Genomic DNA, 72089 nt, shown 5'->3' on the forward strand with positions numbered 1-72089 from the left:
TCAAATGTTGATCTCATAGGTCACTCAAATTCATTCCAAATTGAATGATTTCATCGTTGAATCGGATGAAATTTTGACGAAACTGGATGGGAAAACTTATGGTATTTGGGTTAAACATCGGAGGCGTAAAGTTCGTAGTATTGCCATGTTGGTAGCACGGTCTATCGCGGTCTCTCTCACCATGGTTTTCAGCTCTGTTTAGCATCATATCAGATAGCCATCTCCCTCGATGCATGAGACCAGACGATGCATGCCTCCTCAAGATGAAAGATGGACTCTTTGGTTCAAAATTGACTCAATCCTTCAGTCTCGGAGTATTGTCATTGTTATTGCCAACAACAATGCCTTAAGTATCATATTTACAATGACTTGATGGAATACAGTATAAATCTTAACACAATTCAGAACGTTGAAAGTATACACCACCCCGCCCTTGATTTTGGCTATTTTGTTCACAAATTTTGTATACGCGCGTACATCGCTCTATAGAGAAAAACATGAATGGTATCTACCTGGAATGCATGCCAGTCCCCCCCCCCTCCCCGTCCACTTCGACAAAAAAAATCTTTGAGTAACCACCAGTGGGGGTTATGATGGCCTCATGGGCGGAAATCTGTTCCCAGGGCCTGTAAAATTTGATCAGCAAAAAAAAAAAAAAAAAAAAAAAAAAAAAGGTTATCACCCAAAATATAAGGTCATTTAGTTCAAAATACATGTATTATTTCGATTGAGAAGGGATGTATTTTTTTCCATCATAAAAGACCAAAAATAGTAGGGAGACATTTTATATTGTATCCCCCTTCTATTTTTGGTAGGGGGACACGTCCCCCTGTCCCCCCTGAGATTTCCGCCCATGGATGGCCTTATTGTTCATAAGGTGAACTATTTTGAAAAGTGGCGTGCTATTAAGCGGAATATACATGTCATGAATTTATTCATTCAGGGGCGGCGGAGCGAATTTTAAAGTGGGGAAAAAAGGGCACATTTTTATCGAAAGGGGCACCATCTTAAAACAAAGGAAACAAATGTCTTATTTACAGTGGTGTATGAGCCAAAAAAATGAGGCGGCTAGATATGTCGTATCACGTTGAATTTAAAAGAAGTTGCGAGCGAGCAAAAATTTCGACATTTTTACAATGAAAATCTGTGATAGATTTCGACAAAACATTCAAACAATAATCCTATATTTCACCCATCTCTCTTTCTTTTTCTTTCCTTTCTATTTTTTTTCTTTGTCGTGAAAATTGGGGGGGGGGCAAAAGCTCCCCAAGCCCCCCCCCCCATCTGTGCGCCACTGCTAATCTACCCCACTCACATGACTCATGAAACTTATGATTATTACAAGTTTTTTTCTTTCATACGTAGTAACATAAAAATAGAATACTGTTTTTCTAGTTCTACAGGGTAACTCGTTATAAAACGGGTCCTTCTCAGGTGAAAGAGGTACAGAACACTTTCGTGAGGGGCACTTTTCTTGAGTAAAAAAGGGGCACTGATACGAGAAAGGGCGCCTATTAGACGGCAAAAGGGCACTTGCTAACGGCATAGAGTGGGTCATTCTCATGTATGAAACGGGCACAGAACACGTTCGTAAGGGGCACTTTTCTTGGGTAAAAGGGACACTGATTTGAGAAACGGCATTTACAAGAAGGCAAGGGGCACTTGCTCACACATAAAACGGGTCCTTCTCAGGTGAAAGGGGCACAGAACGCGTTCGTGAGGGGCACTGCTACGAGAAAGGGCACCTATTAGAAGGCAAAAGGGCACTTGCTAACGGCATAAAACCTGTCATTCTCAGGTATGAAACGGGCACAGAACACGTTTGTCAGGGGCACTTTTCTTGGGTAAAAAGGAACACTGATTCGACAAAGAAGGCAAGGGGCACTTGCTCACACATAAAACGGGTCCTTCTCAGGTGAAAGGGGGACAGTACACGTTCATGAGGGGACATTTTTCTTGCATAAAAAGGGCACTTTTTCAGTGCTTCAAAAAGTTGGGGCACTGCGCCCCCCGCCACCCCTCCAGGATCGCCGCCCTGGATTTATCAAACAAAGATCTCTACATCTGTTATGCAGTGCATCCCAGAAAACAAGTAACCGTAATTTAGTGTAATTTTTGCCAACATAATCATAAATCTGCTTCATGAGATGTACATCAATGAAAAGATATGCTTCCATATTTATTTATTTATTTATTTCAATATATTTAACCAGGGTAGCCCACTCAGCAATAAACTGGTCTCCCGTGGGGCCCTGGAATACATGATAAAAACAAGTATAAAAACATTTAAATACATATGAAATATACACAAAAATATTCTAAATAACTTAACTCATATCATAACAGAAAACAGAGTAGCAAGCATACGGCATCCTTAAAAACATGATACTAATTAACAAATTACATACAAAGCAATACATATAGATAAAATAAATTAGATAGACATAGAAAAGTTGATTTCAAATTAAAAGGCAATAATAAAATTTAAAATTTAAAAAGATGCACTTTCAGTTTCTGTTTAAAGATTGAAAGAGATTTTGACTGTTTCAAATTAAATGGCAAGTTGTTCCAAAGTAAAATCGCTGAGTAAGATAAAGAGTATTTAAAAATTTCGGTATGAGTTTTTGGGGTGATCAAATTATCTTTTGCTGCATATCTAGTGTTAAAACAATGAGAATCACTTGCAAAAGTAAACACATTACGATAGAATTCCGATGACAGACCATTGATACATCTATACATAAAAATACACTTGAAATAGGTAACGCGAACGTTGAAGGGGAGCCATTGGAGTTCACGAAACATTTCTTTTGAGGGGGTATAAAAATTACATTTTAGGATTAATCTAGCCGCTCTTTTTTTAAGTTTGATTATACGATCTGTGTGCATATTGAAACGCAACCCACAGATTTCACAGCAATAATCAAGGTGTGATTGGACTAAACATAGGTATAGAGTCTTGAGGGTATTTTGGTCAACATAACGCCTAACCCTTCTTAGCATACTTAGGCTGGCATACACCTTTTTACATACATTATCAACTTGGTATGACCAAGATAGGTGTTGATCAATTATGACTCCAAGACATTTTATCGTTGTACACCGTTCTATAACATCTCCATTAAATTTGATAATTACATTTTCCATAGAAATATTAGATAGCTTTTGGGGTGTCCCTATTAACATAAAATTTGTTTTATCCGTGTTAAGTTTTAGTTTATTTACGTTTAACCATTCTTTTAGGGAACTCATATCATCTTGAAGCTTATATTGAATATCAGCGTTCATAATGCATGTATGACTGAGTAAGAACAATGGAAATTGGTCCGGGGGGCACTTACATTGACGAGTGGATACCATGCGCGACCAAAAAAAAAACACGTAAAAAGGATGTCTATTTCAAGATAGGGCACGTTACGTATGTAATAAGGGTGTCAAAAACACTAAAATAATGAAAAAAGGGGTATCTATTTTCGCTAGGAAAGCTACGTGTTTAGGGTCAAATTTGCGAGGATGTAAAAAATTAAGACTAAAATGTTTTGTAAGGGATGTACTTTTTGCCCCAAGAGTCAACACTACGTGTTTAGAGCGGGGTTTAGAGTACGATTTGCGCGAGATGTGGGAGGTGGCATCGATGTGACATAATGCAATTTCCATTGTTCTTACTCAGGTGACATCGATGTACTTGTTTAGGGGGTCAATTCAGGGAATACTTGCCAAGAGTATCGTTTTGTTTTTAATACTTGTTAAGGGTACACGCCAATACTTGTTAAGGGGTGCATTTTCAGAATATGGAAAATACGTGTTTAGGGTGCTTTTCGAGACCCCATGGTCGCGCATGGTATCCACTCGTCAATGGGCTACCAAATTTTCATTTGCATGAGCAAATGACGATCTCGAGAGGGGCTTCCACTGCTTTCTATTCGGAAAACAAATTTCATAACTTTGTTCGGTTCAGGGACGTGTTCAGACTAGGATCACACGTCTGGTCGAGGCCATAATTTCTGCTGGCGAATTCGAATTTGGTTCAAAGGGAATCTGGGCGGAATCTTATTTAACAGACAGGAGAAATCTAATTTGTTACAGTTAATTATTGCTTTAGTGATTGTTTGAAGATGAAATCAGACATCATTAATTACATGTACTAAATTTTAAACTGCTCTTTGTATATACTGATGATTACATCCATTTTCTTTTCTGGGCGAAGGAAGAAGCCCTGCAAAATAAACTTGCAAGATAAGTTTGTTGAAAAATTATTTAATATTATACTTGAATATTATATATTATTGTTCAGTACTGCCATGAAGACGAAATGTATTTCATGCGGAAAAGTGTTTTTTATGACAATGACATCAAGAAACATGCTTTTTAACAATGGGAAGACGATCAAATACCCGTCCGTATCCCCCCCCCCCCCCCGAAAAAATAAAAGATCGTGCCATTGAAATGAAGATTGAACAGTAAGATGAAACCATATTTCCCCTTGTTAGTTTACACAATATACTCTAAATAAACTATAAAGAGGCGAAGGTGTGTTATCCAGAGTGTTTTTCCTTTCCTGGTAGACAGTTTTCTGGAACATTAAAAAAAAAATCTCCGAAACTCAGAAATTGATGTCCCATTCATGTGGAATACAATACTTACTTTACTTCTTTTTTTCTTTTGGAGACAGTACAGCTAGGCCACCGTCTGGTGTATTGTCGTACTCGGTAAACATTGTTCATATAAAAGGGGACCAATCAGAATCAACTGGCATGTGGAAAATGTTGTTTCCCACGACGGTCCGCTGCATGATCTGCATAAAAATAAATTGCATTCTCAATTGAACAATGCTTCCAACGTCGAACAACCTAACAATGAGTTCATACCCGTTTAAAAGGGATATGAATGCAATTCCTGATAAACATTCTGAGACTGATTTTGTTGGAATGCTATCATCAGTGATCAAGGAGCAGAGTCGTCTCATACAAATCTTCATGTGTTATTCTTGTACAACCTAATGGTGATAATTTAACTCGATCTGGTATTCTTCACATACCTGGACACCCGGCGTGCACTTGTTATCCAAGATGTGTGGGAAAGTTACACATTGATGCACTGGTTCTAGGTTCGAGCCCTGTCACGTTTGTTTGAATAGTGACGTACGTTAAATGTCGTTCACAGACGTAAATATTCATATCTGATTGATACACCTCGGAAAAATCCCAATTACATACATACATTTTTTTTTTAAAACAAGTGCACACCAAGTTAACAATAATGCATAGAGCATTTTCATTTATTTGAAAGCAGGATAAAGGAGCATTGTACATTAGATGCTTTGCTCATGGGCATAGGTGCCGCGGCCGGGGATCGAACCCCGGAATTTCCATGTATAGCCAGGCGCCATAGACCACTCGGCCTCGACACACACACACCCACATACACCACATACACGCACACACACCCACACCCGCACCCACCCTTACAACCCCATACACACATACTTTAATTTGCATGCTTATCCCTCAAAAACGCACAACGTTGAACCGACCAAAGACCCGTGTGTGCTTGAGCGCTATGGTGGCATTGCAGGGTGTGTGTGGTGGGTGGTGAAAGTGTGAGCTGGAATTTTTATATGCGTAGGGGAAGGCGGTGTAAATTGTGACACTTTGCATTTTGCATGTTAGAATTGATATGACTAATGATATTGTAGTATTAAGTACCTTGCCTTTAAATTTGATTCTTGGGAAATATTTTTCACCTATATATATAACTTTCTACCCCCACACTCATGACACTGAAAGTCATTGTGACCTTTGAAAAAAACGATGTCAAATGGATCAACTTTGATCAGCTAGCCCGGCGGGACGGGCGCCTGGTGCGCTAGCGCAGATGCGATGGTCGGACAGCGCTCTGCGGCCGTAGCCGATCAATGCAACCGGAACGGCGTAACGGAAAATATGCGAAGCTTTGGAGCGGATTTCTTTGTTCTTTTTCTCAATAAGACAAAAATGCTATACCTTGGAACGGAAATTTGAGTATAAAAATGGGGGTCCCCTCCGCGGCACAAACCCACTATGCATTATATACTGAGTGCCCCCCCCCCCCCATTTCAATCTTTCTGCCTGCATTTTTCCTTCCCTTCTTCATATTACACATGGTGAACCGTAAACCTTCTCCATGTTAAGCTTTGATTTAATATATAATCCGTCATATTTTGTGATTTGCAATCAATTCTCCTTGGTTCTAGTGGACGGAATCTTATTTAACAGACAGGAGAAATTTGATTTTGTTACAGTTAATTTACAGTTAATTATTGCTCTAGTGATTGTTTGAAGATAGAATCAGACATCATTCATTACATTTACTAAATTTTAAACTGCCTCTTTATATATACTGATGATTACAGCAGTTCTCTTTTCTGGGCGGAGTATTAAGGAAGAAGCCCTACAAAATAAACTTGCAAGATAAGTTTGTTGCAAAATTATTTAATATTATACTTGAATACTAGTATTATTGTTCAGTACTGCCATGAAGACGAAGTGTATTTCATGCGGAAAAGTGTTTTTCATGACAATGATATCCAGAAACATGCCCTTTAACTATGGGAAGACGATCAAATACCCGTCCGAATCCCCCCCCCCCCCTGAAAAACAGATCGTGCCATTGAAATGAAGATTTAACAGTAGATGAAACCATATTTCCCATTGTTAGTCACGTATGTTCATCACCCATAGGCTATGTATCAACCCAGAGGAGTTCGCCATTAAAGGCCTTTGCACAGTTTCAACGTTGGTGTCGTGATACTTTTCAATAAAGAAAATGTGTGACGTACCCATGACAACATGTATTGTTGCTGGAATTTCCAGGAATTTAAAGTGGATATGGTGTGATCAAACTATGAAAATTCATAACACATTTGTCAATGGTCATATCATGACTTTACTTAAGAATATCGTACACAAATAAAGGCAGATCAGCCTAATTTCATATCATGGTCTAATACGTAATAGATCGAGTGTAGGAGACGGGGGTAAATTTTTTAAACATGTATTCTCTTTATTCTACCAAGTTCTCAATTTTTTAAATACTTTCTTTCTATAGTATGTCATTTTGTTGTTATTTTATTGTATATATGTGTTGAGTTTGACAACTCTCTCCAGTTTTTTTTAATGTGTAAGCTAGATAAATAGTCAGTGGTTTTTGGGGCTATATGGCAATTGAAATCACTTACGTCAAGTGGCGTTATTCATCTGAGCGGGGGGGGGGGGGAGTGAGAGCAACTAGCATTGAGCTGAAAAAGTATTTAAAAAATGGTGCCCCCCTCCATAAAGAGCTGTTAGTAGCCGGGGATATATAAAACGTGTGTGAAGGGGGTGGGGGTCAAAGCAATATATTGAGCTGAAAATTCAACAATAATATTTAAGGGTAACCCATCCCCCCATCAAGAGCTTTCAGTAGACAGGGGCGGATCCAGCCTTTGCCAATAGGGGGGCCGAATTTTTTCAGCCACATTTTCCTCGATCGGCTGCTCGAAGTTGATTTTTGTTTGTATCTTTGAAGGGGTAGTATTATAATAGTCATTTCCAAGCTTTATTCTTATAAATCAACATACATGTATAATAACCTTATAAGTCTTATTTAAATAGTGCGAGTGCAAAGAGCGAGCTATTTTTTTTTCAAGTATTTTGTACTAAAATTTAAATATTCTGGGCAATGTTTGTGATCCTAAACTAGATGTGTATCCACCAACTGAATAATCACTACGAGCGCGAAGCGCGAACAGAAAATTTTAATATATGTTTTTATCTGATCAAAAAGGGATATGATGTTGTTTGAAGGTTTGCATGGTGGCATGTACAATCGATGAAGTGGTTTACGGTACACCATGTGGAGTGTTGTAGAAACAGCGGATAGAAGAAGAGAAGAAATGGATAGGCGAGAAAGTGGAGATTTGAGAGTAGAGTATTCTTTCTTGAAAGTAGTCATGAAAAGGACTGTAAACCAGGAAAGATTGAAGAGTTGAGAACAGCTTGAGTAGTAGAGCTAATGAGGAGATGCTGGCTTGAGTCGGCGAGTAGAGATGATAAGTAGTAGAGAGACTCCATCGAAAAAGGGATATGTTAATGGCTGCTTGCAGTTAGCCATGAAAACCTTACATTTTTAAACAATCATTTCTTAACGAAGTATGGAAATTCTAAGCACTTTTTGTAATCGTGATAAGGATAAGTATATAACTAAACAATTGATGCAAGCGCGAAGCGCATGCGAAAAAATCGAGATTTACAGCTAAAAATGGGACACTCTGTTCATTTTTGGTAAATCATGAAAATGATAATTGGAAATCTCTCTACATTGATAATGCGAGCACAAAGCGCGAGCAGAAAATGTTTGATATATTGGATGATTTAAAAAGAAAACAAGCTGCGTATCTGAATAAACATGCGCGACCTAGATGGACATTCTAAATATCTTTTTTTATCATGGAAATCAATAAAGCGAGAGCGAAGCGCGAGCTTAAAGTATTTGATATTCCGATCTGAAAAAGGAACAATTTAAGCTCTGTATTTCAAGCACTTTGAAGGAAAATTGTGAGGTGGATATGGATCACAGTTTAAAATAAGCTGATATGTTTCAATATTATTCCTTTGAGCTTTGACATAGGACCGGGATATCCTAAAAACATTATGTCATCAAATGAAAATGATGACTATCTTCCTATTTCTCTGCCTTAGCGCGAAATAGAACTTGTCGATATTCCATTATTATTTTATCTTATTTATTAATCTAATAAGCCTAATGAGAGCACGAAATCTGTTAATATTATGGCTTGAAAACTGGACGTTTAAAGCACTTTCGTAATTATGATGCACGAGTAAATATATTTTCATCAATCAATGCGAGCTCAAATCGCAAGCCGAAATTTTTGATAATCTGTCATGAAATGGGGATTTAAGTAGTTTGTTATAGAATGAATATTGAGATATATATACATAACTCACAATGTTTATATGAAAGAGAGGGGGAAAGGAACACCACATTCTCCCGATCCGCTTGAGACAACATTATACCTTCAACTTTCTTCTTTCTCTTTTTTTAATATATTTCTTGTACATACCATCTCAAGATCTCATTTATTTTTAATAGTAATTCCTATTGATTTTAATAGTGTAAACAGATTTTACCTTTTTTAAATTATAATTCTATATGTGTTGAGGACCCCATTGAAAATAAGCTTTCGAACTATTCTGTTAAAGATTGCTGACTTATTTTTTGTTCAATTTAATTTCATTAATTTAATTCCATTTATTTATTCATCTATTCATTTTTTCATTCATACATTTATTCATTTATTAATAATAATAATAGTAATAATATAGGTATATTTACCCAGGGTAGCCTCTTCAGTTTCGAAAACTGTTCTACCAGCGGGCCATGCTACTATTATTACCCAGGCTTATTCTTATTAATTATTATTATTATTTGGGGTAGGGTTCCTTTCAATCATCATACAATAATCGTTCCGAATCCTCCTTCATTTAGGTTATGTAAATGAAATACTGAAATATTAAATTACGAGGAAATGAAGACAAAGTAATTTTACAGCTGCAACTAGCAAACTATATTCATTTGCGAAAAGGGGTATTTCCTTTTTATCTCAAAACCGTTCCGGGGACATTCTTAATGTAGTTGATAGTCAAAGAAATAAATTGTGTCAGGAACTCGTTGGCTGCAGTAAATAAATATTGTTTTTAAAAACTACCGTGATTAATTAAGTATCATATCCATCTTTAGTCGAAGTGCCAGGTATGAACTCTGGTGTAAAAACCGCTTGCAAACTAATTCTGCACATTGAAGAATAAACGCTGACCAAACAAAAGAAAATAATAAACTGATTGAAATTGCCATTGCATGCGATGACATGTTCAAATAAGATAAAATTCTATAACATATATTTACATCAGGACAATTTATATAATTATATATATATATAATTGTAATAGATACGCGCTATGTATACAGTCAATGTGAGTATATATGTTACATATGCAATCTTGACCTAAATTTGCCTTTGGTAATTCAGGAAAGAAATAATAATTCTCGAAAATGAAATCATTTATGTGTCAGGTATATTCCGAGCATTTTTCAAAATCGTTAAACCATTAATTTTTCAGATAAAGTGTCAAAATTAAGCACTAAAGTGCGAAGTGGTCGTTACAACGGGAAGAGGTACGTGGAAAATACCACCTTCCACCGGTATGGGACTAGATATCCGTCCCCGCAGACACGGGGGTGCATACGCTAAAATTTATCATTCTGCGGCTCGCGTGCTAGGAATAAACTTGATTTTTCTCTCAATTACGAAACTCATCGTGGTAAAGGTTATCCAACATGCATTGATATACTCGTAAAATTTATCATCATGTATCATTTACACACAAAAAATAGAATACAACCCTTCTTTCGGAGAACTATTGGTAAGTTGTTCGAATCTAACGATTTTCTTTTAAAAATATAACAAAATTTACCCGATTTCAAATGCCTGGCATTTCCAAAAAAACTGGAATCAATAATCCGCTACCGTTCTCAGTTATGAAAAAATTCTAGGAAATTTACTGAGATGCTTTAAAAAAACGATTACAATTTAAGGGGATTAAAAAATAAGGATTTTGCAATGCTATATCAAATTTCTGTTATATTTTCATCAATTTAGGGATTGCATCGAAATGACTGATAATTCGAAGTCTTACCCACACTTGCTTTTAAATTTGGTATATGTTGGTACACTGATAGTCAACGTAAATGGTAAACATTCATAGCCTCACTAAAATTTAACGATTCCATTGTTTTTAGGATTTTAATGTCGCAGACATTTTGGAGAGTGAGCAAAGTGATGCTAACGAACGTCGCTAACAATATTGCTAGGCGAGAAGGCCTTTCAATGGCGCGCTCCACTGAGTTGAGGCCGCGAACATACGTGCACGTACGTGAACCGCCTATAGGCTATGTATCAACTCAGTGGAGCCCGCCATTATAAAAGCCCTCTCGCGGTAGGTCGCCTAACAGTCTTGTTAGCCGACGCTTACGAGCATCTTCTTGCTCACTCTCCAAATTGTCTGCGATATTAAAATCCTAAAAACTAATGAAATCGTTTAAATTTAGTAAGACTATGAATGTTTATCATTTATATTGACTATCGGTGTATCAACCTATATCGAAATTATAAGCAAGTGTGTGTAAGAAAGCGAATTACCAGTCATTTTGATGAGTGATACAATATGCCAAAATTTATGAAAATATAGCGTAAATTTTATATAGCATTTCAAAATCCTTATTTTCAATATCCCCATAATTTTTTGTTGTTTTAAAAAATATCTTAATACATAAAATAGAATTTTCCCGACCTGATAACGTTGGTAGCTTATTTTCTCCATCATTCATAAGAAAATTTTAGGCCTTCAAAATCAGGTTGTTTTTTGTTATATTTCTAAAAGAAAATAGTTAGATTCGAACTACTATACCATTGTTCTCCCGAAGAAGGGTTATCATCTCATAATTTTGTGTATATCGTACATAACATTAAATATTACGAGTGTAGCAATCAATGTTGGATAACATTTTTCACGATGAGTTACGTAATGAACAGACAAATCAAGTTCATTCTTAGCACGCGAGCCGCATAATGCTAAATTTTAGCGTGTGCAGACGAGGCTGATCGCCCTGGCTGTCCGTTCAGATTATCCAGTCCGATACTGGAGTCAGGTGGTATATTTTACGTACCTTTTCCCCTCGCGATGACCACTGTGCAGTTTAAGTGTTTTATTTTGATACTCAGTCTATGAAATTCATACTTTACCGATGTCTAAAAATGCTTGGAATATACCTGACACATAAATTATTTCATTTTCGGTGATTATTATTTCTTTCCTTAATTACAATAAGTCAACTTGATGTCAAGAACATTGACTGTATAGTTAAAATATAGGTTTGGGAAATATCGTGTTAAGTTTGTCCAATGTCATCAGCATCTCGGTATATGTTAAACAGAAAATATAAAACAACTATATGTTTTGTAAATTCCACGACCGCCTACACCATTATGGAACATATGAAGCCGACCTGCATGACCGCCGGGGGGGGGGGGGCACTCAAATTATTTGTTAAAATGAAAGTAAGACCTTCAATATGCCTATTTTACCAGGCTCTTGTGATTATAAATTATAATCATGGTGAGTTGGGGGAGTGAAAAGGGTTGGATGAAATAGATTGGGGAGGGGTCGAGGCCGAGAGAAAAAAAGAATTAAGGGGCCAAAAGGAGATTGCAGGCCGGTAGAATGACAGAGGGGCAAATATTATTAGGGCAAGCTTTATTTGAGGAAGCTTGACCATAACAGGAGGGAATGAATAATAGAAGACAGTGGAAATTTAAATAGGGAGAGCTGATCTTTGAGATATATAAAAGCAAAAACAAAGAAAGAGAGAACAGGGAGATATAGAAGGAGGAGGAGAAGCCCTTGCAATTAAAATATATCAAACACACTTGTCTGGGGCGGCAGTGAGCACGGTGAGATGATGATTATTCCCCCCCCCCCCCCTCCCTATATCACCTATAGTCAGTAGCAGAGAAAGGGGGCTAATGGGACCAGCAGAAAATTGACTGATTGATCGATGAATTGAATTTGTTTAGCCAGATTGGCTAATAAAATCAATTTATTGACTGTATTGAATACAGTCACCAAAATAAAATACAGTAGCATTAAAATCAGTAATCTCGGACAGCTGGAAAGCTTATAGTAGGATCCCATTATGATAAAAGGTAAAAACTTAATATTTACACGATAAAAACAGGAATTACTATTAGAAATAAGAAAGATAAAGGGATGGTATATACAAAAGGAGGAGGAAGAGGAGCTGGATTGAGAGCCGAAAGGCTTCTCTAATCTTCCCTCCGTTTTCAACACAGAAACTACATTTTTTTAATTCTTAAAATTAATAAACTACTGTTAGAAAGATTTTTTAAAAAGTGCTTTAGATTGCATGGCCGAAAGTATAAAAACGAGACATTTCTCGCAAAGTGCCAATCAGCCCAGGTCATTACGAAATTATGTTTTGCTTTCTTGCAATGGTTATAGGGACTATCCGCCGAATCACGAGAGCCTGGTTTATCGCAGTTGTATGATTCAAAATTGTTGTAAATATTGCCATCATTTTTATTTTAACAAATCAGGAGCCGCCATGTCGTCTTCATGTCCCAGTTCGTGGAGGCAGCCGTGGAATTTACAAAGTTTACAGTCATTCTGTGATCTGTTTAACATACAGTGAGATAATCATGACATTGGGCAAACTTAACACGATATTTCCCAAGCCTTGACAATTCTTTCATTTTTAACTAGAGTATATACAGTCAATGTACACATTCTAAGATTGACTTTTTGTAATTCATGCACGTCGAAAGAAATAATAAAAGTCGAAAATGAGATCAATCATGTGTCAGGTATATTAGAGCATTTTAAGATATCGGTAAACTATTCATTTCACAGATTAAGTATCAACATTAAGCACTATAACACTGGACAGTGGTCATCGCAAGGGGAAAATGTACGTAGAATATACCACCCGAAACCAGCATGGCCAGTATGGGACTAGATAATCCCGTCCGACACACTAGGGATCAGCCCCGTCTGCGCACGCTAAAATTTATCATTCTGCGGCTCGCGTGCCAAGAATGAACTTGATTTTTTATCTTCATTACAAAACTCATCGTGAAAAAGATTATCTAACATGGATTAATACACTCCTAAAATGAATTGCTATGTATCATTTACACAACAATACGAGATGATAACCCTCCTTCGGGCGTAAAGTTGGTATAGTAGTTCGAATCTAACAATTTTCTGTTAGAAATATAACAAAAATTAACCTGATTTTGAAGGTCTGGCATTTCCTCATAAAGCCGAGAAACAGTAATCTATTAACGTTATCAGGTCGGGAAAATTCTGGTAAATGTAATAAGATATTTTTTAAAACAACAAAAAATTATGGGGATATTGAAAATAAGGATTTTGAAATGCTATATAAAATTTACGCTATATTTTCATAAATTTTGGCACTTTGCATCACTCATCAAAATGACTGATAATTCGTAATATAACCGGCAATTGCCTTTAAATTCGGTATGAGTTTGTACACCGATAGTCAGTGTAAATGATAAACATTCATAGCCTTACTAAATTTGAATAATTCCATCAGTTTGTAGGATTTTAATATCGCAGACATTATGGAGATTGAGCCAAACGATGCTAACAGGCGTTGCTAACAGGGTTGCTAGGCCCGAAAATCCGATTAAGCTCCGCCCACTTTTTACACTGAGTTGGAGGGATGAACGTACGTGCCGGGTTTTCACGGTCCGCTGCATGATCTGCACAAAATATTTTGTACATTGTACACATTGTATTCTCTATCGAACAACGCTTCCAACATCGAACAAACTGACATTGAGTCCAAACCCCTTTAAAAAGGATATGAATGCAATTATCGATAAACATTCCGAGACTGATTTTTGTTAGAATGCTATCATCAGTGATCAAGGAGCAGAGTTGTATCATACAAATCTACATGTGTTATGCTTGTACAACCAAATGGTGATAATTTAACTCGATCTGGTATTCTTAACACACCTGGAAATTATTTTATAAGGTAAGCACATTAATTATAAAGACACCAGGCGTGCGCCTGTTATCCAAGATAAGTGGAAAAGGTACACATTAATTCAGTGGTTCTAGGTTCGAGACCTGTCACGTTTGTTTGAATAGTGACGTTAAATGTCGTTCACAGACGTAAATATTCAAATCTGATTGATACACATCGGAAAAATCCCAATTACATACATACATACATACACATACACACACACACACTCACACACACACACACCCACAGACGCACCCACCCTTACAACCTCATACACACATACTTTGCATGCAAATCCCTCAGAAACGTTGAACTGACCAAAGACCCTTGTGTGCTTGAGCGCTATGGTGGGCATTGTAGGGTGTGTGTGTGGTGGGTGGATGAAAGCGTGTGCTGGAATGTTTTATATGCGTATTTATTATCAAACATTTAGGTGAATCGAGCATAAACTCTTCCTATAAGACAAGCTATTCAAAATCAATATCACCCCCTCTGACTCGAACCACATTCGCACAAAAAAAACATCACTTATTACACAGGTCCCAAATACTGGAACGGTATTCACCAAAGCCTTAAACAAAATAGAAATATAAACACCTTCAAAACACCTAAAACTTTCATTCCTTAATGAGTACAACGTATAACACATATGAACTGCTTTATCTTTTCCACGATACTTGACTCTCGACCCTTTTTCTCTTTCCCCTCCCCTTTCCCTTTTCTCTGCTGGACACATAACCGTTCCCCCCCCCCCCAGTTTTTAATATTCCCTTCTCCCCCCGCTAATTTATGTAGTCACTGCCCCCCCCCCCCTTTCCTTGTTATTCAAACCTATTTCGCCGTTCTTCATATATGGTCAAGATTGTCCTACTTTACTTTTAATTACATACGATTAAGATTACTATAAATTTATCCCAAGGGACTTACCATTACAAGCTTTGCTTTTTAATAAGTCCCTCATTTTAATTTTCACATGCTAACTGTAATCTATAATTTGTCTAATTATCAAAATGTTTTTGGAACCAAAAGAATGATATATACTCTGGCTATACTATGTTATGTACATTCATACATATGTATATATGTTTGTTATGTTTATTTTCAGAAAATGGATGTGAAATAAACTAAACTGAAAGTTATATTTCCCATTGTTAGTTTACACAATATACTCCACAAACTTAAGAGGTGAAGGTGTGTTATCCATTGTTTTTTTTTTGGTAGACGACTGGAACATTGAAAAAAAACGAATATCATAAATTGATAGTCCCTTTCATGTCGAATACAATACCTTTTACTTCTTTTTTCTTCTTCTTTTTGATACAGTACAGGCCACCGTCTGGTGTTCTGTCGTACTCGGTAAACATTGTTCATAAAAGGGGACCAATCAGAAAGCGTAATCATTGTAACTGCCATGTGGAAAATGTGGGTTCTTCGGGGTTTTTTGACGTTCTGCATGATCTGCACGAAATGTATTGTACATTGTACACATTGTATTCTCTATTGAACAATGCTTCCACCGTCGAACAAACTGACATTGGCCCGAATTCTCGAAGGGTGGCTAACTTAGCCCGTGCTAACTTAGCCCACTGGGCTAACTATCCCCCGTGGGCTAATTTAGCCCACCGAGCATTTCACAAAGCGTGGGCTAGTTAGCACCCCCGGCTAACTTAGCCCACCGGGCTAAATATTTAGCACGATGGGCTAAATATTTAGCACGGTGGGCTAAATCGATGACTGAAGTTAGCGCTCTATTTATCACTGTACTGAGCATGCTCAGTGTAATAAAGCAGTACTGAGCATGCTCAGCGCCGTATTGAAAGTTTAGTCTGCTAGGGACATGAAAACGTCGCCATCGCAGGGGTTATGAAGCAGGACTCAACCAAAAAAATCATGCATCAGCAACATGCACTTGAATTTCTTTGCGAGGTGGAATTGACAGCGAACATTGTCATTACTAATTTGTTAATTAACTTGGGCCAGCGTAGTCGTAGGTATATATATTTACCGCCGCCGCCTGCGAGCGCTGCCCCTGCCTGCACCGTTCCGAGCAACGCATCGCGTAACCCATGGTGCTCCGGCCGGAGCTTCCTATGAGCTACGCATCGTGTGAGGACTATGACTGCTCTGTTCTACACAGTGGTACCTTAAATGCGGAAAAAAATCTGTAGGGGCCTACTCTAATTTTAACCTTTTGTTAGGTATGTATAGACTATAGGTTAGATCTAACCTTAGTCCAGATCGATCGCATATCGTAGTACTAAGTACGGAAAATGCAACTAAATAACTTGTAAAAACTTGCCATTTATAGTGCACATTGTGTGAAATACATCATCGATCTGATTCTGTTTATGAAGCCTACCCCCGGAGCCTACCTACCTTGTCAAAGTGGGTGGATCGAGTTTTGATTGAAATTAAAATGCCATGCTGCTATGGCTATCCTTAAAAATTGAATCTTGAAAAAAAATTGGGGTCTTGTATGTTACGTTTAGATGCATGTGAGAGATTTTGAGTTTGGGGCTGGGGCTGGTGCAAGCAACATGATCTCGACCCCATGCACTATCGGGTGCCATTTATTTCTATCCCTTAAACTTTCCTATTTGAAGTAATATTTTTTTTTAATTTTATGTTCTATCAATTGCATTTTTTCCAATAAGTTATATTTTTTATCAATGGGGTTTTGCAGCAGTATTTGTGTGAAATTCCATTTTCTATTATTTTTTTTATTTAATTATCTTTCACCTTCAACAACAGAATTCTTTAGATTTGTTTATTTTGTTATTTTTATTCCTTTATTTATGCTCTACCTCTTATAATTTACTTAACTAGTTTATATTTTTTTCTTTATCATTTTTATTTTCGATTGATTTAATCTATTTTTTTTTTTTTATTTATTCATTTTTTTTTTTGGGGGGGGGGGACATTTAATTTCTGTAACCCATGATTGATGAAGTCCTGGATGAACCCAAAAATTTAAGGGGGCTTGATATGGCGTATCTGGTAAAAAGAAATTTTTAAAAGTTGTGAGCGAGCAAAAACTTCAACATTTATGCCAGAGCTAACAACAATTTTGGAAGGAGCCAAGATATTAATTGGCAAGCTCCTCCAAGAGCACTCACTGGTTACTGAGGGGGGGGGGGGGGGTTGACCAAGTTAGACACCATGCTTGCACATTCGTAAGAGCATGTAATCATTTTTTCAAAGGCAATACAATATTTTAGCCAGAAAAATGTTGACTTATTACTAACCCTGGATGAGTGAAAAGGGTATTCCACCGATCATAAAAATATATGTGAAGTTGGGGGAAATCATGACAAAATGTCCAAGGTACTCTTAGATTGAAAGATAATTGCTAATTATCAGCCTGGTGTCCACCTTGCAGGGGCTGCGGAACTGGGGTGGGGGGGGGGGCTTGACCGATTGTGATTTTTTTTTAAGCTGTTCCACAGCCCCTGCCTTGTAATAACTTTGCCCCCCCCCCTTCCCTCCCGAAGACCAATTGCTTGATTCAGGATATTTGGTCAAAGTGCCCCTGCTTTTAAAGAAAAATATGAAATAATTTCTGAGGGGATTAAATTTCCTACAATAAAAAACATTTAAACAAAGTCTTATGATATGCTAACCCCACATGTCATTCTCTCGGTGATATAGCTACCTTCCCTCCTTTCACTTCTCATTTGCTTTTATCACATGTACATTATCATGTATCTTTACATACCAAAAACTTTTCTCCCAATTAAAAGTTTATAATAAATAATATTGTAGTACCCCCTACAGCAATTTTCTCTAATTGTATCCTCTTGCACAAGCAGTCACTTTACTTTCTTCATACACAACCTTTACCAACATATCATTCACATTACCACCACCCCTGCCTTACACATAACCTTAATCTCTCCTTGGCACAATTTTAATCTTATTTCTTATATTAGTTTATTTTTTGCCTCCTGTAATAACTATGAACACAAGCACATGGAGAGAGAGAGAAAAAAAATCATATTTTCTGCTGATAACACACCTGAATTACAATATATATAAACAAAACGTATGTACATTTATAGTAGATAGATTAGTTTATTCAGTACATTGTCGTTTTTTTAATTAGATCAAAACTCATTTATATGATACAAAGATTAAATTTACTGTCTACATTTATCAAATATATTTCTGCAAAACACTAAAGAAGGATGATTCAATCATAATAGTAATATTAAATTGATAATATTACTGGTAGTTTGCATTCATATAGTGCTCATTTCAGTGTACTGATGTGCCTATGAAAAGCTGGAAAGTAAAAGGATACCAATTCACCAAAATGAAATTATATGATTTAAATTTGACACATTAGGGAGCTGCATATGCCAGGGCAAATGACTATTTTATGAATAAACTGGTCTTAAAATTGAAATCATGAGGATTTAACCCTAAGAAGACGGGGGGGCTGATTCAGCCCCCCCTCAACATTTTTCGTGATAAATCCGCCGCACGATTTTTTTTTACCGCGTCACTCGCTGACTTTTTACTTTCTAGTCTCGCGCAACTTTTGAGACCAAAATTGTGACCCACGGGTAAGCGGTTCCGAAATAACACAACATTTTGTAATTGCATGCAGACCCAAAATTGCTCAAAAATGTGAATTTGTGTACAAATCCAATGCAAATAGTGTTTTTAGCCAAAATTCATAAAATGTATCATATTTTTCCTTTTACTGCTTAGAATCAATTAATCTTATCTTGTTTATGGTCAAAATAAAGTCTCTGACAATTTCCATTGAAAAAACAACAAAAATCAAAAAGTCGAAAAACAAAGAAATAAATAAGAAATTTAGAAAACAATAAAATACATACAAAAATAAATGTGATGTTGAAATTTTTTTGAAATAAATTTTATCAGATGCCTATAAAGAGTATGTGAAACAAAAATTAGCATTTTAGGGGCATTATTTTCTTAATTAGAGCAAACTTATGATTTTACGCATAAATTAACATAATCAATGAGCAATGAGATTTTTCGCAGAATTTGATATTACAGTTTTGTGGATAATGCCATGGGTAAAGCGAGTGCCAATTTTCGTCATTATTTTCTTAATTAGAGCAAACTTATGATTTTACGCATAAATTAACATAATCAATGAGCAATGAGATTTTTCGCAGAATTTGATATTACAGTTTTGTGGATAATGCCATGGGTAAAGCGAGTGCCAATTTTCGTCGCGATTGCGCGATAAACGGCCGAGATCAAAAGGGGGGGGGGCTGAATCAGCCCCCAACCCCCCCCCCCTCCCCCAGGTCTTCTTAGGCATCAAAATAGCCCAGTCTATTTAGGGTTAAGCATCGATTCTTAATTTTTAAACAAGATAAGTGAGACAATAGACTTGAATAATAAGAATGACCTAAAGTCAGTCCATCTCTTGGCAAAACTGAGTTAAGTATGATACAACCGTTGCTTATTAGCCCAACATGTGTGTCATTTATATCCACCCAGAAGTACCTAACCTTTCATCAAACAAGAAAAATATTGCGAATTTGGGTTTTAAAAAGCAAGATGGTCATTAGATCACTATTGAAATACAGGAATGCATGGAAACACCCCAACAACAAAGAAAATATTATTTTCTTTGCAAATAAGTCATAAACCTGTCAATTTATTACATCCTGGTGTTACAAGGTACAGGAGTTTATGTCTTGAGATGGTGCTATTCAAATTGGCTGTGGTACAGTAGCTTTCAAACTTCTAGGAATAACTAGCTGGTGACAGTCAAGAGATGTACGGGATTGAGCAAGCTACTAGTTTTAACTCAGTGTCCATGTTCATGCGTAGATTATGACATGGCCAATGGAATGCGAAATAGCACGCTATCTTGATTGATTGACGAGAGAATGCAGGCAGGAATTCATCAAAAAAGAAGAGCAAAGGATACCTGCAGTAAGGATCAAGAACAGAATACATATTTAAAAAATTGCTCTTCAGTATTCTTTCTAGAAATATATCTTCATTGATGTAACAATTAATAGTAATACCCCTTTTACCTGAAGAAGCAAAATGCATTTTCTTTTCGATTACTCATTTCTCCTGCGATAGAAAATTTTGCAGTTAACTCTTTAAAATTGTCTGATCGTACATATGAAGAGAATCAAATTATAATAAAATTTGACTAACAACAGGACTGAAAAAGGATGAAATACAGTATGTAAGGGCCAAGTTGACTGCATACATTCAAGTAAGATCATGTCAGCTTGGGTGAAGTTGCATAACCGCTCATGATGGCTTTAAGCTCACATCGTTATTTTGTATTCATAATGTATTATGACTATTTTGTCTTTATTCTGGATTATTTTTACATAAGTTTGATTTGTATTGTATTAAGGAAAAAAAAAAACATACTATTGACAAAAGCTCATTATCATGGGACATTAAGTAGATGGGAAATAACTCACCAACAGCAAAAAAATGAAGTGAAGACAATTGTATCAAAGTACTGGAAAAGAACCCTTCCTCAGATATTCACTCCCTGATCCTGTTCTAGCATTCTGGTGATGTGCATGGCCGTTTTCTTGGAGAAGCATACCAGAGTTGAAAAGACTCATCTGTGCACCATTCAAGCATTATTCTCCCCATATCTTGGTCCTCAAGGTGACATTCCAACATGTTCAAGTATCTGTGGGTTAGATAAAGTAAAAAATAAAATTTTTAAATGTGGACGAGTTAAATAATATGGATTGTGGACATGCATTCCGAGATCATCACCTTTTTTGCCATATTCCGAACATCGTCACTCTAAAGGTAAACTGCCTACCCAATCAAAATAATGGAAAGGAAATTACAAATGACTTTAATATGTTCTGCAGTAAGTGTAAAATAATAAGATTACAGTTATCCATCAAACAGGTTTTCATTTATTGTGATAACAAAAAAAGATGGCCCCTAAAATATAATTGGTTACAGTTGGCATAAAATAGGAAACCGATATATCAAGATTTTCTTATGGTTAGAAAATTAATGAAATAAAAAAAAATGAAACAAACCTCTCTTTCCATACTCCATACTCAACAATGATGAGTGACGACACTGTTGGAGAACATTAGCCATTTTCAGTATTGTGGCTTAGGTAGTGCCTAATAATGAAGAAATAAAAAGGAAATAAAAATCTTACTATGATATGAATAACAATCAGTAGTAGACTTGATAAATTCTGATATCGTAATACTGTATGATATTTATCTTTATCAAGAATTAGACAGGAATAACTGTTGTTTTGGGGGATTTATTCAACAATTTCTGACATTTTACTATAATCCCAATTGGTAAGCAGAGCCAAAGAAGTTCAGCGGAACAACCAATGTACATAGATAGAGTCGCAGACTGACGCTTTTGGTCTAATCTAGAATCTACTTGTTAGTACAAATAGTAATATTTTGTGTGCTCCTGTTGGTACTTTAAAGGGATTTATTTGATCTAGGGATCAAATAGAAATAATAAACATGCACAATGACTTCAAAATTGTCTACCTGCATGTTAATTAAATGGTAGACCAAAAATTTCACTCTCTACTCTCTGTATATTGGTTGTTCCGCTGAACTTCTTTGGCTCTACAGTGGGGATGATTGATGGTAGCATTGTCTTTCCGTTAATGTCCACAATCATTATATTATTATGGCATATGAACGTCAAGTTTGACTTGACCTCAATGACCTGAATTTTGCCGGGACCGGCAGGTGCAATAAATACCGTGACTGGGTGAACACCCATCTTTGACGAATAGTGTATTGGTTTTAAAGTGCATAGGTTGTGACTCTCCTATACACGGGACCAACATTTGCGTCCTTTCCGATGGACGGAGTGTTTTCCAACTGCATTCACACCTGCACTAAATACAGTGATGAGAGTCTGAGACATGCTAACAGGAACACACAATGCTATAGCATCAGATTTTTTGTTAGACAAATTTTGGCTTGAACGGGACCATGGGCGGAAATCCCAGGGGGAGATATGTCCCCCCTACCAAAAATAGTAGGGGGGACACAATATCAAATGTCCCCCCTACTATTTTTGGTCTTTTATGATGGAGAAAAATGCATCATTAACATTCGAAATAATACATGTATTTTGGACTAAATGACCTTACATTTTGGGTGAAAACCTTTTTTTTTTTTTTTTTTTGCTTGTCAAATTTTCCAGAGTGAATAAAATAAGATGAGGGGAAAACTTGGAAAATAAAAACAATCTTTCATGTCACTATATAAAATTTTCGCTCATGCTTCGCGCTCGCATTATTTGATTGTTGAAATATGTAACGTCTTCATGGCTAATTGCAAACAGTCTTTAACAGGTACCTTTTCCATCAGTTAACCTCTGCTCGCACTTCGCGGTCGTAATATATATTCAGTTGTATATACATCTTTTTCAAGATAAACATTGCCAAGAATGTTCAAATTTTAGGAAAAAAATACATAAATTTTCCAAAAAAAATTTGCTCGCGCTTCGCGCTAGCATTATATAAGGACAATGATATCATATATTTATGTTGATTTATAAGAATAAAGCTAAAAAGTGACCATGAGGACTACTCCTTCAATGAAACAGACAAAAATTACCTTCAACCAGCCGATCAGGGATTAACATATGGCTGAAAATGTTTTCACCCCCCCCCCCCCCATTGGCGAAGGCTGGATCAGCCCGTTGTCCCCCCTACCTTTCGGGACAGATTTCCGCCCATGAGCGGGACTCGAACCCCTCACATTGAGATCTACAATCTTATCTGAAACATGCGCTCTAACCTACTGAGCTACGCTGCCTTCCAATGTAAATAAAAAAATTGTTAAAGAAAACAATCCCCAGAAACAAAGGTCATTCCAAATAATCTAGATCTATACACAGTACTAGGTGACATAAGTTTTAGAACTTTATAGAAGAGATTAATACAAAAAAATAAGAAATACAGGGGTCTATAAATTATAATGATGAGTCATGGCCTCACGGGTGCATTTATTTTTTTTTCAAAGAAATATCAACATTCCCAAACACAAAGTCACAGTATTTTTTCTTCTTGGAGGGGGGGGGGGGTTGGGGACAAAACTTGATGAGTGGGCAGTTCTTTTTTATAGTTTTATACACAGGCTCCATCATGTGGATCAATCCACCACTATTTTTAACCTGGGTGAATGCCCCCCCAAAAAATGAGTAATCATTCTATCATGACCTTGTTCATTGATTGAGTGATGAGTAATGACTCAAAAATTGAAATAAAGAAAACATCAAACTTTAAAGTAAACTTTCAGGTCACTTTACTTAGCTTGTCTTTGCGATGCCAGTGACCGAGTGAGTTTTGCAGTTGCCATACCGTAATTACTATACTCTAGGCCTAGTCATTTTTAGGGTGTCTGGAGAAAAAAAATATTTTTCTTATTTCAAGAAAATATCACATTTTCTTTGTGAATTTGAAGAGAAATGACGTTCAGACTGACAGAAATGTAACATTTTTGAAAAAAATCCAATTATTGGCTGCAAAAAAGAAGAATGAAATTAGGGCAATTTTCAGCATTTCTCTGCCATAGACTGTGTAGTTAAGAAATGGACACACACAAATCCAAATTTTTAGCTTCCGAGAGCTGTTATAAATTTATTATTAATGCCAAAAACTTGTCCAGAAAGAGTCCAATAGGATTTTTTATGCTCTATCTGATGGTATGATTTTTATAAAGATTTGGAAACCAGATCACAATGAAAAATTGCGACAAAGTGAAAAAAATTGTGCAAAACAGAAATTTCATTTTCCCATAGAAAACGCATGGAGAAATGACAATCTCAACACACACAAAAATAAGGGTTTGCAATTTATCTCTAAATCCTTATTTAAAATGATCCTATAAACTTGTCCTTACTGTCAAAAGAAGCCCCTGAATTTTCTCTTTCCAACCATGCCCAACACAAGTTAATAATTAATTCAGATCACATTTTTCTAGTAGCCTGAACTTCCCAGAAAAAATGTGCCATATTTTCCCCTAAATCAGCCTGTTTTATGCTGACACTTTTCAGTGTGGCTTCAGACACAACCCTGCCCTGGCCAGCATGGCCATAGCTACATTGGCGGCGGAAGCCAAAAAATTAAGGGGGGGGGGCCACCTGAAATTTTTGGATGGACACGGAAAAAATTTGACAAGCCCAAAAAAAGGCAGCGTAGCTCAGTCGGTTAGAGCGCATGTTTCGGATAAGATCGTAGATCTCAACGTGACTCGTGAGGGGTTTGAGTCCCGCTCATGCCGAAACGCGTCTAACAAAAAAATCTGATGCTATTTAGCGTTGTGTGTTAGCGTGCCTCACCACTGTATTCAGTGCAGGTGGGAATGCAGTTGGAAAGCACTCCGTCCATCGGAAAGGACGCAAATGTTGGTCCCATGTATAGGAGAAACCCAACCTATGCACGTTAAATCCAATACACCGTCACTATTCGTCAAAGAGTACGGTAGGGTGTTCACCCGGTGTATTGCACCGCCTGCTGGTCCCGGCAAAATTCAGGTCAAGTCAATAATTGACATTCATATGCCATAATAATCAAAATAATGATTGTGGGCATTAACGGAAAGACAAGACAAAAAAAAAGGTTATAAACCTAAATTTTAGGAGGGGATCGCAAAAAATTTTGACAAGCAAAAAAAAAAAAAAAAAGTCATCAACCTAAATTTTAGGGGGGGGAACAAACATTTCAGGGGGGACAGGTCCCCCCCCCCGCCTATCCAATGGCCCATGCCATGCAGATCTAAGCTTTATAAGGACATTATCATGATATTGGGAACACCGTTCACTTCATTTACAGCAGTTTTTCTGAACGCGGTCGATCGTGATGAGTGGACTCGGAGTGTGTATGGACAGACTGCACAGGACAGTCACACACAAAATTGAACGTATGGGACTGTGTCATTACTTCATGCTGTGTAACTCTTGATGTAAGACTTCCGCATCATCAGGTATTCCGAATCATATTCTGATATTTCGCGTTGGCACAGATAAATGAAAAATCAGCCGAAGGCTCTACAATGATCAAAACTCTTACGTCAAAATGCATACTTACGGTTTTGTTCGAAGATGTGAAGAAAAATACGGCATTACGACCCCCTTCCCGTCCGCGCGTTTCCGTTTTACACCCTGGCGAAGGCATTTTCCGCAAAAATAGCCACGAAGCGACTAGTGAAGAGTCTACACACGTCGCTGGTTGCAGCGGGTATACCGTTGCAGCGTGCGACACAGGCGAGTCCCACACCACCGCATGCAATCTGCACAGTTACTGATCAGAGCATAGAGTTCCTCGGCACTTCATGTACAGAGAGCAGTCATATGAGAAATCAGAACATGCTTTTGCAGTTACGTTTTTTTATGAAAAGTTATGAAAAAGTTTTTTTTCTGAATATAAATTATTAACTAAATGAATAGAATGACAGACAAAATCAAAATAAACAAATATATATAATAGAAAGAAAATTGAAGTCTGATGGATTGATACACTTAGATGCCGAAAGATAGATATGAGACTAATAAATAGATAGAGACATAGATAGATAGATAGATAGATAGATAGAAGTAGAGAGAGAGAGAGAGAGAAAGACAGAGAGATGGATAGATAGATAGATGGGGGGAGATAACTCAGAGATGGAGAGATGTTATAGATAGATAGATAGATATATGGACGGATAAAGAGAAATAGAGAGAGAGAGAGAGAAAAGACAGACAGATGGATAGATAGAGAGAGAGATAGAAAATCTGAGAGATAGATAGATGTTAGATAGATAGATAAAGAATGAGAGAGACAGAGAAGATAGACAAATTAACAGATAGATAGATACTGTAGTTACATAGATAGATAGATAGATAGATAGAAGATAGATAGATAGAGAGAAATAGAGAATTTGAGAGATAGGTAGATGTTAGATGGATAGATAGATACAGAATGAGAGAGACAGAGAAGATAGACAAATTAACAGATAGATAGATACTGTAGTTACATAGATAAATAGATAGAAGATAGATAGATAGATAGATGGGGGAGAGAACTTGAGAGAGGGAGAGATGTTATAGATAGATAGATATATATATGGACGGAAAAAGAGAAAGATAGAAAACAAGACAGATGGATAGATAGATAGATAGATAGATAGATAGAGGGAGGGAGAGAGAAATAGAGAGAGATAGATAAATGTTAGATAGATAAAGAATGAGAGAGACAGAGAAGATTAACAGATAGATAGATACTGTAGTTACATAGATAGATAGAGAAAGAATTTGAGAGATAGATAAATAAATAGATAGATAGAAGATAGATAGATAGAGATCGAGAGAAAAAGACAGACAGATGGATAGAGAGAGAGAGAAAGAGAGAGAGAGAGAATTTGAGAGACAGACAGACAGATGAATAGAGATAATTCGAGAGATAGATAGACGGATAGAGAGAAACAGAGAGAGAGAAAAAGACAGACAGATGGATAGATAGAGAGAATATGAGATATATATATATATCTATATTGGATTTTATTGCAATAAAAACTATCAAAATACAATCACAAGCAGTCAAAGACTGAAATAAGTGAATGTTTACATACAAATAGAATCATAACAAAATATAAAGTAAACATTATAAATAAATATCAAATACAATACAAATTCATACAGATGAAAAAGAAATGTATCATAAATAAATACAAAAGGCCAAAAGTACTACAAAGTGTCATCAAAGAAGAAAAAGCGGAATGAAAGATTAAGAAGAAAGAGGTGAGAGAAGGGAAAGAAATTGGGATAAGACAAAGAGAAGGGAAAACAAGAGGTGGAATTTGAAAGAGAATAGGAGGCAACCTTCAGAAAAAAAACTCATTATGCAATACAAGACATTTAACAATGGTAAAAAGTAAATAAAGTAGTAATTGAATCGAATCGAGCACAAAAAAGGGAAAAGTAGAGCTGACGAAATAGACTCCCGAAGGAAGTCGAAGCAGTGTTGATATTGCATATGAGTTGATTAATAGATGGATAGAGAGAAATAAAAGAGAGACAGATGGATATATATAGAGAATTTGATATATAGATGTTAGATGGATAGATAGATAGACAGATAGATAGGTAGATAGAGAATGAGAGAGACAGAGTAGATAGACAAATTAACAGATAGATATATCATGTAGTTCCATATATTGATTTATAACATAGAGAGTGGATAGACAGATAATGATAGATATAAGGATAGATATAATATGAAAAAAAGTACTTATATGAGTTTTATTTTTCAATATTTTAGCTATTATTCGTTTTCATTCATATAAACGATCATGTGCGATAATGTAAAAAAAATAAATCATGAAGCCAACGTATATAGTTCAGCGGAACAACCAAAATACAGAGACTGAAGCTTTTGGTCTATAAGCTCAGCTGCATTTGGATCGCGCGCCCAGCTGATTATGTAAACAAACGTAGACGTAGACTCTTCACTGGTCGCTTTGTGGCTATTTTTCCGGAAAATGCCTTCGCCAGGGTGTAAAACGGAAACGCGCTTCCCGTCCATATCGTCGGCTCGTTCTCGCGATGCAGAAAATAAAACAATTATTGTTCATGTTGATAATCTGCTATCTGATTGGTCAAAATCAGTGGGCTAATTTAGCCCACGATTTAGCCCATGGCCAAAGGGGTGGCTAAATTTGTGACGTCAAATGACGCGATTTAGCCCACGATTTAGCCCGGGCTAAGTTAGCCGAGCTTCGAGAAATGCAAAATTTAGCACCATGGGCTAAATGACGTCAAATGACGCGATTTAGCACCATGGGCTAAGTTAGCCACCCTTCGAGAATTCGGGCCAATGAGTCCATACCCCTTGAAAAGGGATATGAATGCAATTCTCGATAAACATTTCGAGACTCATTTTTGTTAGAATGCTATCATCAGTGATCAAGGAGCAGGATTGTCTCATACAAATCTTCATGTGTTATGCTTGTACAACCTAATGGTGATAATTTAACTTCGGATCTGGTATTCTTAACATACCTGGAAATTATTTTATAAGGTAAGCACATTAATTATAAAGACACCCGGCGTGCAACTGTTATCCAAGATATGTGGGAAAGTTACACATTGATGCAGTGGTTCTAGGTTCGAGCCCTGTCACGTTTGTTTGAATATAGTGACGTTAAATGTCGTTCACAGACGTAAATATATCTGATTGATACACGTCGGAAAAAGCCCAATTACATACATACATACATACACACACACACACCCACAGACGCACCCACCCTTACAACCCCATACACACATACTTTGCAAGTTTGCATGCAAATCCCTCAGAAACGCTCAACATTGAAGCGACCAAAGACCCGTGTGTGTTTGAGCGCTATGGTGGGCATTGGAGGGTGTGTGTGGTGGGTGGATGAAAGTGTGACTGTGTGCTGGAATCTTTATACATGTATGTGTATTTATTATCAAACATTCAGGTAAATCGAGCATAAACTTTTCCTTCTTGTCTTTATCATGCAGAGAAAACCGGAAATCAAATTGGATTCATCTCACCTTCTCCCTAGACTGTTGGTAACTTGGCGTGGCCTTGGATTTTCCATCGCAGCACATCTTAAATTGAAATAGACTGTTGTAGTCTCCATAATTTTCAAACATATTCTATGAATCAGCAACCGAATCCGACATAGCCAGTTCTGGACAGGGATTCTGGATCAGAGATCATCATCTACTGCAAGTTTTGTCAATTCGGACCAACGTCACGATTTCTACAATTTGAAAACCCAAGGGTTAGACGAACTCCGAACCCTTTGGAACACTTGAATTTAGGTTCAATCTCTGCAAGATTCATCACATTGTATATTGGTATGATGGAACATGGTTAGGTTTACCTGTTGCTCTAATACTAACATACCTTTTCACCTATACTAGAACAAATTATATTAGCAACCCAGTACCATTCGATCTAGAAATTTTATAATTTTTTTTTTGTTTTGTTTGTTTTCGTGAATCATCTGTAATTTTGCTATTCGCATTATTCTACATTGTTAAAGAAATAACATTGACAAATTCAAAATGCCAAATGAGTACAACAATATGTTTACGGTTGGATTGTCTTGTTTCATAATTCTCATTGTATTATGCCTATCTAGCTGTGAATCTGTATATAAAATACAGGGGCGAAACGTAATCTTGCACTTCCCATACCCATGTGACACCACAGACGTCACATTACAGAAATCAAATAGACGCCCCTTTTATAGGTCTACGCTTGGGCCAGACTTGTTTCTGTTGCAATTAGATCAGGTCGGAAGATTCACAGTTTATGATGGAAATAACTCTGATTCTTGCTTTGTAAATCTGATGATAAGTAATCTAATGAAAGATGATCAAGGCACGTACATTTTGTTTGTATACAAGGATGGTGACATACAAGGGGATGATACACATAAGATTTATTTGAAGGTAGACCATCCCCCTGGTAAGGCGTCATGTGTCGTGGGTGATGAAGTGGGCGGTGACTGGGTCTCACTAGACTGTCAAGCCAATGCAGGGAGTCTACCAGGGAAAATTGAGTGTTACCAAAACGGTGTGTGGATGCCTTCATTGGCCGGCCCTAATGAAAACGAATATTTATTAAAACAGACCATTCTCATCAGACAATCTGGTCCAGTATTTTGCTGCTCATCTCTGATTGATGAAGTCAGAGAGAGGTGCGAATGTAAAGACACTAGCCACTATCTGTCCGATGGCGACTACATTGACCCGTGTCCTACTCCAAGTCCTACCTTACCTGAAAGTACAACAGTGTTGAGTCCCTCCACTTTCACTGAAAGCAATCAAAGAGATCAATATTCCTCTTTGACACCCAGTACTCCCATACAGATGAAAGAAACAAAAGGCAACCAAAGCATTTCAGATTTGGCCATTGTTTTTCTTGTCCTCATGGTCATATCATTGGTAGTAGTGATCGTACTGGTTGTCTACGTACTGAAAACAAAGAACAAGTGTGATAAAAATACCAACCATCCACCAAAAACTGATAATGCTACGCCACTTCTTAATTTGCACGCAATAAAAATCAAGCATTAAACACAGAAAACCACTGTGAAGTTCAATTCATTTCACGACCAAATGAGGAATATAGGACTATATAGAAAATGCCCAGAAGGCTATGTTGACTTTACATAGCTTTCTCCCATCCCCGTGCCCTAACTCAATCTATACAGAACTGTGATCATTAAAATGTGTAAATGACGAAGGGAAAATATATATGACAACTTCATACAAATAAAATGTGTTTTATCATATCATAATGAATCAAAACATGTTGTTTGGACGAAATTGTAGCTTGTTTTAGCAGATTGTCCAAAAAGGGAATTATATTTCATATTACCATAATTACATGTGCATTAATTCATCTAGTCTTTCTATCTCAAATCATTTCCCTTCATCAAAAGTGTTCATGAAAAAAATATGAAATTTACTTGCCACCCCAAAATAAAATATAGTCAACATGGATGGTTCTCTATAGCCAAACTAGTAATTGCTCTTCAAGAACAAAAAAAGCGAAAAGTAACTAATCTGAAATAATACTAGTTCTTCTTTACAATAAATTAAGTAGAAGAGATACAGCAGTCAAAGAGATACAGCACATTGACACCTCTTTTCCTGGACTATACTTGGAAGTTTTAACGAGACTGCATATCGTGGACATGTCGTATTTCAATGAACCACAAATCTACACCTTGCACTGTTAGAAAATGTATCCTTAAAATAAAAGAAGTTCCTGCAGCAGAGTCTCGAGAACCCCTGTAATCTTACCAGATTGCGTAATCTAACAGGTAATTGGTATTTGTTGTATAGAACCTTACAAATTACCTTCAATAAAACACAATTTTCCGCCTTTAAAGCAGACCTGTTTTGTTAATTGCAGAAAAATTCCTCTTTTATAAATTTACAGAATGATTCTGTTATTGCTTTTTTGTAAAATCTTCTTTTTTTTCTGTAAAATCAGGGGTTTTTCAACAGTGTGGGTTCTCCTAATTTTTCGAAGCTCTCTCCATGTCTCTCCCCCCTCTCTCTCCTCCCTCTAAATCAGTATCACGCACTTGTGTGGCGTGTGTCATTGTTCATGAATTTTGACAATTAAACCTCACCATGTGCCTTTTCAAGCTGAAAACTAGTATCAAAGTTCATTTTTGGTGGCATCTCACGTTACGTTTGAATTGTCCTCAGCTGATTTTATTGTGTTGATAATAATGTGAGGGAATCAATTATCATGATGATCTAAAACAACCCATGACCGAATGCATAAATAGAAGACCCTAACAAGTTGGAGCTCAGTTAATTTTGAGCTTGTACAAACATTTTTTTTCAATACATCAATACCAGAGGCTATTATGTCTTCCTCAAACTATTGCAATACTTTTTGTTTAAGTATACGGTGTTATTATTACTTGCCTTCAGGACTTTTCAAGTATTTCTTTCTCCTTTCAGTTTAGCTTTTCCCATAATTTTGTGATACTTGCCGTTTTGACATTTATTTGTTTTTTAATGTATTCATGAAATATTGTGCCATCTTAATTTCTTGATGTGTAATTTATTTTATTTATGTGTACATATTTTCAACGTAGTTTACTTTTTAGAGACTGTAGATACTTGCGGTGTACAGTACAGGTCAAAAGTTTGGGGCTACCCTCAGATTTAAAAGAAATTCATGCAAAACCTGCATTCTGCATTCATTCAAATGTATTGATACTGAATGGGCTATGACAGTTTCATTACATCACACAAGCATGTTTCCAATTGGCTTTGATTGCACTTCTGTCGAACCCCAGTCAGTGTTCATAATATAGTTAAATTGTATGCATACCTTTATGCATATACTTTGCTTTTTAGCGAAATCTGTCATCAACGTGTCAATTAAGTTTTGATAATACATGTATATTTAGATCATTTTGTGAAGATGGCGAAATTTAATAAAATTGAATGAAAAAATGAAATCTGCTTTAACTTTGTTTGCTTTTTTATTCTTCTATATATTCTGCTGTTACACTAATTTTTTAATACCTTTTTAAAGGAAATACCACAAAAGTCTATCTCTTTTCAACAAAAAATCTCTTTTTAATGAAACAGGTTTAATGAAATGAATATGTAGAAGTGATTTTACAGTCAACAGCAAATCTATGTGAGAAAATTTGAGATTAATGTGTTCAGTCATGCATGAGAGCAAAGAAATGTCCCTTTTCTTTAAGTAGAACGGATAATTGCTAATTTTACCATAGCAGTAGAAAATAACTTTTTCAATTATATCTTCTTTTTTTTTCATTTTTACCATTCACAATTAATGTACTTGCAATGATTTTCTATATGATAATAAATATTATCTACAAGTGAAAATTAAGTATCATTTACAAAGTACCAGTTTTATTCTCAAAACATTTGGATAATTAATCCTTTCCTAGCGTTCCAGTAAACATGGTAAAAGTATCAAAACATGTACATGGATAATAATGTGCAATGCATCCAATAGTTTTACTGTTAATGCTCAAAATTTAATACCTTGGTCACATTTGCTCTACGGCGGCCGTACGGCGAGTCGAAAACAGCCGTTTTAAAAAATGTTGTACCAACTACATAATTATAGGTGGTTTGAATTAAAATTAATAAAACGGCTGTTTTCGACTCACCGTACGACCGCCGTAGAGCAAATGTGACCAAGGTATTATTATAACAATTTTCATTTTTTAACCCAAAAGTCATGCTTGCAGCCACACAATATATACCAACCCATCCACCCCCTCCTCGAAAGATATTTATTCCTTTATTCATTTCAACGATGTTCTGCTTAAAAGTAGTAAAGCCTTACTTTGATAAATCCGCAAGACAGACAGGGCCTGAAAACGATTTTTTTTTTACTGGCGGTGCTGATGTAAATTTGAAAAGAAAAAAAAAGGTTTTACAAAAAATTTGGGTTACATTTTCCCATTTTACACATCTTGAATATCTGGGGCGCTGCCTATGGAAAAAAATACACGCATGACCCCAAAGTAATTTTTATTGATAATTCCCCCAGCACCCCCGCTTCCCTCGGCCATGAAGAGAGAATGTGACTTTCGCATTCATTTACTTCTCTTTAAGAATATCGAATAATCCTACATTTTGATGTTCAAATCAAAGATAATCATAAAATATATGTCTATATTACATTGTCAATTACTGATTATTTGTGATACTGTGACCCTCCATGAATGAAAGAAAGTATGAATAATACATGAGCAGTCGTAAGAATCAACTGTCATCTAAGACAATCAATTCTGTCTTTGGCACTGTAAATTTTAACTTATTTTAATTCAATTCAATTCAATTTATTTTTCATTCTTCAACATGATAAAATTTTGATCATCAATAACAGAATTTTGATTTTCTATACCCTCCAGTGTCGAATCTAAATGAGGAAGGAAGCATTTTCCATCAGTTTTTCCCTACCTGACCAAGCTTCGATTAATTGATTTAATGAAATACGTCTGATTTATTGCTTCCTTCGTGTCACGGCTTCCTTGACCATGTTGACAAAGGTCAATTCTAAGATCGAGTTTGAGAATGACTACCGTGGTTTGCATTTCAATATCTCGGGCAAAGTTCCAACAATTTTGAGCAGTGCTATACAGTTTGACTAAGAGCTTGAAAATTATTGATGATCAATTAATTTTTTTATAACCGTTCCCAAAGAAAGATTATTATGCTTGATGTCTTTAAGAAGTGAAAGCCATCGTTGTTGGTTTTTCGATTGAATTTAATTTAAAATAGCACAATTAAACAAATTTAGTCAATTTTAACACCATGTTCAGTATAAATTCTTCCGTACCCATAATTTGATAATATTGTATTCATATTCTATGTTATTACCTATGATAAATATAGGATCTTGGTTCTTTTCTACCAATCTCTTATTCAGAGTATCCTAACTTTCATTTTTTGTGCATTTTTGGTAATCTCTCAAATAAAAATCTGAAAAAAATCGAAAGACCCAGGAAAATCGCACAAAGACTGATTCACTCGGATCTTCCCCCATCAGTACTTTGTATGAAAAACGGGTGTTACTAAAAATACATACAATCATGAATGATTCATCACATCCATTGCACGGTTTCTTTGGATTCAACCGCTCAGGCATTCGCCTCCGCCCACCCATGGACCTATAGGTCCATGGACCTATAGGTCCATGGCCCACCCAAGAGTAACCGTTCACGATTTAGACAATCGTTTGTACCCAATGCAATTCATATGTACAATGACAAAGTTAAACGCTGAGGCTTTTGTCAAACCACGCATGTCAGCATTCAATCATTGACAACGTCTTTGCATGTCTACCCTATATTATTATTATTAAGTAATTCAATTCGTACACACTTGTAATCGATCTCCAGCCCATTCTTGCCTATGTCCTTCCCAGCTTGTTGTGCACTTCAAAGTCGGTTTTTAACGTGTTCTTTCTTATTATGTAATTACTTTTAATGTATGAATACAGCTGTGTATCTTCGCTGCAAGTTTGTAATGCCTAATTATCATTCCGTTTAAGCTTTTTTCTCTCCCTCTCTATCTCTCTCTGTCTCTCTCTGCTATGATTTCCCCTCTATCTTCTTCGCTCACTTTCCTTCTCCACTGTGTCCACTTTTGTTTCTATCCAACTAATTATTTCTCTTCTTGCTTGCATGGTCTCTTCCTTCTATCTCTTAGTTAACTCTCAACCGTTTCTCACTCTTTGTCTTTAATGGGTAAATTATTTGACATCTCCCTTATATGTTGTATTGCAATATATGTTTGAATTGTTTATGTATATTTTCTTTCAATATATTCGCCCAATGTATATGTCGTTTTTGTTTGTATATATACTTCATATCATTTGTATGTACAGCCAGTGGAGGCCAAATTTCTACGTATTTTATCATGGATCAACAATAAATGAATCTGAATCTGAATCTGATTGCTTAAATTGCTTTGTACGAAAAGAATTACAATTTGAAAAAAATATGTTTACTTGAAATTGATTGATATATAGGGGTAATCGAATTTCAAAAGTTAGTTATGTCAAGAATGCATGGTTTATTCTTTGTCATTTAAAATCTGAAGTGACTTATTATTAGCTTAAATGTGACACCTTTCTTGCGTCAACATTGTCACGGGTTATGATTCTTCATATCCTACAGGTGAAGGATACAAAACCAACTTTTTCACAGTTTTGGTTTGCAAAGAACAAAACCAAGTTTGCTGTAAGTTTCATTGTTTTATTGGGATTTTTCGCAGAAAATTCCATTTGAAATTCATCCCCTCTGCTAAATTTTTGTGAGTAAATATAATGATACATGCATGAATAGTGTCCTAATCTCTGTTATGGACATAATTTCCACTCCTTTCATAAAATAAACATGATAGGTGAATTATATTGATTGCAACATTAATCGAACAGGGTAACTCCCTGCTGCAATGTCAGGTATGCACAACACCACATTCTTCTAAATGATTGACTTCTTTCATTCTCATGCAACGGGTAAATTTACAGCTGCAACGTCAGGAGAGCAAAGGCCAACATTCTTCTGAAAGAATGTTATTGATTGTTTCATTGTTATTAACAGCCTATTGCTCTAGCAACGATACACATCGCAACAAAGTTCCAATAAATTAATTAAATTCACTGAGTTGCTATTCAAAAGGGACAAGCAGGCCCCAAGGTGCAGTCTTACATGTAGCAGGAAACACCAAATGGTATTTGATCATGGTACAACTTACAGTAGAGCTATAAGGCCAACATTTAATCGTACCAGTAGCATATGGCTACAAGAGAAGCATTCCGCTTGCGGATCCCGACAGAGATCCTCCATCCAGAAAGACTATCTGGGCAAATGTTTAGAAATCGCAACAATGCGAAACAAGCCTAAGCAGAGACAAGAGTAGGTCTAATTCTGGCAGGTGGACCGGAAGTGGATGAAGTCCAGAAAATGTTGAGACTGTCAGGAGATTACTAGAGGCCCATCCAACGACTCTAACTGTAGGTCTACACCGCAATAAGACCAACAACTTTCCATTGTATTGCAGATTGGATCTCAACATGTATCCTTTCAAAGTGCATGAGCGTCATCAACTGCTGGAGAAGGATTTCCAGAGGCAGAAGTTCAACTTTTGGGGTGGCTCCTTCGGAGGATTAAGGGTTGTGCCTATTCTTGTGAAACCTCCATGTTGGCGACGAAGCCACATTCAGCAAGGACAGGGGAGTGAACACCATCAATGTCAATGAGTACGAACTGCAGGACATCCAACAGAGTTCAATTACGACGTAAACATGGTTTTTTAATGCAGTGTTTGGGCTTGGCTGTGAATATGAAGTGCCTAAACAATTGGGCCATTCTTCAACAGAAACATAAATGGTACCATGTTCTTAGACCATGATCCATAGCGACATTGTGTCCCGGATGGACGAAATCTTTGAAAGACAGGATCAGGGAATGTTCTTGCACCTTTGTTGCATAGGCACAAAATGGTGCTCGATCCAACTCACAATCGTCAAGCTGTCCGTTGGAGGCTGGTAGAACTATTTGGCCAAGGTATAACGGCCCTCAATTATGAGGTGGAATGGTCTACGTGATGCCCTGGTTTGGCACTCTGTGACTCTTTCCTCTGGGGATACCTAAAGAGCAGGGTATGCACATCCCCATCACGTGATCAGGGTGACTTGCAGAGGCGCGTATTTGGCATGAGATCGATGTTCTTCGGCACGATCCCGCAATGGTTAGAAGAGCAGTGCAAGACAGGCAGCGTCGTCCACAGCCTTAATTGTGTCGATAGAGGAGGTTGATAAAAGTCGACGGTGTTGGTGTATAAAAGGTAAGAGTATGTGTTCAGAGACGTACATTACAGTCATTTACAAAAAAGTTAACAGATGGGATAACAGATAGCACTTTATTAAAACTTGGTGTAAAAACAAACGATGATTATCATCGATGAAAAAATATAGAAAACTTGGTTTCGTACTTTCCAAACCCCAAACTTGGAAACAATATAAAAGTTTTGTACCCTTCATCTTCGAAGGACCCTGACCCTTCTTCACAATGGTGATGCAAACATGGTGTCAAATTGATGCTGATGACTTGCATTGCATCGTAGTAAACATTTCACAAGAATGAACCATGCATGGAACTACATGTACTAGCTCCATAAATTATCTATGTATTCTTCACAAAGCTGACCTTTGAAATTCGGTTACCATTTCTAGATTTGTACAAATGTATTTTCTGGAAAAAAAATACCCACACATTTCAGCGAAATGTAGGTCGCAGGTTCGATCCCCGGCTGAATGGGGGCGTTTCATAAAAGGACTTATCGGACGTTTTGTCCGGAGGAATCATACCATAACCAATACCATAGTAACAGTCAGTCATTTGTGCCTCTCGGCTAGTCATAACCAAGGAAAGTTACCAGATTTTTGTCGGATTAATGTTGAAGAAACGGTCCCCGAGTAAAACGAATATACCAGTTCGTAGTTACTTCATGGACAATTTTGGTAAAATGACCTTTCATTTCTTTCATTGTGATTGGCAGATTTCTAAGCAAGATATTACGTATTCATGCCTTACTTAGCAGGATGAAGAACTTGAATATACATTTCTAATTTGAGTACATATTATAGCATGTTGTATGTACTTGACAAACTAAAATACCAGTCGTTCGTGGACGCATTGGGGTTTTTTTTAACGGTAAAAGAGAAGAAAAAAATACAATTCAAAAGAATAAATGAATAATCAAGACATCAAAGTTGGTGCTTATCTCATTGAATTTTAAACCACCATGTCACTTTGTCCCAATGACCTTCCTCCGATCATGCGCAGAATCTTCTGATCATGCGCAGAGTGGAACAACGAACAGGCTTAATCTCTTTGCATTGAATCCAGTAATCTGTTTAAGTCTGGGGTGCGCTTTATGAAAATTTTTGTCAGTGATTTTCACTAACTAATATGCTCTCAGCCAATCGGAAGCAAGTGTTTCAGTAGCTTATAACATTGATCAATGGAAATCACTCGTTATTTGTTGCATAAAATGCTCCCCTAGCTGATGTATGAGGAGATTTGTCTCATTGTGTATGAAACAGAAGAGGGTGGGAGAGAAAGAAGATAAAAATCATGTCAAAGCGGAAAAGATAGCAGACATCTATGAGTCACAGTGTATAGGAGACATCAACATTGTCACAGAAAATATTTTTATGAGAATAAAATCATAAGATCAGAGACGAGGAAGAAGAGAGAGGGCGACGAGAGAGAGATGGGACAGGGAGAGAGGAGGAGAGAGTGGATTGTTAGCTGTGCAATAGGCAGGAAATTGGTACTGATGGGGGAGTGGAAAGCAGAGGGAGAGAGACGGGGTTACAGTAAGAAAGAAGGAGAGAAAGAAAGAATAAGAGGGAGGGGGGAGATTAAAAAAAAAGCGTTTCCAAAAGGAGGAGGATAAACGAAGACATGGTACAATGGGGATGGAGTAAGTGATACATCGAATGGGGAGGGGGTGAAATAGTCGAGACAGGGGGGGGGGCTTATAGGAAACGGAAAGTGTTTCAGACGATCAGTGTATCTAACTTACCCGTCGCTCAGGGAGATATCAACATTGACATTCAAAATATTGCCTCAATCTACAGACGACCGTGTTGGGCCAACCAAAGTCTCTAATTTCACTAGAACATTTCCGACTTCTTCTCTCGTGAAAATGACCCTTAACAGCTTCTCCCTTATAGATGCTGACAGCTAGAGGTTTCCTTTAAAAGGGAAATGCCGTTCCACCCGTCTTTCCCGCCAATTTCACTTGACCTTCATCGAAATTCAATATTCTGTATATTCCTAAATTCATCAGCGATAATTCAGTTCTTCACTCTCAAACCCAATTAATTGGAAATTAGAATTAATATTTTTAAACTCTTTTAGGGTATCCAATTGAATTCAATATCATATTTTAACAAAAACTTATTTAAAATAGTACAACAGGGAATGTGCGAGTCGGGCAGGAAAACACTGATCTCATCAATCGACTTGAGTATTATCAACTTATTGTATCATTATTTTCTTATTTTATTTACAATAGTCCAATATAGTTCCGTGTCATGCAAATTCCAAACCTTGGTAGATAGATGGATTACCATTTTATTTATATAATAATTCATCTAGCCTTGGAAAACACCTCGTAAGCAAAATATGGTTTTGAATAAGGGTTGTCTTTTCATTCTCTTTGAAATAAATTTAGTCAAGTTTATATCAAATAGATTTCTATTCTACAGTGAAAGGGCAGGCCAGGGGGCTCAGAAGTTCTGGGCGTTACAGCGCCATCTTTCGACAACTTTTTGACATCCCTCAAAAAGGATTCTCCTTTTTCTTAATGACTTTTTTTTCTTTCAGGATGTTTCTTCAAGGATAATTTCAATTAGAAAAGGAAAGAGAAGTTTTTTCACGATTTCACTCGGGGAATCCTCTCCATTTGATAACGTGAGTCTCCATCATTTAGGACGAGGGTGATTTAAAAGGGGGCAACAGGGGTGCATTTGTCATGATGTTGTTAGGCTTTAGAGGGGGTAATCAAGGGAGGCAGCTTGATCCGCTTCGGGGAGCAGAGGGATGACAGAAGCGGAAAAACAACCCCCCATCTCCAAATAGAGAGAGAGTCATCTTTGTTCATTGAATATTTGTACGTTGTTTTACGCTACTATATACACTTGCGAAGTGAATGCAAATCACTTCGTGCAACTTCTGATCCGCATTAAAAAAATCAGATCTAGACGTATTCATTTTCATTTATTGGTGATTGTTTTTACGTTTTATACAAAATAACCTTAAAACGTATTCCATGAATCTGTAATATATTTTTGTCGAAACAAACTTTGCAGAAGAGATCTAGAATATATTTTTTTCGCATTAGTTGTCTAAAGGGAAGGTTTTGTTTCTATAATCATTGAGATCATCATTTTATTTTAGACTTGGCTCAACAAGAGAATTATTAGCAAGGATTATAGGCATCCAAAATGATTCGTTTAAACTAGATTTGTAATAAATATCCATCGCAAGAGGTTTAAAGAATGATGATTCATACCCATCATTTTTTCTCGCCTGCATAGCAGAGCGAGACTAAAGGCCCAGCTTTTCTGACGGCGGCGGCGGCGTCGTCAACATTGAAATCTTAACCAAAGTTAAGTTTTTGAAATATCATCATAACTTAGAAAAAATATTAGGCTCAACGAACTGTGACCATGTTGATGGTATTTATGGAATTATCATCATAACTTTGAAATTTAATGGATCTAGTAGACATAAGAGCAATTAAGTATTAGTCCAGTCAATATAGGGTTTGACCCACCACTAATTGCAACACGAGATATTCCACTGCAATGCTTTCAAGGAAGGTCCCCTAAACAATATACTAAAAGTCCCAAGAAATCCAAGCAGTGGAAATTTATGAAATTTGCATATTATGCAAATTAGCCATAAAAAGTTAGAAAAATAAGGAAAAAAGCCCAAAGATTACAAATTGAGTGTCCACAACAATTTAATTTGAGCGAAAATTCATGATAAATAACTGTATTCAATGTTTTTTTGTCAAAAAAGCAAAAAAATCTACCTCATTTGCATAATATGCAAATAAGCATCCTTATATGGAAAATGTCAAGGTATTGTGATTTTTCTCTCATTAACTGCTTGAAAATTTCATTAATGTTAAAATTTACATGCTGCTATCAATAAGGACGTTGAATACATTTGTATTCAGCTTAGTGTTTGTAGTGTAATTTGCATATTATGCAAATAAAAGTATCTAGCATGTTATGAATATTCAAGAAAACACCATGGTGATACATTCCTCAAATATTGCAAGTAGATTATCTATTGAAATTGGAATATGGCAATACCTTACAGGAAGGTTTCCTTAACACCATATCAAAAGTCCTTGAATATACAAGCATATAGGAAAATCACAAAATTTGCATTTTATGCAAATTAGCCATAATAAATTACAAATAAGGAAAATAATCCAAATATTGGAAATCAAGTGCAGAAAACAATACGAATTGAACTGAAGCCCATGATAAGTTTCACAAATTTATTTTCTAAATAAAAAATCGTAAATAAGTCTGCCTCATTTGCATATACATGTATATGAGCATCTTTGTATGGATAAAAAATCCAGAAATTTTGATTTTTCTCACAAAAACAGTTATGAAAACATTTCAGTCTAGATCAATATGATGTGATCACTAAGAATGGCAAATGCATTAGTAATCGGCTTAATATCTGAAGTGTAATTTACATATTATGCAAATAAGCATCCGACATGTTATAGATATTCAAGGAAACACATACGTGATACTTTCCTCGAAAAGTCCATGTAGATTATTTGTATTAACCATGATGACTTTCCTACACTTCTTGCTTGGTTGATATTGACATTTGTCACGAGCAGTTACCCCACTCATATTGTCCATTCTACATGGATCCCACTGCTTGAATGCTTCATTATTTCCATCCAAATCTTGCTCTCTTCTTGACTTTGTAGAGACTTTGCGTTTCTTGCGAGTATAGTCCTCGCTAGCAGGCTCCTGGATTGCACAAGATGTCACACCCGTACAAATAAAAGCCCATTAGCTTCGAATATTTGGTCCTTGTAGCACACCACTTAGCTTATAAACTGGGGGTCCTTGTATTTAAAGCGCTTAACAATAAATCTCCACCCTACATATCACAGCTCTTCTCTCAGCATAGACCAACACGCAGTCTCAGATCAGCAGATCAAGCATTGCTGAGGGAATCTCTCAGCCACACAACCTGGGATGACAGAGCCTTCAACATCTCTGGGCCAAAGCTGTGGAATAGCATTCCCCAATTTATCAGGGGAGCAGACGGAGGCCCAATCAACTTTTGATTCTTACCTGAAGACCTTTCTGTTCCCCACTCCAACATTATCCCAAGAATAACTAAATTGTAGCATTACTATGACAGTACTTGAACTGAATGACGATCCTAAGCACTGTTTGAAGACCATGAAGACATTGAAATTTGTGAGATATTTCCTATTTTTGAGCGAGCGCCATGAGCGCCCAGCTGAGGTGGATACCGGCGCTTTTTAAGAACCCATCATCATCATCATCATCACTTGTCTTGGTGTGAATATGAGTACTTGCTTGGATCACAAGATCTCTGGGCATGCTTATTAAGAGTAACAATGGGCATTTGCCTATACAATCGACATGAAAACCATTCATAAATTCATGATGAAGGCTTAAATTGCATTATAGGCATCTTTCTCAGATACAGGAATCGTGATGACGTTCTTGCTGAATCCAGTTGCTGCTTCATGCATCATGATGAAGCATCCAATGTCTGTTCTTTCCTCTTTGATAAATCTCCTATGGCAACCATCTCCAAATATTAAAGCTATAGTTTCAAAGTAAGTCGTATGCAAATAATAATATTAATTTCCTGATATTTATGGTAAACAGAAATTCGTCAGTGAGACAATGAACAAACCAGATGGAGGACTAAGCCGGATTATTGCCTTTCCAACAAGAGGACACAACATAATGGAACACCCTTAACATCACCATCAAATACCATCCAACATGGATTAGGCAGTGTGTACCACTTCCAGGATTTATTTGCCACAATGTGTTATTCATGGGTATACTGTGAGGTTATCCAGAGGAATAAACCTTTTAGTAATTATGGTACGACTAAGGATGTTCTTCTGGAGGAATGCTGACTTTAATAGTGTCATGCAGATGTACTTTGGACAATCATACAACTCTCTGTACTGAATCCGACAAGTCGATCATGGGAGACTGAATGCCAATCAAGAGGACTTTAACAAGAACACACCGTTAACCAGGTCTTCTTCCGACACAAGTTGCCTCAATGAGACAATTGACATAAGTTGTGTCGGAAGATGTCAATAGTTTTAGAGAAAGGCTATAGGAGGGCTTGCACATTTTAGAGCTCCAAAAGCATCAGTAAGGTAAAGCTCAGAATCGCTACAATGCATTAAAGAGGACCATAAGAGGGTTTGTAGACAAGCCTATAATACATAATTTGTTGACCGGATTGACAATGATCCAGGCTGTAACAATTATCATGTTGGGAGCCCTTAATATCAATAGCTATGACTACATTGGAATAGCATTATTAAAGGAAGGCAAATATTTTTAGTCTTAGTATTCACCACTGATCATAATGATGATGATGACGCTGATCTACAAGTTCTGGGACCCAGTCCTGGCCCAGATGGCGAGATAACATATTGTTTAGTCAAGCAGGTGTAGCAAGACTACTGAAGAAATTGTTAAAGAAAAAAAAACCTGCATGAAGCTACTAGGCCAGACGGAATCTCTACAACACTACTTAATGAGACTACTCATCAGATCTTACCTGCCATAAGTGTGCTTTTCCTGGCTTCCCTTTATCATGTTTATACGGTGAAATTTCAAGAAAGTCTAAGTCGTTCCCATCCATATAAGAAAGGGTTGTCAACTCTCACAAACTACACACCAATTCAAATACTGTGCTTTGTTCTTGCCCATCCCATCATCTTGTCAGACTAACAATGCGGCTTAGGAAGTGAAGAACACATCTAGTACTTTTCCTTGAATATAAATCATATTAGGATTTGAATGCTTAGCGATAGCAGCATATTAATTTGAAAAACTGAAATGTTTTCACTGCAGTCAATGTGATAAAAATCTAAATTTCTTGACATTTTCCATATAAGGATACTTATTTGCATAATATGTAAATGAGGCAGATTTGCTAGCTTTTTAAATAAAGACATTGAACTTATTTATTCATCACGAACTTTTGTTCAAAATTACTTGCTGTGGACATTTAATGTGTAATCTTTGGATGAATTTCCTCATTTTCTATTTTCTTAAATGGCTAATTTGCATAATATGCAAATTAATTTTCAGATATTGGGATGAATTATCATGCTTAGTAATATAGTAGCATATTAATGTCAACATTAATGAAATGTTTTCAAGCAGTCTATATGAGAAAAATTACAATATCTTGACATTTTTTCCATTTAAAGGATGCTTATTTGCATAATATGCAAATGAGGTAGAAATTTTTGCACTTTTGATTAAAAACATTGAATTCAGTTATTTATCATTAATTTCCATTGAAAGTAAATTGTTTTGGACATTTGATTTGTAATCTTTGGATTATATCCCTTCTTTTTCTATTTTTTCATGGCTAATTTGCATAATATGCAAATTTCATAAATTTCCACTGCTTGGATTTCTTGGGACTTTTAGTATGTTGTTAAGGGGAGCTTCTTGGAAAGCATTTCAGTGGAATATCTCGTGTTGCAATTAGTGGTGGGTTACCCCCCTATTCTGGCTAGATTGACTGGACTATATCCCTGAATATCCTGTATGCATTTCAGGTCACATGACCAAGATCAAAGGTCATTTAAGGTCAATTAACTTTGGCCGTGTTGGGGGTATTTGTTGAATTGGCATAGACATAAGGGTTATCAAGTATGTTTTGCACAATCATCTTAATTTATACGATTATGGTCAAAAGTCATGTTGGGTCAATGGACATAGTATTTTATGAATGTTTTCTTTTGTGAATAATTATTCAATAACCGTGTTAAATTTCAGCACTGTTGCTTCATTGAATCGCGTAATGCAGGCGAGACTACCAGAGGCGTTCCACTTTTTATGGTGTATTTACTAAAACTCTTAACACGCTTCATATGCAAAACATATTTTCTATGTTCTAAAATATTATTAGATTAGGTATCTACGATAATCTACTCCCCCCATTATTGGTGCTTCATAGTTGAGTTGATCGTAACATCTTGTGTAAGTTTACGGAAGGCATTATGACCCACCTCCCCCATCCCCCAACCCACCCCCTGCCAACTCCATCATCTCTCAATGCTTTATCGCTGATAATGAATTGGCAAAATTAATGACATGTTTTAACAATCAATATAGTCCTTGCCCGAAGAGATGTCTACAAAACAGATACACCCTCGGATATTGTACATTGGTTGTTTAGCTAGGTATATCACCTGTTCATAACCTTAATACATCACTGACAAGACGTTTCCGATCCTAACATCGCGAGGAACTCTTCAAAGATTAACCATGTTAACCTCATCTTGTTCCAGCATTATCATTCGTTGACCTTCGTTTGAGAAATGAATTTCCCCCACTTTAATTACTTTAATCCCTGGTGGTGAGTATTATGCGAAAATGTGGAAATCAGTCTTTTCAAAATCGAGGAGAAAGTGGGGGCTAGAGTAGAAACCAGGGCGGACCGCCCTCGAAAACCCGCTCTTTAATATTCTAGAGCCTGTATGCGATCGTAAGTGCTATGATAATGCGACACAATTCACATTTTACGAGTGATTTTTAGAATGTTTGATTACCACACGGTATATGTGCTATATGGAATGAAAGGATAACGGTATGCGTATGATAACGTTCGTGGGGAAAGTTTGATTTGATTTTTTCTCATCAGTAGTACAGATTCAGTGATCCAAACATGGATTCTATATCTCTCTTATATTACTACGTTTAACCATGTTTAACAGAGAACTGTATAAACTAGTATACGAAAAGTATACAAAACGTTACTGCAAATTTTCCTCCTTATTTCGTATTATTTGGAGCACTTTTTGCACGCATCTCAGATTGCAGTTTTCATTCTGAATTATAATGTTCACGCATCTGTAGAATAAATTTCAACAAGGAAAAAAGATGACCTAACATCTCGAATGATCATCACAGACAGATATGTTATGTAGATTTATTAAGTAAATAAATTGGGTCACGGCTGGGGGAATCGTTTTAAATTCCATGTCGTCTTGCCCCCCCCCCTCTCTCTCTCTCTCCCCCTCTCTCCCTCTCTCTCTCTCCCCCTCTCTCTCTGCGCCATATTTGATACCCAAGGCGTCTGAGGGGGTCAAGTTCTTAATCAGAGGAAGTCCGATATTGGTCCTGTAATTTTTTTGACACCTCTTAGTACTGTGCCACTCAACTTGACATTTCCAAAACATGTACGGCAAATTATTTGTCTCCTCTACCGTTTTCTGTTTAAGAGTTATAAATGTATAATTGAACATTTCATTGATTGTGCATATTAATGTTGAAGTAGCATATTTAGCATTATGTAAAAACAAGACTGTTTCAAAAATTATCCAAAGCTATTTAAAAAAAGGAATCCAAATATCTGACAGGTGTGGTTTGTGATTTTATTGCAGGTCTTTCAAAATCAGACGATCAACAAATGAACAATTTCTTCTGTCCTATTTCTATAGCTGTTCGTTAGTTATGAGCGACTTTAAGTCTTTAAGAAAGACGGGTGAACCTTTCTTGTTGGAAATGGTGACCAAAATGTTAATTGGCGGTAGTTTAGCGCGTTAGGAAGGTGGTTCACCAGTCGTTCTTAAAGTCGCTCTTAACTTACGAACAGCTTTATGAAACGGCCCCTGGTTTGATTTGACACTAATGAATAAAATGGATGCATATGACACAGCATGTCCCTTTGAGGAGAACCCTTTTTTTCTAAAAACCAATAAAAGATCGTTCCCTTTGATTCCATCGAGTCATTATGGAGTTTTTTCGCACCACTACGCAGAACACTTTCAAGAACATAGAGAATATATTGTCAAATGCGCTTCATGACAAAGTACAACTAAAAAGTCTTTGTCAAAAATTGGGGAATCAAAACATTTCGCTCTCGACTTAAGACAAACGATATGTTTGCAATTTTTCGTCAGCTCCGATACTTAGAAACTGTATTCGTGTTCATCAATTTTCGACAAAGACCTCCCAGCTGTTCATTGTCATTTGGCGGGCATTTTCAATACATTTACTGTGTTCTTAAATCGATTGGTCGACCTTTAGGAGAGTTGGTCGAAGACTGATTGTTCTGTTCACCAGCATGTTCATTGATATTGATCTGACCGAATGAGCATATGGATGTTTTTTTTTTCTTGGTTTTTTTTTTCTTGTCAAATTCTTTGTTACGAAAAGACCTAATATTCTTTTTTTTTTTAGGTTAAAACCTTTTTTCCCCCTTTTTTTTCTTTGTCAAATTTTCATTCAACTCGAACCACCCCCCCCCCCCTACCCCCGTTTCAAATATCCTACTTACGCTACTGGTGATAGTACTGCCATCTATCTGAATTTATGTGGAGGAGTATGTTCGATGTTTTGGACTCATTTCGTCACTGCCCATCTACTATACTACTACTACTACTATTACTACTACTACCTGACTACTACTACTTCTACTACTACTACTACTGTTGCTGCTAATATTTTCAAACTCTAAGCTGTTTTTAAGAAGGGATTCCCTGTGTAAAAAAAAAATATCAAGTAAAAAAATATCGAAACTCTCTCACCCGCTTGTATTGAGGGGGTGACAGTACCCCCCCCCCCTCTCCCACCCATTACATAGTTACAACCCTTGTGTTAAAAATGTTTTTACCCGCTAGTCCCGCGTTTACAGGACGCCATTGTACAAAAGAAAGTAACATGTAAACAAAAAATTTCTTGCAAGGGATACTTCAACATACAAAAACATGTTACATCAATTTTGAACGATGGAAATTAGCGAAATACAATGACTCGATTTTTTCTTAATTAAAAAAGGGGGTCATGACCAAATTAGTATGGATGACCTGTCTCTTCCTCTTCCTTCCGAATTCATATTAAAATTCCAGATTTGGGAGCATGATTCTTTAATGATATATGGACACTCCATTCAACCCCAAATCCCGTTCAAGTTTTAGCTCTCCTTAAAATCAGTCCCAATTATCAAACCTTGAACTCGTACAGAATAAGGAAAAGCGACGTTGAAATCATCCCCGTCTATTTAGTAGCATTCATCAGCATCGCCCCAGATACGACGGTGTTAATTGATTCGATTTCCCCAGTCTTAAAAGTTGACAATAAACTTCAAGTAATTTCGATATCAAGACTTAAAGGATTCAGCAACCCGCATGTAAATCAAAATAAAAATCACATTTGCAAAATTGATTTGTGATCATTTTATATGTGTACTCTATTCCTTTATAAATATTCCCCTTTTAAAATCAAATCAAAACGTTTTCCGCGATGCCAAAGATCCGTTTGCATGAAACCTTCTATTTATATGGTAACTTGTCATCAATTTCAACTTCCATGGATTCCTTGAATTTGATTGGATGTCAAGTAATGTCATCGTGGTAATTACTATTGATGATATCTTAAGCATTAATGGAAAGTTTCAGGCAACCGGGATAAGACCAAATTTCATTTGAGAATTCGGCAACAGAAAAAAAATATTTGAATATGGAAAAAATTCACGTGTCGTAACATCAAAATGATGTTGACAATTTATTTTCATTCCTATTTATTTTTGATTTATGTTATTCTTTCATTGTATTTGTATGTTTTCCAACAACAAAAACCTACCAAATCTGCGTCCCTAATAATTAACAACAAATTGACATAAAAATGATATGCAATTAATTTTAACATTAAGTGATATTTATGATATAATACCAAACTCAAAGTCCAACTTGACCATATTGTAGGAATAACGTTCTCAAATCGTTAAAACAAATCTCAGTGAATCATGAAACAAACTTGATGAAACCTTTAAAACCAGACAGTCATTTATGAGTAAGCTCACATTTTAATGCTCTCAATTTTGACGATCTGAATACATTTGGGAACCGATGCCTAGTTATAGTCATTCATATTAAAGAAAAAACAAAGCACCCCCATCAAAAAACCGTAGTAATAAAAAAATATAGAGGTGTTGTGGCTCAGTGGATAAGTCTCCGGATTTTGAACCACAAGGTCCGGGGTTCGAATCCCACTGCAGCAATCGCATTCTTAGACAAGGCTTAAGGATGTTCCACAGTTAAAGTGAAATCCATGTCATTTTCACCAAACTTTGCACATAGATACTTTAGAACCTTAATATTCGAAATATGCAAAAATTAACATAGGTCCATGTGCTTGATTTTTTGCTATAGAGCTTCAAAGTTCACCCAAATTGATATTCTTAAGAATTGCGCATTCAAAAGAATTTGGCATTTTTAGACCGCCCAAGATTACTACAATGAGTTTAAACCTCCATTACTCATTCAAAATACATGAAAAAGTCATCAAATTTCGCAAGAGAGTTAATAATTGTATCGTTAGAATGGAGAATCTATTAATAGTGCTATTTGTTTGCAATTTTAAGTTTAACAGCACTGTCAGTTCTTAAAAATGGCGTAAAAGATAACAAAATCCCAATCTGAAAAATGTAAAATTTCAGTAACAAACTACAAACGTACAATAAATGCTGCACTTTATTCAAAATCCATGTCATTTTCACCAAAATTTGCAGAGTTGTAGAGGAAGGTATACCTAAGAGGTACAAACATTAAAAAATAGGGGTTCATGTGCTTGTTTTTAAACTATCAGCATTTTTATTAGAGCAAATGTGCTTTTTAAAACACAAAAAATGGGCCGATTGCTTAGTATCTATGTGAAGAAAAAATCAAAACCACTCTACCATTTATTCAAACTCGGGGTAATATTCGTGATTCTTGGCAGCACTGCAGAGTAAAGTATTTTGAAATTGTAGAGAATATTTTTTTGAATGGTCCATGGAATAATTCAATTTTTTAGCTTCATGAAATAACGCATCGGATCTGCAGTTAAAGTGCAGAAGATGAGAAAAATCAGCTCATACCCGCAGCTAATTAATACCTGTTCATCCATTGTGACGTCAGCGCGCAGAGTGTAAACTATGCGCAGATCATAATGCGCACAAACATAACTGTGGAACGTCCCGTTCTAATCTCCACCAAGGTGTAGTGAATAGGTACCTGGTAGGAAAAAATCCTTGAATGTTTGAGCGCCCGATCAGAGTAGTCGCTCTAAAGCCAGTGTCGAACCTATGTCACGGAATTGAAAGACCACCAACTCAGCTATCGCCCTTTCTAGTTCTTGTCATGTCACTGTAGTTATCATTTTTCCTTCCCCATGAAATGAGATTATGACATTGGACCTTTGAAAGCGATGCACACAATAAAAACAATAAAAAGTTGTTTAAAAATTTTCACGATGTTTACAATATGAACCTTACAGTAATGTTTGACAGTTTACCCAGCCACGCTTAATTTATTGAGAATTAAGTATTAAAAAAATAAGCTTTGATGTTTAAGATTTTATACAATTGTTTAAACTGTTTAAGGCAACTACTGCAAGAATAATGAATATTAAAACAGCGTCAAGGCCCTGGGGACGATGTAAATTTGACAGGCTTTCACTACAAAATGAAGGTTGTTTTTGTTACATTTATCAATTTTTTTACGCCTACCAGAATTCCATGGGGTGCTGCTTATGGATAATAATACACGCAGCGCCCCCATGAAAATTTTAACTGCACCCCCCCCCCCCCCGCTTCCCAGGGCCATGAACGGCGTTGTATAAAAAAAATTAACCACGTTTTACTGTGCATAGGGACGGGTTAAGGGGGGAATGTGGTGTAAGGTGAAGGGAGGGGGTAGAAGGAGGGGGTAAGGCCATGAACATGACGTGAAACACACACAAAAAACACCTCACTTCCGTTAAGAGTCTACTGACTCACATAATAACACCAGAAACAAACAAAAAAAGCCAGACCGTGCTTGGATAATTCATGAAAATACCCCGTCGAGACAAGATTCAAACCGTGGCTGCAGGCAGGGATCATTCGCGCCGAAACCCTGGGACGAAAAAAAGCTTAGCACAACCGAGGTAAGTCACCCAAGTTATGACGCAGCCATCTCCCTGCATTAATTTTCATTTGTGCTGGTATTTGTTGTCATATTTTCCATCATTTTATCTACTTCATATGTACTGCAAGACCTAAAAATATCATTCTGTTTTGTAAACAGGAAACAAACATGGAATCCTTGAAACAAACGAGTTTTTGTTCATCCTAGATGATTTTGTGAATGATTTGTATGGCAAGTCATGATCGGAATACATTATTTTATAAATCAAGAAATATTTTGAAACTTAAAAACAGATGTTAACAAAATCTAATTCGCCTATCCTCGGTAGTATTGTCAATGAATATTGTTATGATTATGTTTGAGATACAACTGTACATTGAGAAATATCTTGAAACTTGAAAAACGGATCTTGGTTCAAATAATTCGTCTATCCTCAACGGAACAAATATGTCTACTTGGAAATGTTTGTCTGTTCAAAGTTATATTCTTTTTTTAAACATGGATGATCGAAGAACATACTTCCCCCTGCTTGTCTATTATGCCGTTCAAGAATATGCGTCAAGCATAAATTTTACATTTTCAAAATATTGACATTGCCGGAAACAAAAATCCGCTAAATGATACAAACCATACCAGTGCCGGATCCAGGGAGGGGGGGGGAATCCGGCCCGTACCCCCCCCCCCCCCTTGAGAGCCAGAGTCAAAATTTCTAATGTAAATATGTCGTTCTTACACAAGTATGCCCCCCCCCCCCCCATTTAAAGTTACAGGAAATATTTTTAATGGAAATATTATGCCTCATACACAAGTTTTTTTTTTTTTTTTTTTTTTGCTTGTCAAATTTTATTTTATGTGGACGAAAAGATCTGCAGTTTTTTTTTTTTAACAATTTTTTTTTCTTTGCTTGTCAAATTTTCCTCGGGAAAATGTGCCCACCCCCTTTGGAAAATCCTGGATCCGCCCCTGAACCATACTTTGAGAATTTTATTAATTAGCATGTCTTGTCACATTTATCGTGTTACTGCATCTTAAGTGGCAGGAGAAACCAAAGCACATTCGTAAAAAAAAATCATTTAAATCTGTTTAGTTTTAACTGCTTGTCAAGAATCTTTAGATTTTCAGATAGTTTAGCATTTAAGATTCGGGAAGCCACCGAATGATTTGACCACGTGTGTATGATCAAACGTGTTTTATATTTAATTCATTTATTTTCATATAATGTTACTCATTAATCATTTATACAAAATGGTGGAGCATTTTATTTAGTCATACACCATTCATTTAAAGGAGAATGAAACATTTGGAACAAGATAGCTTGTGTGAAAACAGAAAAATCAAAGAAACAGATGAACGAAAGTTTGAGAAAAATCGGACAAATAATGAGAAAGTTATGAGCATTTGAATATTGCGATCACTAATGCTATGGAGATCCTCACATTGGCAATGCGACAAAGATGTGTGATGTCACTTGTGAACAACTCTCCCTATTACTTTACTATATATTTCACTTAAACTGCCTCTTTCATCACATATATCAGTAGATCATGTGTTCTTTCTATAGGAGGGCATGTAATACAGATTTTAAAAAAATACATCATGGATAAAGAGTTTGTATCACCTTAAGAAAAAGCAGAAAGATACATTTTTGAGGTATTTTAGAGTCCATCAAAGGGAAAGTTGTTCACATGTGACATCACACATCCTTGTCACATTGCCAATGGGAGGATCTACATAGCATTAGTGATTGCAATATTCAAATGCTCATAACTTTCTCATTATTTGTCCGATTTTTTTCAAACTTTCTTTGTTCTTATTCTTTGATTTTTCTGTTTCGACACAAGCCTATTTGTTCCAAAGGTTTCATTCCCCTTTAACAACAATAATTAAAGGGATAGAGCCTCGTCGATCTGGCGCTGCACAGCGGCTGCCGGGCCCACGATCAATTGGGCAAAACAAATTTTCGGAGTATTTCATATCTGGTGTCTATTTCGAACAATAAAATTTGTTAAGGATTTAAGATGTTACATTTAAAATTTGCATGCTTGTTGTATGAAAAAAGACATGAATTATCTTTTAATAATAATTGTAAAAGAGAAAATAGTAAATTGAGTGGTTAAAAACATTTTTACTAAAATAATCGACATCACTGGTGCAAAGAAAAAGCATGATTCAATTATAAAATGTCAATTGTCATTAGTTTTCCTTGTTTATCTTTTTCTTATTTATTTTCTTTATTTTTCACAAACAGTACATGGTTTTATTGTGCATACTATTCAAAAACATGAAAGGAAAAGTACAGAATTACAAATCAAACCATACAATTTATGTAGGCATATATCCAATAAAATTCGGAATGACAACAGAATGCCAAAATACCATCTCAACCAAGTTAACTTGGAGTAAAGAGATAAGACAAGGAAGAGATTTTTTTTGATAGTTTCTAAGACAACTGTCAAAAACCATCTTTGGTTTTGTGACGATTGTCTTCCGCTTGTTATGGCGGGTTGGGACTTTTTTAGGGATGCCAGATTTTACATCAAAGGTCGGATATCCGATTGATCTTCAAGAAGGTTTGCTCCTGATAGGAGCGGAAAGTTGGAAATGTTTGGAAGATGTTTGAATTTTTAAAGGCCGGATATCCACCTGATATTCAACTAGGTTTGCTCTTTATACGCGAGGGAAGGTGGAAATAATAAGAAAATGTTTGCATCAAGATCGACGTATATGCATCGTGATAACGATTTTGAAGTTAATATAGGGTGCATGGGGGCATGTTTTTTTTACCACAGCCTTTGAGAGGGGCTCGTCTCGTCCCCATAGATGATCAAAAACTATATAATGAATTTGCCGCGCATGGATGGGGTAAGTTTTTTAAAGCAAATGGTGGATACAACACATGTATAACAGGATGATTTTTATGTGTTCGACCAGGAAAGTGGGGGGTTTTAACTTTCTACTTCCCTTGTTCGACCAAAATAATTAGAATAAGTTTCATGGTAGATGAAATGAATAAAAAGAGGAGTTAATAAATGAATAGATGAATAAATAAATAAATAAATAAACAAATAATGAATAATCTAATAAATGAATAAATCATTTAATTAACTAAATAACTAATTGAATAATTATTGATTAATTTATAATGCTATTAATGAATAAAAAAATTACTACATAAATAGCTAAACATAAACAATTAATGAAAATATAAGTAAACATACGAACAAACTTATCAACCAATCAATCAACCAACCAATCAATTAATAAACAAACAGAGGTAATATTTTATTGTGGGTACAGCTCGTCATAAGGTATTTTCAATGTTGTGTTCGGTTCCTAAGTTGATGGCACTTATGGGTTGCAGTCTCAGCTGTCGCATACATACATTATATACATGTATATACCTTGGGTCTAGACGTTTAGTTAAGTCTTCAAATATTTGAGACGAGCTTTAATCATACCAATAAAGATCGATCAAAACTTGACCAGCACGCTCGAGTTCATGTATAGTGTCGCTCCCTCCCCCGGGATCCTTAAAATAGTCCTTTTATGGGGGCACTAGCGGACAGGGGCGTATCCAGCCATCAAGGCTAGTCGCCTCGGCGTAACACTTGAGCTAGATTTGACAGAAATGTGATGTTTCTGAAAAGACTTTCAAGTATAGAAAGACACAATCTTTAATTATTGTTTTAAAAGAGGCCTGGAATGTAAAATACAGTAAACGAATGTTCTGTATTGTGTTGGGCATTTGGCTGTATATAATAAGAAATCCGCTTTTAAACCTAGGCCAGCACTATTGGAATATAATTAAATTGGGTCGACGCTAGGGATTTTTTTTCGGGGAGGGGCAACATGACCGAAATGTAAGGTTTTTTTAATATAATTTTATATGGGTATCAAATTGCATATATAGTTACACACCTGAGTTATATATTTTATACAATATATTTATTCTGGTCTTTATCCTTATCATTTTTTTTTGTACTATCCATTCTCTTTTTTTTTGGGGGGGGGCGTCGCTTTAAAATCATAGTTACCCCCTGTCAATGTAGCGACACCCCAGAAATAATGAAACAGGTTGATAGCATGTTCCAAGAACAAAATGAAATTCACATTCAACATCATTATACATTCTGCACTGGCGTACTGATCGGGGGAAGGGGGCTTGGGGCACTGTCCTTCCAAAAAAAATAAACAGTTCTAGGACCTCAATAAAAAAGGAGAAAACGAAAAGAAGAGGAAAAGGGTAAGATCTTATGCTATTTCCTAAATACCTTGTGAAAATAAATCACCAAATTAGATTATCATTATTTTTTTTTAAAGGGCAAATTTTTCGCTCGCATATTTCGCTCGCTCGAGACTTTAAAGAAATGTTGCCACATGCACCATGTTCATGATGTTGTTGTGTCCCCTCATTTTTTTTTTATTATGCCACTGACATTCTAAAACATGAACAGGGGCTATTCTAGAGATATTCGTTACTTTTTTTTTGTTTTTAGTTTTGAAGTAAATGTCTTTCTTCATCTGTCGATGTGGTCTGGAGGCGTATATAGAAACAGGATATTTGGGAATGGGAGGGGTCGCCTTTCCCTGAGCTCTGGCCAACTATTCTGGAAATAAAATGTCTTTCCTTTTCCCTTCTGTCTTTCATCAATGGATTCTGTTTTATCATCTATCGGCTTATTTGAATTAAATGGAGGATTGAATGCTAAAATCACTGGACTTAATTTAGCGGGTAGGCCTACTGTAGGGATGTTTCATGAAGCTGCTGTGCAGAGTAACAGTCACTCCCATGCATAGAGACCACCCCAAACCGATCGATGTTATGTCATTGGAAAATATCGTAATAGCTTCGATCGGTCTGGTATCGATTTCGTTGGTGTGTCTGAGCACATCACTTGACTGACTGGCGTATGAAAGGGTTAAAAAGTGGCCACATTTTCCGATATTTTAGTAACATATGCTGATTTTCCTTCCCTCTACTAATCTCATTTAAATTTGAGCAAATAAATTTTGTTGTATCTTTTATCAATAGTATTAAATATTCTTTTTCTCATCCTTCCCCTCCTCCTCCTCCTCTCCCCTTTTTTCTTCATTTTCATCTTCTTTTACTTCCTCCTCTTCTTCATTTTCATTTTCTTCTTCCTCCTCTTCGTCATTGTCATCATCTTCGTCTTCTTCCTTCTCCTTCTTCCTCTCCTCCTCCTCCTTCTTCTTCTTCTTCTTCTCCTTCTTCTTCTCCTCTTCCTCCTCCTCCTTCTTCTTCTCCTCTTCCTCCTCCTCCTTCTTCTTCTTCTCTTCCTCCTCCTGCTTCCATTTCTTCCTTTCAAAGGCAAACTCTTCCATTCCACAGGCCATGATAAAAACGAACAGTTCCTCAAAAAGTAACTTTTAGATAAAATTGGTGTGATGGTAGCAGATAAAATGGAATGTTTTAAGCACCTGTAGGACATATCATTCCAATTCCATCCTGCTTTCTTTAATCGTTAAATTTTGTTCATTTCGTACTTTGATATGACATTTATTTGTTTATGTATCGTAGTAACATAATCATTCATATCTCAACCAAATTTATTGTTGGTTGCAAATCGAAAGAAATATATTTTGTTTGGCTTTTGATCAACTTTAAAATTAAAAGAATCAACTTCTTTGATAGATTATCCGATTTTCAATGCATTAGAATAATAAAATCACACGCGGTAAGTTCTATGAGATATAAGTGAAAGTAAATCAAATATTTTGTTTGAATAAACCACATGCTGCATGCGTGAGTTTTCATTCTCGGACAAATCTGACCAACAGGCCAAGTAGGACTTAGTTCATTTTCTGACAGTGACTTTGCATCATGTTGATATATCCTAAATCACAAATTTTAGTCCAATAAACTCATTGTCCAAATTTGTACTTTCTTCTACTTTTTTTTAAAACTTTACTCTAACATTATATTAAATAATAATAGTACATAAAATTTACAAGGCGCTTACTAGCCAGAATGTATTAACTGTACCAACGTCTAAAACATATAAGTTTGGGGATCGTGCCTTTCAGTCACCAGCACCTGTCCTGTGGAATAAACTGCCTAATAATCTGAGGGCCATCACATGTACTTCCACCTTTCTCAAATCTTTAAAAACATATATTGTTCTCATGTTAGATTATTTTGTTTAGGAAAGGTATGTTAAAATATTTTGTTAATTTTTCATTTAGTATTTATTTTTTTTATTCTAAGTATACTTATTTTGTAAAGCGCACAGAGATTCTGGCGAATATTTATGTTCTATATAACTTCTAATATCATCATTATTATTATCATTATTTTACTAAGGGAGTTTCTAAACGCATTGTATTATGTTATGTTACTTAGGAGAAAAACAACTGATGCGTCCCCCCCCCCCCCCCGCTCCCCGGCTGTTCCGAAATAATCAACGTACAACGTTCTCGCTAATTAATCAGAACGTGATATACGCAAAGTAGGACGCGGATGCAATGAGGGTACTTAAGCCTGGAACGTATCCTAATTACTTAGGATTTGTTAATGAGGATAATTGGCGCGTGTTATCTTGGAAATTCATCAAGAAACTAAACTGAACATTCCAGCGCCAACGCCGAGGGCGTGCTTCCATCCCTTCACCCACACATAAACGTAGTAAAAAACTTGTGATTTTATAGAACGCATTTTTGGCCACCTTTCCGCTATTCATCTCATCTCCTATTCCAGATCAATAAATATCTGCCCATACTCCCTCGAAAAAAATATTTAAAAATTATAACGCCCTTTTGAGGTCCAGACTACACCCATGCCCTTACTACTATTACTCTAATTTCAAAGAAACTCCCTTTCCAGTGTATCAAAAGTCAATACTTTGATACCGCCACAAGTTTTGGTTACATTTCTCTTTGTATTCATAATTTCAACTCATTTTTGGGAGTATACCTTTTTCACATTCAGCTACCCATCATGGTTATAACGCTGATATTGATGATATTGAAGAGAATGCTGCTATCGGGGGCCGTTTTATGAAGCTGTTCGTAAGTTAAGAGCGACTTTAAGAACGACTGGTGATCCCTAAGTTCTTACGCGTTAAATAATCACCAATGAACATTTTAATGGTGAATATCATTTACCCATGGACCTATAGGTCCATGGTTTACCACAGGAAAGATCACCAGTCGTTCTTAAAGTCACTATTAACTTACGGACAGCTTTATGAAACACGGGTCCACCAGGAAGAGAGAGATCACAGAGCTCAAGGCTTGTAAGCGACGATAAAGTCACACAAACGAAACCGATTCGTAACCAATCGATGAGATGCTATTCGATACCGTGAAAGCTTTGATCGGTCTGGAGTTGGTTTCATACGTGTGACTAGGCCGTAAACACAAGCTTTATCATATGCTTCAAGGAGAATGAAACTCTTGGAGCAAGTTAGCTTTTGTGAAAGCAGAAAAATCAAAGAATAAGATCAACAAAACTTTGAGTAAAATAGGACTAGCAATAAAAGAGTTATGAGCATTTGAATGTCGAGATCACTAATGCTATGGAGATCCTCCCATTGGCAATGCGACCAAGATCTGTGATGTCACACACGTACAACTCTCCCATTCGGACACTGAAAATATACCCCAAAACATCTCTTTTTGCTCATTCTAATCATATGACAAACGATTCATCAATGATATAATGTTGTGAAACCTCTGTACTTGTCATCTCATAAAGAAAACACCTAACCTTGTGATAGACTCTATAAAAGTGAGAATATAAGTGAAATAAGTACTAAAGTAATGAGGGAGTTGTACGTGTGTGATATCACAGATCTTGGTCGCATTGCCGATGGGAGGATCTACATGGCACTAGTGATCTCAATATTCAAATGCTCATAACTTTCTTATTATTCATTCAATCTTCCTCAAACTTTCAACAATATGTTTCTTTGATTTTTCTCTTTGATATGGATTCAGCTAGTTTCAAGGGTTTCATTCTCCTTTAAGTTCCACCGACACAAACGATTCAAACTCGATCGATTTTTTTTTTTTTTTTGTACTAGTATTTATTGAATGGTACATTGCAAATGTTACAATATAAATCAAACAAATCAATGTTCATGAAGACAAATAGTTCATTATCAGAACATTGTGCAGAAATCATAGTATTTGACATATTCATGTTACATCGGCTGATTTAATCATAAAATATAAAAATCAGACAATTACAACCAATAAAAATTCACAAAGGTCTGTTTTAGTAGTTACGCAAAAAAATATTTTCCCATTTTTCAATGATTAATGAGTGAAAGTCATAATATAAAAAAAGAAAGGATCAAGACCGTTCCCCTCTCCACACACCCACATACGCCCAAACGAAACGAACGATCAATATTTTGTTGTTTTGTAATAGAATATTAAAATCATTCAGTTCAAAATCATAGTAATGGTACATCGCAAAATGTTACAATATCAACAAAAATGCTGTTCACAAAAGGCAAGTGATTATTCAGATAATTTTGTACAAAATATAGTATTTTAACATATTCATGCAGGCAGATAATTTTAGTAACAAAAAATATAAATATTAGCCATTTATAAAATAGTACAAGCTTTAACATCAAAGAAGTCAACAGGCTATGATGGTATTAGTACAAAACTGTTAAAGCAAATTGTAACATGTATTGTTTCTCCATTGGAACATATTTTTAACTTATCACTCTCAACTGGATGCTTTCCTGAGCTATTGAAAATAGCCAAAGTAGTCCCGATTTATAAAAAAGATGATCCTACTCAAGTTACAAATTATCGGCCTATTTCTCTTTTACCATGCATATCAAAAATATTAGAAAGAATTGTTTACAAAAGATTGGATTCCTTTTTGTCATTTAATAAGATTATTACACCAGCCCAGTTTGGATTTAGAAAAAAATTCTCTACCGATTTCGCAATAACCAAATTGCTGGACAAAGTTGTAAACTCACTTTCAGAAAAAAATCACACAATTATTGCTTTATTTATGGACCTAAGTAAAGCTTTCGATACCATTGACCATGGTATTTTACTTCATAAGTTGTATAATTACGGGATAAGGGGCATTGCTTGGTCATGGATTAAGAGTTATCTTTCCAATAGGCAACAATACGTTTTTATCAATGATGTTAAGTCTCCTTTGTCGTTTATCAATTGCGGCGTCCCGCAGGGTTCTATTCTGGGACCTTTGTTATTTTTAATATGCATTAATGATATAGTAAATTCATCTTCCATTCTTTCTTTCATCTTATTCGCCGATGATACTAATATTTTGTTATCTCACAAGAACTTACCAGAATTAATAAATATAATGAATTTAGAATTAAATAAAGTTTCATCATGGTTTAAATGTAATAAGTTATCTCTTAACATAAGTAAAACTCATATTATGCATTTTCAATCATCTCATAGAAATGAAAATGTTATACAAGATATAAAAATTGATAATGTGCCTTTAGATAAAAAAGAATACGTAAAATTTCTTGGTATAACAATAGACAATCATTTATCATGGACTCCGCACATAAGCAACGTGTCTTCCTCTGTAGCTAAAGGAATTGGAATACTATGTAGACTAAAACAAATCTTACCAGAGAAATCTCTTGTTATGATATATAATACATTGATTTTACCATATATTCACTACTGTAACCTCATTTGGGGGAATAGCTGCAAAACAAGGCTTAATCATATACTTTTATTGCAAAAGAAAGCGGTTAGAATGTGTTCCAAATCTGCATATCTTTCACATACAGACCCTCTTTTTTATCGTCTGAAAATATTTAAGATAAATGATATTAATACTTTACAAATAGCACTTTTTATGTATAGATATAATTACGACATGCTTCCTCCGGTATTCACGGATTTATTTTCATATAATAACAATTTACACTCATATCCAACAAGAACATGCAATAATATTCACTTAAACAATCCCAGGACACTATTTGCACATAAAACACTAAGACATCATGGACCTGATATTTGGAATGCATTGCCATATTCACTCAAGCTGACAAGATCATTTTATTCCTTTAAACGAACTATAAAGGAAATGCAATTAAACCAATACCTAACAAATTAAAAAAGAAAATCATTACAATTGTTATCATTATTTTAATTTGACATTGACTTTTATCTAGAACATGTATAAATTAAAATCAAACAACAAAACGTGTTATTTTCTAAAATTCCATGCTAAGGACCAAGCATCTCCCCCCCCCCCAGTCCCTCATGCACCTGCACGTTTAAATGACAATAGATATTAATTATTTTGGCTATATTCCAGGGTTGTTACGTTTTCAAGCTTTGCTTTTGTGACGACCCTTGCAACCATCCTATTTTTTATTGTGAAACAGAAAATACCACTTAATGATTTTCATTTATGTAAGATATATTTGATGATTTATATACAAAACTATTGTTCATTATCTTGATGTCAAGTTTCAGATATGTATTTTCTTGTCCAGAATTTTGTTATGAAAAATGTTGCAAAAACCAATAAATGAAATGAAATGAAATAACCAATATAAATTCACAAAATCATGCTTCAATAGTTATGCAGAAATTCATTGCTCAACATTAATGAAACTGAATGGAATTTATAATATAAAAAGCATGATATGCCATTCGGTATACCGTAACTAGCATTGATCGGTCTCGGTTTCGTTGGTGTGACGGTAATGCATCGCTCGTGGTAAGGTATTCATCGTTGGCGCGAAAAAGATCTCTATCACGGTTCTTGGGGAATGTACCCTCTTGCATTCCTCAGAATAAAACTCATCACATCTAATGAGGGTAACACTCGACGATACAGATCATGTATGGATTGGTAGAAATAAATAAGGATCCTACTAGACCTCGAGAAGGGGTTTAAAGGGAAAAGTGAGATCCGACAGCCGTACAAACGGAACGATGGAACGGTTATTGGTCTGCTTACAATAATAAATTATAATCCGCTTATTTATATTATTTTATTTTAATAATGACAGAATGCAAGAGCTGCAGCAATAAAGTTATGGAATACAATTTCCAATAATTTATGCTTATTCGTAATTCATTTGTTTATTTATTCTCATGTATCCATTCATTTACTTTTTCGTTCATTCAACCATTTTAATATGCATGGATATATTTGTTTATTCATTCTACCATTCTGTTTTTCAGTTATAAATTGAATAATTTATTCAGACATGTACATTCATGTATATATATATATGCATGTGGAAGAAGAAGAAGAAGAGGAAGAGGAAGAGGAAGAAGAAGAAGAGGAAGAAGAAGAAGAAGAAGGAGGAGGAGGATGAGGGAGGGTGTCATGAAGTGAAAACAAGACGAAATATCTTTGCGATGATCGAACGACCAACTCTTTCCCATCTCCAATAACTTTAGCACACTACTATGGCACGCTCATAGGGAAACAATTAAATATATGTTTCACTTGAAAAAAATATGTTTCTCTTTCACTAAACCATTTCACTCAAAGAAATTTATATTTCACTTATCAAAAAAATATGTTTCACTTTAAAAAAAAAATTTATATTTCACTTTTCAAAAAAATATATTTCACTTTTCAAAAAAAATATATTTCACTTTTCAAAAAAATATATTTCACTTTTCAAAAAAATATATTTCACTTTTCAAAAAAAATATATTTCACTTTTCAAAAAAATATATTTCACTTTTCAAAAAATAATATATTTCACTTTTCAAAAAAATATATTTCACTTTTCAAAAAATATATATTTCACTTTTCAAAAAAATATATTTCACTTTAAAAAAAAAATATATTTCACTTTTCAAAAAAATATATTTCACTTTTCCAAAAAAATATATTTCACTTTTCAACAATTTTTTTTTTAATTTTGAGAGAAAACAAATCCTTTCACTTTTGTTGGATAACACATGCGGCTGCCGTATTCGACCGTACGTAGAATTCATCTATCTACCTACATGATATATCTATCTATCTATCTATCACTCTGCCTAATATATATCTATCTGTTTAAATATGTCTATCTATCCATCCATCTGTCTGTCTGTTTATCTATCTATCTCTCAAACTATTTATTTTTCTATCTATCTGTCTAATAATTATCTGATTAAATATGTCTGTCTATCTATCTACGAATCTATCTATCTGCCTGTCTGTCTCTTTATCTATATATCTATCTAATATTTTTTAATATGTCTGTATATCTGTTTATTTATCAATCAGTCAATCTATCTATCTATCTATCTTATGATTTATCTGTCTTTTTATCTATCTGCCTATTTATCTTTATCTATCTATCTTATGTCTATCTGTTCAAAATATGTATGTCTATCTGTATGTCTACCTTTCATCTTTCAATCTAATATCTATTGATCTGTTCAAATAATCATGTCTGTTTATTTGACTGTTTATCTATTTAATATATATCTATTAAATATGTTTAATATGTTATTCTATCTGTCTATCTATCAATAAATATATCGATCTATTTTCTCTCTATCTATACATCTATCCATCTATTTATCTATCTGTGTATGTACCTATGTATCTATCTGTCTCTGAATCAGGGGCGGAAATCTCTCCCAAAAGGTAGGGGGGACACAGGGGCGGATCCAGCCTTCGCCAATAGGGGGGCGGAAATTTGTTTCAGCCATATTTTCCCCGATCGGCAGCTCGAAGAAGATTTTTGTTTGTTTCTTTGAAGGGGTAGTCCTCATTAGTCACTTCTTAGCTTTATTCTTATAAATTAATATATAGTATCATAATCCTTATTTATATGATGCAAGCGCGAAGCGTGAGCTAATTTTTTTGGAAATTTTATGTATTTTTTCCTTAAATTTGAACATTCTGGGCAATGTTTGTTATCCTGAAAAAGATGTGTATGCAACTTAATAATTACTACAAGCGCAAAGCGCGAGCAGAAATAAACTGATGGAAAAGATACCTGTTAAAGTAGCATTTAACAATCAAATAATGCGAGCGAAGCGCGAGCTAATTTTTTTTTGACATTTTCACCTAAAGAATTGAAACTCAAGCAGAATAGGTATATAAGTAAACAATTGATGCGAGCGCGAAGCGCGAGCGTAAAATTTCGAGATTTAGTCCTATAATATTTACTGAACGAGACACTCTACTCATGTTTTGTAAATCATGAAAAGGATGAGTATTAATAATGCGAGCGCAAAGCGCGGGCAGAAAATTTTTATATACGTTTTAAACTGGTACCTGTTGAAAAGGTAACTGTTAAGGACTGCTTGCACTTAGCCATGAAGGCGTTACATATTTCAACAATAAAAAAAATGCGAGCACGAAGCGCGAGCTGAAAACTTTTGAACTTTCTAAAGAAAGAATGAAAAATTTTAATCAGTTTTTGTAATCGTGAACAGGATAGCTATATAATTTAATAATTGAAGCGAGCTCGAAGCGCGAGCAGAAAAAAAAAACGAGATTTAGACCTAAAAATGGGCCACTCTGTTCATGATGTACAAAAGGATGAGTAATATTGGGCCTTCCCACATTAATAATGCGAGCACAAAGCGCGAGCAGAAATATTTTGATATCATATTGTGATCTGAAACTGGATAATGATTTAAATAGAGAACAAGTTGAGTATCTGAATAAACACGCGCGCGCGTGTTTCATAAATTATTTAGACCTAGAATCTAAGCATTCTATATACATGTAAATCATGAAACTTTGATACTCCGATCTGAAAAAAGAGTCAATTTCCGCTTTATATTTCAAGCACTTTGTAGAAAAATTGTAAGGCAAGCAGCAAATGTTAATATTCAAACCATAAAACTGACATTTTTACAGAGCACTTTTTAAAAATCAATTTGTAAATCACACAAAATAATGAAAGTTCGATTTCCAAGGTGAAATATGTTTTGTATATTGACTTCCAAACTTGACATTCGAGCTCCATATTGAACAAGATATGTAAATCACCTAACAGGCAATGCGAGCGCGAAGCGAGAGCTAAAATGTTATATATAGTGGCACGAAAGATTCTTTTTATTTTCCAAGTCTTCCCCTCATCTTGTTTTATGCACTCGTCGTCCTCTTCTTTTTCTCCTCTCTTTTCCCTCTTTTATTCCTTCTTTCTTTCCGTTTTTTTCTTTTTTTTGCTCCGCCAAGAGGGGGAGGGGGGCGGGCCCCTCGGCCCCCTGTGCCCCCTGGTCCGCCTACGGGGACAAGGGGCGGGAACATTTGACAAGCAAAAAAAAAGGTTATCCCAAAAGTAAGGTCATCTTGTCCCAACTCGTCCCAAATACATGTTTTATTTCGATTTAGAATGATGTATTTCTTACCATCATAAAAGACCAAAAATAGTAGGGGGACATTTGATATTGTGTCCCCCTACTATTTTGAGTAGGGGGGACACGTCCCCCCTGTCCCCCCTGGGATTTCCGCCCATGCTCTGAATCTATGTTTAGATCAAATATATCATAATCACCGTTATCATCATCATCATATTTGCCATCAATCATTATCAGCATCATCCTCCTCATCATCGTATATTTTTTCGTCAATCAATATCTATCTAATGTCTGTCTATCTATCTAATACCTATTTATCTGTTATATATATATATATCTATCTATTAATATATATCTATCTTCTATTAATCTATCCACCTATCATTTATCCCTCCATCCATCCATCTATTTATCTATCTTTCTTATATGTATCTGTTTAAATATGTATGTCTATCTGTCTGTCTATTTATCTTTCATACTTATATCCACTCATTTGTTTAAATAATTATGTCTGTTTATCTATTTATCTACGACAGGCCACCTAATTCGTCCGCACGACGAATTAAAATCTAGTTTCACTTGTTACATTTTAAATCTGAGAGAAAACAAATCCTTTCACTTTTGTTGGATAACACATACGACGGCTGCTGTATTAGACCGTACGTAAAGTTCATTCCTCACGTAAAATCCATTCCTCTCGCTCCGAAAAACATTTCACTCTTGTTGCAAAATTCATTTCACTCAATTGCAAAAAATACGTTCCTCTTTTTTCTCGGCCTGTAGGCGGCGCGCTTCATTGTTGGCGGGAAATAGAGATGGTTGCAAAATTTTCGCTGTGCTGAGGGGAGAAATCATGAAAGCGGTTGCAACTCACAAAATGACAAGGATGTGGGGATATCAGCGAACGCAATTACGTCACTTTCCCACGTGCACGAGAATGCACCACGAGGTGGGCCCATGAACACAAAACGTAAAGTTTGATTTTATCGCTGATTATGCACAATAGCCAGTGCAATCAGCCGTTGCATTCTGCCCTACGATCAATCACTAACCTTAGCACGGTCTGGCTATACGTTTTGTAGGCATGGGGCATGAATACTTTATACATACACTATCTACAGAGCTGAATGGTCAAGGTAAGTGTTGAAATTTCCCTTTTCTCCATTCCGTCTGTCTTTTACTTCATTGACATACGATGATCGTAATGATTGATTAAATGAAGCTTACAAAGAGCTACAATTCACTGGTCAACTCGCTTGTACCTGCACTGCAAAACCAAATTCTCTCCAGTTTGTCCGAGACATGAATGGGGGGGTTTTCCAATGCTACTCTCAGAACGGGCAGTACTTCACCGTCTTTTGAACAGACATGAAAAGTGAGTATACGGGACTGAAGTTAAGTGATGACGTCATCGCTCAACCCTAAAAATTTGGTGTTAGCCGAAAATGTCCACCGAAAGCGATGACGTCTTCACCCATTCAGTCATGTATGCTTTACCGCCTATGTCTGGTTTGAAGAAGCACTACCCGTGACAAAATGGTGAGAATTTGGTTTTGCAACGGAAGTACAAGCGAGTTGACCAGTGAAATGTAGCCTTTTGTAAGCTTCATTTCATCAATCATCGCGATTATCGAATGTCAATGAAGTAAAAGACAGACGGAATGGAGAAAAGGGAAATTTCAACACCTTGTCCATTTAGCTCCGGAGATGCTTCATGCGCATGCTTCATATCATGCCTACAAAACGTTAGTGATTGATCGTAGGGCAGAATGCAACAGCTGATTGCACTGGCTATTGTGCATAATCAGCAATAAAATCAAACTTTATGTTTTGTGTTCATGGGCCCACCTCGTGGTGTATTCTCGGGCACGCGTGTAGTCCAGATTGGACCTTGTTGTTTGGAAGTGCTTTTTCCACAAGGTCCAATCTGGAGCTAGCACGCGTGGGAAAGTGTCGTAATTGGGTTCGCTGGTATCCCCATATTCTTGTCATTTTGTGTGTTGCAACCGGATTCATGATTTCTCCCCTCAGCACAGCGAAAATTTTGCAACCATCTCTGTTACCTCGTCCTGCCAACAATGATGTGCGCCGCCTACAGGCCGAAAAAAAAGAGGAACGTATTTTTTTGCGATTGAGTGAAATGAATTTTGCAACAAGAGTGAAATGTTTTACGTAGCGAGAGGAATGGATTTTTACGTGAGGAATGAATTTTACGTACAGTCTAATACGGCAGCCGCCGTCGTATGTGTTATCCAACAAAAGTGAAAGGATTTGTTTTCTCTCAGATTTAAAATGTAACAAGTGAAAAAGAAACTAGATTTTAATTCGTCGTGCGGACGAATTAGGTGGTCGGTCGTAGATAAACAGACACAATTATTTATACAAATGAGTGGATATAAGTATGAAAGATAAATAGACAGACAGATAGACATACATATTTAAACAGATACGTATAAGAAAGATAGATAAATAGATAGATAGATCGATGGATGGAGAGATAAATGATACGTGGATTGATCAATAGAAGATAGATATATATTAATAAAAGGGATTAATATATAGATAGATATAAACATATAAATAGGTATTAGATAGATAGACAGATAGACATTAGATAGATATTGATTGATGATAAAAAATACGATGAGGAGGATGATGCTGATGATTGATGGCAAATATGATGATGATGATAACGGTGATTATGATATTATATTTGATATACACATAGATTCAGAGACAGATAGATACATAGATACATACGCAGATAGATAAACAGATGGATAGATATATAGATAGAGAGAAAATAGATTGATATATTTATTGATAGATAGACAGATAGAATAACATATTTAACAGATTTAATAGATAGATATTAAATAGATAAACAGACAAATAAACAGATCAATAGATATTAGATTGAAAGATAAAAGGTAGACATACAGATAGACATACATATTTTGAACAGATAGACTTAAGATAGATAGATAGATAGATAGATATATAGATAGATAGATAGATAGATAGATAGATAGATAGATAGATAGATAGATAAAGATAAATAGGCAGATATATAGAAATTAAGACAGATATACAGACATTTAAACAGCCGGATAAATCATTAGATAGATAGATAGATAGATTGAATGATAAATAAACAGATATAGACATATTAAAATAAATAAATAGATATTAGATAGATAGATAGATAGATAAAGAGACAGACATATAGATAGATAGACAGACATATTTAAACAGATAATTGTTAGACAGATAGATAGAAAAATAAATAGTTCGAGAGATAGATAGATAAATAGACAGACAGATAGATGGATAGATTGATAGATTTAAACAGATAGATATATATTAGGCAGAGAGATAGATAGATATATCATGTAGGCAGATAGATAGAAAGACAGATATACAGACATTTAAACAGCCGGATAAATCATTAGATAGATAGATAGATAGATAGATAAAGAGACAGACAGGTAGATAGATTTGTAGATAGATAGATAGACAGACATATTTAAACAGATAATTGTTAGACAGATAGATAGAAAAATAAGTAGTTCGAGAGATAGATAAATAAATAGACAGATAGATGGATAGATAGAAAGATAGACATATTTAAACAGATATATGTATATTAGGCAGAGAGATAGATAAATAGACAGATAGATGGATAGATAGATAGAAAGATAGACATATTTAAACAGATAGATATATATTAGGCAGAGAGATATAGATAGATAGATATATCATGTAGGTAGATATATAGATAGATGAATTTTACGTTTTTATTTTTTTGAAAAGTGAAATATATTTTTTTGAAAAGTGAAATATATTTTTTTTGAAAAGTGAAATATATTTTTTTGAAAAGTGAAATATATTTTTTTGAAAAGTGAAATATATTTTTTTGGAAAAGTGAAATATATTTTTTTATAAAGTGGAATACATTTTTAAAAGTGAAATATAAATTTCTTTGAGTGAAATGGTTTAGTGGAAGAGAAACATATTTTTTTCAAGTGAAATATATATTTAATTGATTCCCTATAAGCGTGCCATACACTACACTAAATATTCACTGAATGTCGCCATTAAATAACACTTTCCTAATCGCTTTTTCTAGGTGATCGCAAGCCAGCGACATACAGAGTTCATAACTCAATTAATCATCAGGATTTCAATCAAAAGTACATCTTGGATCGGTCATTTAGTAATAGCTTCCGTCAAACGTGTTTTAAATCTATCTGTATGATCTGTCCAAGGGCCTTTTCACACGTGAATCTTAAATCATCATTGTAATGATGATTGCTATTGTTATCGTGACGGTGATTATCGTTCGTGATTCTAATCATGTTCTACTTTGGTTTCACACGTACTAAATATTCATCATTAGCCGTATTTTTCACTGGAATCATTCAAATTACGATTTTTTTTTTCCCGTGTGAAAGGGCGGCAAGTGATCTTCATGAATGGTGCTTCTTCACCTACTGGGGCTGAGCCACATGGGTGGGGTTAGTGGGTATATCGCCTTTATGATTCCTGAAGCAGTGCTGAAAGGGCGAGAGAAGATACAAGGAAGGGGACAAAGAGAGAATGTGGAGAAAGGAGAAAGAAGAATATAGAAATGAAATGGTATGGGCCTTATCTTTGAGCTATTAAAAAAGACATATATATGACGTCACATTAATTCGTCTTGCCTTCCCCCATCAAAATATCCTGGAGCTGCCCCTCTTCACCTATTAAATAGAAAATTTGCCAGGTGGGGGACATTTCCAGTCCATACAGCCCTCTTAGCCATTTGTTTTTTTCATTCGACCACTTATATATTCAGATTGTTCAATTTCCCTCTTGAAAACAATAATTTTTTGGCTCGGTACTAAGCTGCATATAGTACAAGAGGTTGAAACTTTTTTTACTTCGAGATGATGCCACAGACCCCCATCCAGGTTGAAACCTGTCCTTTCAGTAAATTATAAAAATCGAAGCCCCTGGTGACAAGAAGGGGAGCATAGGGGTGAATCTCTACCCCTGTCGGAACTTTAGCACTCCATTTGCCTCCCCCACTCCCCCACTCCCCCCCCCCCCCTCTCCTCTCCACGTCTAAAAGGCGCGGTGTCTCCTGCTAGTTATCACTTTATTGTGGAAGTGCTAATCGCTCATTCGAGTGGGTCCCTGGTTTGATCCTCGATCACCTTCCCATATTGCAGGAGAAATATTTCTTTCTTTTCGATTATAGGGTCTAACACATAAGCCTAGATTCTAAAAAGTGTCCTCTATTAAAGCCATTCAATTAGTGACGTAATTAAGCGTGTGATGCTCATTCATTTATGCAACGTTGATTTCGTATGAACTTGATCTCTATTACATTATCCTTTATATACCAAGAGACTATTCTTAACGGTAATTATGGGAGAATGAAGAGTGGCCCCCATTCCACAGAACGGAGACCATTGAAAGACCACTGAAAGAACTATTTCTTGTCTTACTGGTCTTAGACTAGTCCTATAGAGATCTTTCAATGGTCTTTTAGAGATCTTTTATGAAACAAGTGATCTTTCAGAATTCTTTCCATGGACTTTGCCTGGTCTTTCAATGGTCTTTCAATGATCTCTCATGAGTCTTACAGTGATCTCCGCAAAAATCTTGAGAGACTGCCGAAAGATCATTGAAAGACTATGAAGACCTTTGAAAGTTCATCGAAAGACCGCTGAAAGACTGCTGAAAGACCACTAAAAGACCATTTTCCTGTAAGACCGTTGTAAGACTGTTTTGAACCGTTTAAAAAAGTTTTGGAGCCCATGAAGACTAGTCTGCTGGGCAAACCCTTCGCTCGAGTTAAGGGTCTGAATGTGCAGCCTACTCATGCCTTGTGTACTGAAGGCTCTGGAACAGCAAGTTTTGTATGTGCTAGTCTTTGCGTGGAGGCACACTTGTTGATCAAAGTTCCAATGAGGGTCTGTGCCTGCAGACTACATGAAGACCACGAAGACCACTGAAAGATTGGTCAGGACTCCTGTAAGACCTCAAAGACCATTTTAAGTTCATTGAGAGACCTCTGAAAGATCAACCAGAATTCATGGTCTTTCAAAGGTCTTTCAAAGGTCTTGTTCTCTGTGGATATCTTTCTGCAACAAATTAAAATGAAGATATCTTTCTGCAGCAAATCAATCGAAAGGAAATTGTGCGATTATCGTTGCGAATGGAGTCTAAAACGGTACAACGTATTCATCATCACTCATTTATATCCCCCTTTAAACTGGGCTCAATATAAGCCCATCGTTTAGCTACCAATTAAAAAGAATGTCTATTTAAATCTCAATCGCATATGTCCATAATTTCCCCTAATTAATTCACTAATTACTCATCAC

The 72089-nt window shown here is 35.9% G+C and overlaps 1 protein-coding gene and 1 long non-coding RNA gene across 2 annotated transcripts; one reads left to right on the forward strand and one right to left on the reverse strand.

Moving 5' to 3' along the window:
* Positions 1–18612: 18612 nt before the first annotated feature.
* Positions 18613–25871, reverse strand: LOC129256606 (uncharacterized). The gene is made up of 4 exons (XR_010293408.1): positions 25739–25871; positions 21696–21785; positions 21108–21328; positions 18613–20590 (listed from the first exon to the last, which is right to left on the reverse strand). It is a non-coding gene; the product is annotated as an uncharacterized LOC129256606 (long non-coding RNA).
* Positions 25872–29186: 3315 nt separating this feature from the next.
* On the forward strand, positions 29187–30833 carry LOC129259346 (uncharacterized). Its single transcript, XM_054897640.2, has one exon. The coding sequence runs from the start codon at positions 29731–29733 to the stop codon at positions 30745–30747; it is 1017 nt and encodes a 338-aa protein (XP_054753615.2). The 5' UTR covers positions 29187–29730; the 3' UTR covers positions 30748–30833.
* Positions 30834–72089: the final 41256 nt, after the last annotated feature.

This window comes from Lytechinus pictus, chromosome 4 (genome assembly GCF_037042905.1).
Source record: "Lytechinus pictus isolate F3 Inbred chromosome 4, Lp3.0, whole genome shotgun sequence".
NCBI classification, from domain to species: domain Eukaryota; kingdom Metazoa; phylum Echinodermata; class Echinoidea; order Temnopleuroida; family Toxopneustidae; genus Lytechinus; species Lytechinus pictus.

What these genes read in the sequence shown, in the direction of transcription:
- LOC129259346 (XM_054897640.2), top strand. Translation starts at nt 29,731, where the DNA reads ATGCCAAATGAGTACAACAATATGTTTACGGTTGGATTGTCTTGTTTC.